This window comes from Gastrolobium bilobum, unplaced genomic scaffold, assembly GCF_033153095.1.
Source record: "Gastrolobium bilobum isolate Gb01-03AN ecotype WA unplaced genomic scaffold, APGP_CSIRO_Gbil_v1 utg3218, whole genome shotgun sequence".
Classification (NCBI taxonomy): domain Eukaryota; kingdom Viridiplantae; phylum Streptophyta; class Magnoliopsida; order Fabales; family Fabaceae; genus Gastrolobium; species Gastrolobium bilobum.
In genome coordinates this window covers 276,988-349,076 of record NW_026897874.1, presented here as the reverse complement: position 1 = coordinate 349,076, position 72,089 = coordinate 276,988, and the positions used below count along the sequence as shown (strand labels likewise).

The 72,089-nt window shown below is 34.0% G+C and overlaps 5 protein-coding genes and 1 non-coding gene across 6 annotated transcripts in view; 3 read left to right on the top strand and 3 right to left on the bottom strand.

The window, feature by feature from the left end:
• LOC133311029 (probable protein S-acyltransferase 22) overlaps positions 1–3,826 on the bottom strand; it is a 5,624-nt gene extending 1,798 nt beyond the window's left edge. Inside the window, exons 1-7 of the mRNA XM_061512039.1 lie at positions 3,388–3,826; positions 3,201–3,314; positions 1,234–1,638; positions 1,012–1,080; positions 861–932; positions 383–511; positions 98–178 (exon numbers count right to left, since the gene is read on the bottom strand). Coding sequence (XP_061368023.1) covers positions 98–178; positions 383–511; positions 861–932; positions 1,012–1,080; positions 1,234–1,638; positions 3,201–3,314; positions 3,388–3,429 — 912 coding nt within the window. The 5' untranslated portion in view covers positions 3,430–3,826. The remainder of the gene's footprint in view (positions 1–97; positions 179–382; positions 512–860; positions 933–1,011; positions 1,081–1,233; positions 1,639–3,200; positions 3,315–3,387) is intronic.
• A 25,138-nt stretch (positions 3,827–28,964) lies between these two features.
• Positions 28,965–39,380, top strand: LOC133311019 (transcriptional repressor ILP1). The gene is made up of 6 exons (XM_061512029.1): positions 28,965–30,190; positions 30,641–30,808; positions 35,841–36,508; positions 36,649–36,937; positions 37,152–37,441; positions 38,719–39,380. The coding sequence occupies exons 1-6, from the start codon at positions 29,018–29,020 to the stop codon at positions 38,900–38,902; spliced, it is 2,772 nt and encodes a 923-aa protein (XP_061368013.1). The 5' UTR covers positions 28,965–29,017; the 3' UTR covers positions 38,903–39,380.
• A 1,786-nt stretch (positions 39,381–41,166) lies between these two features.
• Positions 41,167–44,573, bottom strand: LOC133311021 (probable WRKY transcription factor 4). The gene is made up of 4 exons (XM_061512031.1): positions 44,049–44,573; positions 42,430–43,136; positions 41,988–42,146; positions 41,167–41,812 (listed from the first exon to the last, which is right to left on the bottom strand). Exons 1-4 carry the CDS (start codon positions 44,322–44,324, stop codon positions 41,533–41,535), a joined length of 1,422 nt encoding a protein of 473 aa, XP_061368015.1. The 5' UTR covers positions 44,325–44,573; the 3' UTR covers positions 41,167–41,532.
• A 5,222-nt stretch (positions 44,574–49,795) lies between these two features.
• Positions 49,796–49,867, top strand: TRNAW-CCA (transfer RNA tryptophan (anticodon CCA)). The gene has a single exon. It is a non-coding gene; the product is annotated as a tRNA-Trp (tRNA).
• A 7,861-nt stretch (positions 49,868–57,728) lies between these two features.
• Positions 57,729–59,922, top strand: LOC133311013 (uncharacterized). Its single transcript, XM_061512015.1, has 5 exons — positions 57,729–58,070; positions 58,723–58,800; positions 58,897–58,996; positions 59,097–59,233; positions 59,641–59,922. The coding sequence occupies exons 1-5, from the start codon at positions 57,729–57,731 to the stop codon at positions 59,845–59,847; spliced, it is 864 nt and encodes a 287-aa protein (XP_061367999.1). The 3' UTR covers positions 59,848–59,922.
• A 3,620-nt stretch (positions 59,923–63,542) lies between these two features.
• On the bottom strand, positions 63,543–64,364 carry LOC133311008 (B3 domain-containing protein At3g25182-like). Its single transcript, XM_061512010.1, has one exon. The coding sequence runs from the start codon at positions 64,362–64,364 to the stop codon at positions 63,543–63,545; it is 822 nt and encodes a 273-aa protein (XP_061367994.1).
• Between the last annotated feature and the right edge of the window lie 7,725 nt (positions 64,365–72,089).

The following is a 72,089-nucleotide window of genomic DNA, read 5'->3' as shown; positions in this document are numbered from 1 at the left end:
TTGAAAAGTTGCCCCGTGTTGAATAATATAATTTGCTTTAGAAATGAAATGAGATATTCACAAGATTATCAACATACCAAATAACTGCCGAGATTACCTTTTTAATGAGGAGGACATGAAAGAAGAAAAGCTGGGCGACAGGTAAGGTAGCAATCATAGCCAGAATGCTGCAGACAGACTGAAAAATAAAAATAAAAGAAAAAAGTTGATCATGCGTAAGAATAGCGGTATTGGAAATAGCCTCAACGATTTTCATCCAAACAAAAAGAGAAAAAAAAATAAATACATCAGATGGATATATAAATAACCATTATAGCAGTATGAGTAACCACATAATATACATAGGAAAAAGAAAGGGGGAAAAAAAAGGCAGAATGCTCACCACCACAATAACAAAGGGAACCAGAGAGAAACTGCTTCCCAACTTGGAGGTGATATCCACAGGAAATTGCTTCCTCTCAAGAAAACAGCGGATAAGTACAAGTATCCCAGTCGACCATTGAAGAATAAACTGCAATCTCAATCCCAAGGTCCACAAACCAAACCTGTCAATAGTTAGTCAAAATAAAGATAACTTGGAAATAAAAACTCTTACTTGTGGTGCTCTTTAGATTATGGCATGTGGCAATAATTATTGAGATAGGTTTGGGATGGTTCAAAGAGAAAAAGGAAAGAATTTGACACTTGGCTAGACTAAAGTGGCATCAGAAAGGATGAAAGAATTTTTTTGGGAATAGAGGATTTGCAAATGCTGGTGATCGGGAGCAGAATCATATTTTAATGGCAGAGCTTATATAATAATAAAAGTAGGTTTGACAATGTGAATGATAAGCAAGGCATAGGTGGAGAATCTTGCTTACCAAGAGCATAGCAGCAACCATGAGGGTGAAAAATTGTCTATAGTTCTTTTTCCCTATACAGTTGTTAAGCCACTGCAAAACCCAGGAAGCAACTGTCCTTCAGAAAATATGTTAAATGATAAGGCAAGAGATGAGAAATCAGATATCATACTCGGCAATGATGATCAAAGTGATCTACACACTTGTCACATACTCTACAGTGCTTGCTGTACTTGAAGACCTACAACAACAAAATTCTTCCATGATATATATACTTATTTTATCATCTAAGCAATGCAATGCAAGCATGAATTTGTAACAGAAGGTTAGAGTGAAGTTCTAGATCAAGTTCTCAGAGGAACAATGGGTTTCTGGTTCAAATGCTTCTACGCACCTCAACTTCACACAAACTGCAATAGAACATGCCATCTTCACTTGTTTGCTTATCACAAGATTCCTCACTCGAACTAGAGCAGCTGCAGATATAAGCACAAGGAGAACAAACAACGAGGAAACATGATGAACAAGAAGATGATGCCCTCTTGTTCTCTACTGAATTAGAAACATCTTTCAAATCTCCTTTTGTACCCAATGCTTCCTTATCCACAGAGTTTGCTCCAACTGTTGAAGCATTTGCATCATGCATTGACGAAGTTGATTCCCCACCTAATTTAGAATTCTTTAATCCAGCAAGCTTTTCACTTTCTGGGATTTTAAGATACTTTTTGGACTTAAAAACCCCTGGATCTGCTGGATCTGCTACTGCACACCAAATGTACAGTCCGAAGACACAAGTAATCTGGCAAGAGGTGAAATATCACTAAAAGATGATAATGTCCTTCATGAGGTTTTAAAAAATATGCAATTGCTAAAACAAAGTCATCCTTGTCTAATCATTATTTTACAAGCACATTTGGAACATCAAAATGATGCAGGCTAATAACAGCTCTAGTAGAGTCATATATATAGCATGGGTAACCAAAATAGCCAACAGAAGGAAGAAATATCAGAGAAAAGAAAGTGCATATCAGCATTGCCAGATATCTCACAAAATTAGTTACTCAAGAATATTGCATTCCAGAGGATTGTGGGTACATCAAAACTATTGCTACCTAAACATTTATTATTCCATTGGTTACAACATTTCCCCCGTTAAGGGTAGGTTTTGAGAGCTAGCAGACCCAAGAACTTTTCTTCTAACAGACAATATAAGTACATATCGGATTCAAAGCATCCAAAAGCCAGAAACAACCAAACAAATAAGCATATTGCTATCCCAAATATCATGGTCATCTATCATTGATTCTGTAAACAAATGGTTTCTGATTGTTCCCCTAATTCTCAACTCATAGAAACCTGAAGTTAGCTAACCAATTTGCCAAGCATTCCTACCTATTTTCTTCAACCTTATGGTTGTGGCTTTATGCAGACAAAAACCATTATACAAACCACATGTCCAAGTTACTACATTGGAAGCAAATCCCAAACTTGCAAGGTTTCACCTGAACAACAATCTACAATAATTTCCAAGCAAAACATCTATAATTGCTGGTGTTAAGTTTCAAAACCTGTAGAATGTAAAAAATTGATAATTTCGACTTCATCCAGGCTACTATGGGTGATGGAATAGGAGACACTTCTGTCATCCCAGCTTTCAGTGTCATATTCCTTAATGCAGTAATATCAACATGTTTCTGCATTGTTCTAATTCCCATTTTCTCTTAAAATTATGACACTGAATAGTTCAAGATGATTGTAATCATTTAGAGATAATTTAAAGTATTGACCAGTGTATGAAGCTTTTTCTTCTTCCACTAAGGTGTCTCACTTTGACATAAGGTTTTGTTTACTCTACATAAATCAAGATCCATCCAAAAGACAATTATCAAGCCGTAGAAAAAAATACATTATACATATATATATATATATGATAAGTATGATTTAGTGTTACCGAGGATTTCAAAAACTTAAACTAGCTTCAATTTGAGACTCCTAACATATACTTTTTTCCTGAGGTGCTAACAAACAGGAAAACCAATATAGTTCTCAGAAGAGGAAATTCAAAAGACTTAGTAATCAGAATAATTTTAAAAAATAAAATAAAATCAGTGAATTCTAGATTACATATCTTCAGATGGTTATCTGTCAAAAAAAAAAATGTGCTTGAAAATGGATGTAATGCACAGAAGGAACCCGAAATGGAGACAAAGTTCAGTCATACATAAGAAATTAAACACGTGGAGCAGAAAGAAAGAGAAAAAAACACAGATCTTATCCCTTCCACCGACCAACTTAGAAAGCAGCAAAATGAGTACTTAAAAAAAAAACACTAAATCAGAGAAAATTCGAAGATTGAGTTACCAGTGGTGTGTAAACGCCCATAACAATATATTGATACATCTTCTTTCCAACAAAAGGAGCGAAGAACACATAGAAGGCAAACCCCAGAGTCAAAAACACAGCAACAGCCACCACCTTCGCAAAGATTCTTAAAAATGAATAAACCCCACGAAACAACAAAAAGAAAAGATTCAAAATTTACACCTACCTGAAGAGGATGGTAAGGTAGCTGCCATCCATGCTTCCTCATTTGTTTATAAGGAGTAAATAAATACAAGAAAAGCACAAATGCAGAAAAGAGTGGGCACTCACTAGCCAGAACAACAACAGGGGACTGTTATTTTTGTTTATTCTCCAACATTTTCAATTTCTTTTCAAGGGAAAAAATGAATGAAAAATCACATTTTTGTAAGTGAAGGACAAAGAAAAGATGGCAGCTTGCAATGATATGTTGGTTGAAGGTGACAGAAAGAGATGTATTATGTAAGAGAGAGTATGGGATTAGGATGATGATGGTGGTGGGTGTTGAGTGTGAAGTGAGGAAAGCCTTTGTTTAGTTCTAAGATATGGCCTTCTTTTTTCTTACTGGATTATGATGTTTGTTGGTTGCTAAAAGCTTTTTACTTCGTCTGAGATCTGTGACCATGGATTTCTCTTTCCATGCCAATGGTTATCTTATCACACTTTTTTTTTTTTTTTTTAAGGTAAAGACAACACACTTTTTCACTTTTTGGGTTTTCCTCTCTCTTTGTATCTGCCGTTACCTGCTACTGCTGCTGCTAGCGGCGTTACCTTTTATAATGTGTCACAGAACACTGCAACCAATGGTTGTTCCCTTCTGCTTTTGTAATTACCAACAACCTTGTTTTCAAGCTTCTCTCTTTCTTTCTCTCTCTCTCTCAACTTTAACTGTTTTATTACCTGAAATCTGTGTTTGGAAAGAATTAAATCCAGTGGAAAATTACCAACACAATGAATCAAGCTGCTTCTTCTTCTTCTTTCTCAATATAATACGGTCAAATATTTCATTAATTGCTGACTAATATTATTGGTTGGTCGCATGGATTATACGTGCATCTGTAATTTAGAAAGTGCCACATGGATTAAAAAAATATTTTATCTCTATTTTTATTGGCTGGTCGCATGAAGTGTTGTGTATTATGGCTGTACCATAAATATTTTCGTCAGGGTTCAGGAAAATTTTATGGAATAGTAGAAAAACGAGATAGATAGAAAAAATGATTGGAAAGATAGATAAAGTGAGATAGATAGAAAAATGTAAAAAAAAGTTGTTTGGTGGGAAAAAACGGAAAATTAGGTAACTTTATGAAGTCAACGGTGCATTAAAAGTCAGATAACTGGTTTTCCGAAAAATCTCACCTTCAAATTGGGTTTATAAACAGTGCGGATATCTATCTTTCTCATAAATCCAGACAAATTGGATAGATGAGTTTTTGGTGAAAAACGTTGAAACAAACATGGTGTTTGTAAAAGCCATACTTGAGAAACATAGATATCCGCTGAAAAGCTCCAAACCAAATACCACCTTAAAGCCAAGTAGGAGAGAGAGCATAATTTGATTCAAAAATAAAAATTGAAATTTTTTTTTTTGTTTTTTTAACTATACCCACTACATAGGAAGGAGTCAACAAATAAAAATTTGAAACTTATTTTATTGCATGTTCTATTTCTCTAAAAGGATTTTGATATTCTAAATCAATTTTAAAAGAAAATAATCCTTACCAGGCATGTGGTGGTTGATGCTATGGCTAGGAAAAGAAAACTAAGTCTAGTTGTTCAGCACCATGTTCAAAGGCCTAGACCCAACCTAGTCACATTGAGTTTGAATGTACAATTGTCTTGCGCTTGTTACTTAGTGTTTAACATCTTTCAATCTATATTTCTCTCTGGTTTCCTCTCTATAATATATTTACTCATAAGACATTGATCTTCCGGTTTGTTACAGAAAAACAAGCTTTCCTTGTCTGGTTATATATATTGTGCAATGTAGAGTCAATCACAGACAAAATAATTTATTTGTGCAGATACCAAGCAACTATTCTCTTTGAAAATGCCATTAAATTCATTCAACTTGTTTATAGAATTATCGACATTTGGGGTAATATTTTGCCTAAAATTATTTTTCTATAGGATGTATTATCATTTCCGGATCATTAATTTATGCCCAAATAGATGTTGCTTCTCAACATAATCAATATATAGCTTTAATAATTTCCTATGAAGCACAGTTTTCAAAAAAAAGTGTGTACCCAAATCAAAACAAAATTATCAATCTATCCCCACTTTTTAAATTATATATCAATTTAGGATTTAGGATTCACTTTCTCATATTTTCTCGTGCTTTATGCCCTTATACTATGTAGTAAAATCCTGATTGTAAGTCCTAAATTTCACTCATTCTCCCAACCATATCATCTACACGTAAATTGCAATAATTTAAAATTATTATTTTATTATTAAATTAATAAATTTAAATAATTTACATTTATATAGTGATATTTTCAAAATCCTATAAATTTACAAAATATTAATTTTATTATCAATAATTATAATATTATTATTGATTTTTCTTTTTCTTTTTCTATTTACTAAAAAAGAATTGTGTGGATTGATAATAAATAGGGAAAATAATCAATGGTTAAGATGTCAATATTAATAATATTTTTGATATTTTTTAATTTAGGATTCTAAAAAAAAATATTTTTTACATCAGAATAATAAAAATTATTTATTTAAATTTATTTTTTAATTTCATACATTTGAATAATTTAATATTCTTTTACCAATATTAAATTGATTATGCCATGTGTAAATATTAAATTGATATATAATTTCAAGAAATAAAATATATGGATAATTATCAATCAGCCCAAACCAATACATGCAATATTTATTTGGAAAAAAGGTGTGTCATTTTAAATGACACATTTTTCATACTTTCACTCTCACAAAGAGGCGAGACTAACATTTTTAAAAAAAATTCTCTCAACTTTCTTCTATGATTTATCTTTTTCTCTCGCTAAAATGACACAACTTTGAATCATTTTAAATGATACATATTTTTTTCTATTTATCCAAGAATCTCAATTTTTAAAAATATGATAAAAACATTCAATTTACGATAATATTTAAAAATTAAAAATTTAAAAAAAATCGATTATTTATCGATAATCCTAAAAAAATACCGGTTAGCAAACGGCCATTTAAGTTGTTTGTTTGGAACTCGCTATGTTACATTTCTACAAACACTACAATTACAATGATAACTGATAAGAATGGTAACACTACAAACCAATACATACAACTACAATTTCAGCTCAACAACTCATTACAAATGGGTGCCACCATGATTACCCTGCGGCTAATTTGGTGAATCGTATTCGAAATTTGATGCAGCGAGATTGGCAGATTTATATGTCTCACATTCACCGTGAAGGAAATAGAGTAGCGGACTTTCTAGCCTCTTACTCTTATGGTTTCTCTTGGGTAATTCAGGAATTTGATTGTCCACCGTCAGGTTGTATTGATAGTCTGTATGGTGACACTATAGGTGTTCACTGGTCTAAGCTTTGTGCCTAGTTTCTTTTTGTTGTGTTTTTGTTTTAATTTCCTATTATTTCCAAAAAAACAAGCACTTGTCGTTTTGGTGTCAGAAGCTGCCCTGGACCATAACTTCGAACTCAAAACTCTCTGTGCCGCGTATATACTCTACTCTATGCATTCTGCAACGCGCGATACATTCATTTGCCCAAACCATGAAAATTGCAAAATCGTGAGGGTGGAAACCACGGGATGGTGATACACCTTTGTGTACTCGATTAACCCTGCGTACGAATTTATTGTTAATAAAAAAAGGTTGTCATTGACTCATTTATTATTTGTAGTGGATGGAGTGCATTAAATTTGTTTGGATCTGTGGTGTCGTTTATGGAAAAACTCGTTGTAGTAAATGAGCTGAAATCCGTTTTTGAGCTATCCTCCTTGGAGTTGGTCTTATTGTTAAGAACCTTGGGATATACCACTCCAAAAGCTAGCTCAAGGGGTGAGAGTGTCTAAGGCCTTATAAAGGCCATATTAGTTGCCCATCTAATCAATGTGGGACTATATATCTCAACACGCCGCCTCACGCAAGAGCCCTTTGGGCTAGAAGCGTGGAATTGCACAGGCCCAATTTTTGGTTCACCTTTTTGTGCTTTTTTTTATTTTAATTCCACTTTTTAAAGCGGGGGACGGTGAGGCTCTGATACCATGTTAAGAACCTTGGGATACACCACCCCAAAAGCTAGCTCAAGGGGTGAGAGTGCCTAAGGCCTTATAAAGGCCATATTAGTTGCCCATCTAATCAATGTGGGACTATATATCTCAACACCTATCACGAATTCCAAACAGCACTCTTAAATTACATTGACCCGTCCCATCCGTTTAACTTGCTTAATTTTAGGGCAACTTAAGTAGGATTCGAGATCAACTCCTGTTTTGTCTTGCATTTTACTTTTAAATTAATTTTATGATATGTTTACACTCGAATTCTGTTATCTCTAGATCTTTTAACGTGAAAATTCACATGACTACGTAATGTGGGGAGAAATAACCATACAAAGGTGGATCAATGGTAAAAGAAAAGAGAAAAAAAAATGATAAAATAAGTAGTTACAAAATCATAACCGTTGATTTACCTTTGTATAGTTGTGATCTTCCCACATGACCATATCATACTTTTTTTTGACACATTAGAAGATTCATTTCCAAATAAATATAAGAGTGTGAGAAATAAATTGCACTGTGCAAGTATAATATTAAGTTTAGAAGGAATATCAAACCCGTGCATTAGAGCAAGAAGATAAAACAAAAAGGTAGTTAAAAATTGAACTCGAGAATGAGGCACAATCGCAGAAGTGACAAGTTGACTGTATACATATACATTGATATTCGTTTTTATTGGCTATGATGTACGAATCTTGATAGTTGATTAACACATGTTGTCAAGATCTCAAACAATATGGATTGTCAAAACTTTAGACAAAGGGGTTTATTAATCTTATGTTACATGAGAGTACTATCTCATGTGGGTGATACAAATATGTGGGGTTCACAATTTAAAATGAAAAGAAAAAAGAAAAGAAAAAATTGGCACAAAATTCTATGAGTGTATAACATGAGATAAGTATCTGATGTTGCATGAGAGTATCATTTCCCTTAGACAAAATATAAAGAATTTAAGTAACAGATTCTATATTATTAGTTAATGATATATTAATATAATATTTAAATAAAATTTTAAAAAATTATTTTGAAATATAGTAATGAAATCAATGAAATTTTAGCAGTTTAACAATGCAGGATTAAATGATAAGTAAAAAAAATTATACTAACTATATGTTAAATTAAAATTCAAGAATGACAGTTCACCTACCCCCTCCAAATATAAAAGACAAAGAAAAGTAATTTGACCCGTGAGTACTGATTCAAATCTTTTCTGCCCGTGACCTAAATATTTCGTAGGTTGCCAACTCACTACGACCCCCCAATAGAGGTCAAGTCACCGTGTTTAGGCACTCATCGACGTGTGTCGAAGTCATTAATATGGCTTGAATTGAGTCCACGGCCTGTATAGTGGTTTGAACCCTTTACGTTATTATTATTATTATTTAATATAATGTGACATTGTGATTTCAAATATATATATATATATATATATAACATGTTATTAATCTTGGATAAGATATCTATTTTATGTGAGTGAAATAAAGTTGTGGGGCTCATAATTTAAAAAAAGAAAAAGAAAAAATGGAGACATGATTTTATGAGTGTGCAACATAAGATAGTTGTCTTATGTGACATAAGACAATTATTTTCTATATATATATATATTGAAAAAATATTTTTTTACGTTAAAAATAAAAAATTGAATCTCATAAACTTTTTATTTGCCCACAAATTTATATTTATAACACGAGATTAATTATATTATCCAAGTCTCTTACTATTGCATCAATTCTTGTGACTTTGAACACTTTATGTTCTAATCTACGGTTTACGCTCCATTCATATTTTTCAATCTTTTAAATAATTGGTATTACAAGGATACGTTGGTTATCATGGATAGAAAAAAAGAAAAATCTGGCCTAAAAAAAAAGACAAAATTTGATTAAAAGAATGGAAGAGTAATAAATTTTTTATTTGATATTATCGAATTAAAAAGAAAGTAAATTTTCATTTTTTGTATTTATTTTTACTAATACATAAATGTTAAATTATTTTCTTTTCTTTTTTCTTCTAATAAAATTTGCTTTACTGGAAAGATTTATATAATGCATGAAATAAAAAATGTGAAACACATAATAACAATTTTCTAAATGCTTTTCCTTCTAATAAAATGAATTCGTCAAGCTCACCTTTTTCTGTATACCAAAAAAGTAATGGATGCAATTTTGTTCTCCGTTTTTTTCTTCCTTTTTTCTCAAGATATCATTAAGGGTGCGTTTGGTTGGTTGGAGTATTCTTATAAGATAGATAGATATCAGTAAGTGGCATTTTGTCTTCACCATGTTTGGTTCATGGTTTTAAAATTTTTTACAAGCAAACCAATTTGTCCATCTCTCATCAATTCTGAGTAAAATTTGACGATAAACAAAGATACAAAATGACACTTACAATGTGATATTTGTAAGTTGGCTGAGAAATTGATAGAAGAAAATAAGAGATGTGACTCATATACCTTTTTTAACCTAACATTGTCACATTGAACATCTCTACCAAATTTACTTTTGTCAATTTTCAAAATTTAAAAAGGGTTACTTTTGTCATTTTATACCACTTTCTCATCAATATTTTACACTCAACCAAATATAGACTTACAAAACTTTAATCAATTTATCCGGTAATATTTCGTCTAACCAAACAACTTTTTTTATATTTTCCTATCAAACTCACTTTCTAACCATTTTTCTAGTAATTACATTTTCGTAGTATTCAAAAAATTTCTCTTTAACCAAACGTCCCCTAAAGATATATTAGGTTTGATTACTTAGGGAAAAAAAACTGAAGCTTTTTAAATAAAAATTTAATTGTAAATTATTTCAAATATAAAAAATAATCCAAATAAAATTTAATATTGCATGAACATATTTGTGTGTTGCTGAGACATAATATGAAAAGTATATTTCTCTTAAAATATACGTTGACTTCTATGTTAGGAATATCGAATATATAGTAAGATACACATAAACTTGTTTCACTGTGAAGATAGCTTATTGTAAAAGGCAATTTGACACTCAATTTAAAGGTGACACAATAACAGAGAAAGACATTAATATGATCATGCCTTAAGGCTTGGTTTGGGAGTTTGGAGGAGAGGGAAGGGGAAGGGATCCGAGAGAAGAAAGAAGGGAAGAAAATTGGAGGGTATTCTCTTCTTTTGTTTGCGAATTAAAAAAATGGTAAGGGAAAAGTTGGAGGGTCAATAAGAAATTTTTACAATTTTACCATTTTTCTAAAATTAATATAATTATTATATTTCACAAATAAAATAAAATTTAAAATTGCTAAACAAAATTATTTATGTATTTTTCAGACTACTAAAAAAGACATATTTTCAACAAAAATCCTAGGTTGAAAACGAAAAAATTTCTGTCAAAAAAATATTTTTCCGTCGGAATACTTTTCATCGAAGACGATGAAATTTTTACCGATGAAATTTTTTACATAAATAAAATTTCAGTCAAAATTTTTCACGGAATTTAGTTTTCGTCAAAAGTTTTGACGAAAATGATTTGTTAAATATTTTCGACAAAAAAATTCCATCAAAAGTTTTGATGGAAAAAAGAATTCCTTCAGAAATTTTGACGAAAAATTTTTCGTCCAAAATCTTCAATGAAAATGTGTCTCAATGAAAATTTCAACGGAAATATTTTTTCAAAAATTTTGAGCAAAATGTTTCTGTGAAACTTTAGACAGAATTTAGATTTTGTAAAGAATATTGACGAAAAATTATTTTTTTCGAAATTTTTTACAAAAAAATTTTCATAGAATTTTTTTACGAAAATAATTTTCGTTGAAATTTTTTGACAAAAATGTGTTCCATTGAAAATTTCAATAGAAATGTTTTTTATCGAAAATATTTTTTTTCATAAACTTTCGATAGAAATGTGTTCCGTCAAAAATTTTGACGATTTTTTTTTCGTCAAAAAGTATGACGAAAATATTTTCGTCGAAAACTGTTGACGGAATTTGGATTCTGTTAAGAATTTTGACGAATTTTTTTTCGTCAAAATTTTTTACAAAAATATTTTTCGTCAAAACTTTTTACGAAAAATTTTCAATGGAAATGTGTTTTGTTAAAAATTTTGACAGAATATTTTTTCTGTCAAACATTTTTGACAGAAATGTGTTCGGTTGAAAATTTTAATGGAAATATTTTTTTATCGAAAAACTGGACGAAAAAAATTTTCGCCGAAAATTTTCTACGGAAATGTGTTTCGTTAAAAATTTTGACAAGAAATTTTTTGTCAAAAAGTTTGACGAAAATATTTTCGTCAAAAACTTTCTACAGAATTTAAATTCTGTAAAGAATTTTGATTAAATTTTTTTCTGTCAAATTTTTTTGATGGAATGTGTTTCATTGAAAATTTTGATGGAAATATTTTTCGTGAAAATTTTTGATGAATATATGTTTTTGTGAAAAAATATTGAGAGAAATGTTTTGACAAAATTTAGATTCCGTAAAGAATCTGACAAAAAAAAAATTCGTCAGTATTTTTTACAGAAATGTTTTTAGTCAAAATTTTTGATGAAAATGTTTATCGTAAAATATTTTGACATAATTGTTTTACGTCGAAACTTTTCGATGGAAATGTGTTTCTTCGAAATTTTGGACGAAAATATTTTCGTGGAAAGATTTGACGAAATTTATATTCTATCTATAATTTTGGTTGAATTTTTTTTCCGTAAAATTTTAATGTCAGTAATCATGGCAAAATTTGTTCCGTCTCTAATTTCGTCTTTAGTTTTGAGGGAAGTTTTTTGACGTATATGATTTTCATCAAAAATTTCATCACTATTTTTTGACGAAATATTTTTCATCGATAAATTCTGTCAGTATTTGAGATTTTTCTAATAATGTCATATTTAAAAATGATTCTCATTATGTAATTTTTACATTTTAATGCTAAGGGTAGATAAGTAATTTTAAATATTTTTCCCCTCAAACTTCTCAAATTGGGGGAACTTAAATTTTAAGAAGAAGGAGGGTTTTAGAGGGTTTAGTAAAAAACCCTAATTCATTCTCCTCAATTTTTTTAACTCACAAACAAAAAAAGTGCTTCCTACAACCTTTTTTTCCCTCCAAAAACCATCTCCCAAGAGTCTTGCCCAACTTATTGAGCTTGAGTCATCATAATAGGTGATGAAAAGCCGTACGTAGTAGCAAGACGGAGCGAGGGGGACATGAATTAGCTATAGTTCTCCAACTTTTTCAAAAAATTTATTAATGTATTTCTTCACATATTTAATTCATGGTTCGGACCAAATAAATTAAATTTTCACATAGCATTTTATTTGGGGCAAGGAGTTGAACTGAAGTAAAAGAAAAAGAACTTGTTTGTCACCATTTTGTAATCAATACTAATCAGAAACTAAAGATTTGGGAGATTTCAATGGATTTCCCTATGAAGTTATAGAACCGAATTAGGTATGAGAGATAGGGTCCACTGGGACACAGTCACACGGTATAAGGGGCCCGTTTGAGCATTTGAGAACTGGCCAAAGTATGGGTCATACAATAATATTAATTAATGATGGGCGTGTGGTAGCAACCAACATGTGAGTTATTTTTAGTATTTTCCCTAACACGGCACTTTATATTTCAATGGATTGATATACTTTTATTAATGTAGTTTAGGATATATTTTTCTTATGTTGTTAGAAAAAAAATTATCTTATGTTATAGAAATAAAAGTATAAGTGGGACTCAAAAGTAAGAGGAGAGAGAAAAAAGAGTAGTAGAACTCAACCCCTTTTTATGTGTAGGAAAGTTATTTATCTTATGTAAAATGAGATAAACATAACCTATGTAGTTTTTGTTGGGATATATTTAACATTAGTTAGTAATAGGTCAAATGAAATTTATATAAGTTAATAGATTTATAAATTCAATGACTTAAAGTTTTGGGTTGAAATATGATACGAAACTCACTTAATATATTTAATCCACTTAATTTATTGATAATGATCTCCGTCCCGAATTTTCCCTCAACATGCCCAATAGTTTTTGGGTAGGCCTGACACTCCGACCAAGTCAAGACTACAAACACATGAATATAATAGGTAAGAGAATACTTGTTCCAGAAGATATGTGGATTTTGCCTAAAGGGATGGCCTTGTTGAGGTGGATGATATGTGTGGGTTTGAGGCTTATTATTTTGGTTTTATAAAAGTTATCTTGTAGGAAAATTAAACTTGTCATATTGTAAAGATTCATTTTCCATGTCTTAGATTTTTATTTTTATTTTTTGTTTCAAAAAGTGTGAACCCCATAAAATATTGTATGTGTAAGAAACTTTGTGATTATCATGTGACATGACAGATACAAACCGCTTATTATTTTGGTTGATATGTTTTATACTGGGTGAGATGTTTCAATCTTGTCTTGTAGTGATACCAAGATGCGTGACAATAATCTAATCTGTGTTTGTTTTAACTTGTTTCATTTTACCAAAATGTCAATAGATGTAATTTTATTTTCAAAGATAATTTTTTAATTTAAAAAAATAAAAAAAACATGTTTGATAATATTTCTTTTGTAAAAATAATTATAAAATCATATTTAGTTTTTGGTTTTTAGAATAAAATTTAGAGATTTTTTTTTAATTTTTAACTTTCAAAACAAAAAAAAAACATAGAAAATACTCATTTAATTGACTATTTTATAAAATAATTTTAAGAAAAAAAAAATACAATCGAACAGACCGTATTTTGTGTACTTATTCAAATACAAAAAATGATTTCGGTACAGATCGTCGTCGTTGTTCTTCTTCTTTTTCTTTGTGCACTATTTTTTTGTTGGGTAAGATATATTTACTACCAAAAATGTTTATTACATTTACAACTACTTAATTACTATTAAATTTTGTCAATCTAACGGTTATAATTTATTAAATTTATTGTGAATTAATAATTAATTAATAAGTGCGACCTAATAATTCTCAATAAATTATAACTGTTAGATTAACGGAAATACTCACTGATTTGCTTATAGTATTTTGAGGATTATAATAATTTAATTGTATATCATTCTCCACCTCCTCTTTTGTTAGAGCTCCTTCTTCAGGATGCTTCTGTAGATCTTTTAAGTTCTCTCGTCGTGTAATTTTTGTTTTGTTTGGGGCTTTGCCCCTCTTTATTGCAAAAAAATAAATAAAATAATTCTCCGTTGATTAAAGGTGTTGTTAAGATTATGATATTTACACACTCAAATTTATCTTAAAGTATAATTTTTTTTAAGCTATCAAAAATATTAATATGAAATTATAATACAAATTTTACTTATTAATTTAAATTATTGGGTTGAATTAGTATTTATATGATATCAAAATTTGTAATCAAGTGATTATGAATTTAAACCTCATCTCAGCAAAGAAAGTTAAAATCCGCACAAAATAACACAAGGTAATTCAAAAAAAAAAAACTTATGTTTCTTGTAACACCCGAGGCTTGAACCGTTTGCAGTGCATAATGTACATCCAAATATATGACTCTATTAACAAACGTACATTGAGGAAATAATGTTATTTGGATTCATCTTCCAACCTGTCCTCCAGATTTTCAATCTTTCAAGACTAAATGTTTTATAATTTCTTCGTCACTTCTCTTCCATTCGTTTAAAATTAAAATGAGAAATCTATCTCTGGAAACAGAGAATTTAACACATTAGCTAGTCAAGATTATTATTTTATTTTTATTTTTTTGTAGGAAGTCAAGATTATTATTAAAAAGGAGAACCGAATGCTTTTATTTCAGTGATTAAAAGGATAAAACTGTGAAATTGGTAATTTCATTTGATAGGCTCAACTATGATTAGAATAATTTATTTTGTCTTTAAGATAAATTAAATTAAATTTTAAAGAATATAAAAAAAATGAAAATTTTTAAACAGAAAAATATTTCTGCAGTTAATGCAGATAAATTATCTGCATTTACTTTCATATCGACATAATTTTGAGATTGAAAGATTAGAAGATTATAATTATAAAGACTATAATAACCCTGAAATAAATTAAAATTACAAAAATACCATGATTTTCATCCCAAAATAACGTCGTATTGAACTTACTGCAGATGACTTATCCGCATTAACTTTAGAAAAAATGAACCTTTTTTAAAACTAATTCAAACTAAACCAAACATGTAATTAATGAATGATAAGTAGGAAGGTTAGCATGATAACTAGGTAGTAACGAGATCCCTTGATCAGACCACGAGTGCATGAAAGGGTGATCATGGAAAGTATATGCTATGACAAACATGTGATAAATTTAATATATTTAAATACGGGGTGTATGTAGTATAACAATCAACGATGGCCATTTGGAGATTTTTTTTTTTCTATTTATTTATTTATTTTAGTCATGCCAAGATGTAGTTAAACTCTTAGAGGATGTTGGTAGAGCATAAATAATTTTTTATCCGAAAATAACGATTCTCAAGAATATAGTGGGAAAGTGAATTTTCTGTAAATGTTAACAAAAAGTTATTTAGTAAGCCAAAATATTACCGAGATTATTAGCTTAAGTTTCCTGAGTTTATGTTTGGTCGATAGTAAAATATTGTTGGGAATGTGATAAATTTACGAAAGTAACCCTTGTCTTTTTTATTTGTTAGAGATATAATAAACTATTCATTTGCTTTGATATTTGTAACATCCTCTACTACTCACTAGCATAGAGAATATCACATTAATTCTTAAGTGAAATTTTAACGCAGCAAATATGAAATAAGGCATGTGACAAAATACCAATAAAATCTAATTATACAAAAGTCAAGTTCACTATTACATCAGAAATACATCATAATCTAAACTAAAGAGAAACATTTTCTTGCTATTAATTTGCTCCACTAAGCTCCATATAGTCTTCAAAGTCTTTAGCCATAGTGCTTTATCCTACTCCAAAGCTACATATACTGGTCTGTTTACTCTTGAAAGGTTAGCATAAAAACAAACACATGTGAGATAAATGTCAGTAATATTTGGGTTTTCGAACTATAACCAATCCAACCACTTTAGTGGAAAATATCATTCTCACAGAATAAAATTTATAATAAGAAAATAATATCATAAACAATAAATATAAGCCCAACCTTTGTGGGTTCTTCATTCAGTCATACCCAAACTTTGTGGGTTCTAAATACATGTATAGGAACATGTAATCTTTAACTGAAATGACTAATGCTCAATTCTGGAGCGCCCAAACTCTGTGGGTTCTGTATGTGAAAGGTTTTGTATGGCGGAACTCAAGCCATGATAAGGCGTCCCTTACCCTATAACCATTCTGATCCCCTTGTAGGTCAGTCACATCAGAATCATTCAGTAAAAGATTACATATACCATTAGTATTCATTTGGTACCAAAGAAATTCTTTAATTTCTATAAACTTGATTCAAGATCATTCTCATATCTAATAAATTTATCAAAATCACAAAGCCAAATATAGAAAATAAAGTAAAAGAGTAGAAAGAATCCATAAAAATAATTTTGGCAGAGTAACGACATATTTACAACTTTTAAAGAAATAACTTTAAAATACCAACTTTCAAGATAACATAGATAAAAACATAACTAACATAGCTTTCTAAATATTAAAAATTAACTTTAAAAGTAAAGGAGAAATGAGTTTCTTACTCCTAATATTACCTTCCTTTTTATTTTTCTTCTTTCTTTCTTTTTCTCTTCCTCTTCTTCTTCTTCTTCCTCTCTTTTTTTCTTTCTCTCTCTCTCTCTCTCTTCTTCTTCTTCCTAAGTTTCTAAATTGGGGGGGGGGGGGGGTTATATAGTTTTCAAAAAAGAAATGCAATCATTACTTTTTATAAAAATCTAAGGAATCTAATCATTACTTTTATAAATATCTAAGGAATCTTAATCATTACGTTTATAAATATCTAAGATATTTTATATAAATATCTAAGATATTTTATATTTTATTTATTTATTATTATTATATATATATATTTTAAAATATCACATTTCCCTCTCTTAATTAAAAATTTTGTCTTCAAAATTTAGACATACCTCATAAGAAAAATTCCGGGAAACTCTGTCGCAATTCTTCTTCTTTTTTCCATGTAGCCTCTTGTGGTGAAAGTCCTTCCAACACACTTTAATTAACGGAATTATCCTATTTCTTAGTTGCTTTAAATTTTTATCAAGGAGTTGAGCAGGTCTGGTCTTAATAGTAAGAATCTCTTTAACTTGTACTGAGTCTATATCAAGAATGTGAGAGGTATCTGGGACATACTTTCTATGCTGAGAAACATGAAAAACATTGTGAAGATTGGAAAGATGAGGTGGAAGAGCAAGTTGGTAAGCAACTGGCCCTATTTTTCAGAGTATTTGAAATGGACCAATATACTTAGGACTCAGTTTCTTAACTTCGAGGGTTCTGCCTACACCTGTGGTAGGAGAAAGTTTAAGAAAGACATGTTCTCCTTCTTCAAAAGACAAAGCTTTTCGCCTGTTATCAGCATAATTTGTCTGTCTGCTTTGTGCCTTATCAAGATTTTCCTTTATCATCTGAATTTGTCTAGAGGTTTCTTGGATTAATTCTGGTCACAATAACTGTTTTTTCCCTTTTTCACACCAACACACTGGAGATCTACACTTACTTTCATAGAGTGCCTCATATGGAGCCATTCCAATACTAGAGTGGTAACTATTATTATAAGCAAACTCTATTAATGGCAGGTATCTACCTCAACTACCTCCTTGTTCAAGTATGCAAGCTCTCAGCATATCCTCTAAAGTTTGGATGGTTCTCCCAGTTTGACCATCAGTTTGAGGATGATATGTTGTACTGAGTCTCAACTTAGTTCCAAAGGCTTGCTGTAAACATCCCCAAAATCTAGAAGTAAATCTAGGACCTCTATCTGACACAATACTTAGAGGTACCCCATGAAGTTTGACAATTTTTTTTATATATAGTTGGGCTAATCTCTCAATAGAATATTGAGCCCTAATTGGTAGAAAATAAGCAGATTTGGTTAATCGATCAATGATTACCTAAATTGCATCGTATCCCTTTGGGTTCTTGGTAAACTCATCACAAAATCAGTGGCTACACTTTTCCATTTCCATTTTGGTATGTCTAATGATTGAAGTAATCCTGAAGGCTTTTGATGTTCAATTTTCACTTTTTGACAAACTAAACATCTTTAAACATACTCAGCAATATCTTTTTTCATTCCTGGCCACCAAAATGTCTTTTTCAAATCTTGATACATTTTGGTGGAATCAGGGTGAACTGTGAACTTACTGCTATGTGCCTCATTCAGAACTTCTTTCATCAATTCTTTCTTTTTAGGTATTATAGTTCTTCCTTAAAATTTCATCGAACCATCTTCCCCTTTGGTAAATTCTTCCTTTTTCAAAGACTTTTCTAAACCAGAATCTTCTTGCTGAGCTTTTCTAATTTTATTTATCAGCTCATTATCTATTTTTATTTCACTAATACCTAAACTTCGAGGCAATACAGTCACAGATAATTTCATATCTCTAAATTTTTCCAACAACTCCATTTCTTTGACCATTAAATGTGACATGTGAAGAGATTTTCTGCTTAAAGCATCAGCTACCACATTAGCTTTTTCTGAATGGTATTTAAGTTCAAAATCATAGTCTTTCAAAAATTCTATCCACCTCATTTGCCTCATATTCAATTCTTTTTGGTCAAATAAATATTTAAGACTCTTATGGTCACTAAAAACCTCAAACTTGACTCCATACAAATAATGTCTCCAAATCTTAAGGGCAAAAACTACTGCAACCAATTCTAAATCATGAGTTGGATAATTTTCCTCATAAGGTCTCAATTGTCTTGATGCATAAGCTACAACTTTTTCTTCTTGCATTAAGACACATCCTAATCCCTTCCTAGATGCATCACTGTAAATCTCAAATTTTCCTAATGGATCGGGGATTATTAAAATTGGTGTAGATGTCAACTTATTCTTCAAATCTTGAAAACAATCTTCACATTCTTTTGTCCAAACAAAAGGAACTCCATTTCTAGTTAACCTAGTCAAAGGTAATACTAGTTGTGAGAATTCCTTAATAAATCTTCTATAATATCCTGCCAATCCTAAGAAACTCCTGATCTCAGTGATAGTTTTAGGTCTCTCCCAGTGTATTACAACCTCAATATTACTAGGATCAACTGTCACTCCTTCTTTTGATATAACATGCCCCGAGAACTTAACTTCTTCCATCCATATTCACATTTTGAAAGTTTGGCATACAATTGTTTATCTTTCAAAATTTGTAAAACTATTCTTAAATGTTTCTTATGCTCCTCTTTATTCCTAGAATATATTAAAATATCATATATAAACACCACTACAAATTGATCTAGGTAAGGTCTAAAAGTTCTATTCATATAATCCATAAATACTGCTGGAGCATTTGTCAATCCAAAAGACATCACTAGATACTCATAATGTCCATACCTAGTCCTAAAGGCTGTCTTTGGAATATCTTCAGTCTTAATTTTGATCTGGTGATATCCTGACCTTAAATCTATTTTAGAAAATATTGTGGCTCCTCTCAACTAATCTAAAAGGTCATCTATCAGAGGCAAAGGATATTTATTTTTAATGGTGACTTTGTTTAGTTGCCTATAATCAACACACAACCTCGTACTTCCATCTTTTTTCTTGACAAAGAGCATTGGTGCTCCCCAAGGTGACACACTTGGTCTGATGAACTGCTTTGATAGAAGTTCCTCTAATTGTTTCTTTAGTTCAACAAGCTCTACAGATGACATCCTATAGGGTGCAATAGAAATTGGCCCTACTCTAGGTATTAGGTCAATGGAGAATTCAATTTCTCTGTTTGGGGGTAAACCTAGAATTTCATCCGGAAAAACCTCTGAGTATTCAGAGACAATAGAGACACTGGATGTATCAGGTTTAGCCTTTGCTTCTGAAAGATTAAAGAGAACATATCCTTGTGCTCCATCTAACAAACTCTTCATAAGTTGGGAAGTTGACAAGAATAAAGATTCACTGGAAAGTTCTGACTCTTTTGTGAAAATTATACTTTATTATGACAATCAATGACCACACAATTAGCAGACAACCAATTCATTCCAAGAATCACATCTATATCAATCATAGGCAAACAAACTAAATCTACCTCAAACAATTTCCCTTTGAGTTGAAAATGACAATTTCTACATAATTGAGATGTGATTATCTTTTCTCCAGTAGGAAGAAAGATTTCAAGATAAGAAGGTAAAATGGAAATTGGTAATTTTAACTTTTGAGCAAAAGATAAGGATATGAAAGAATGAGTAGCCCTAGAATCAAAAAGTACAATTATAAGAGAATCTTGTATTAAGCTCGTACCTTGAACCAAGTTTGAAGCTTGAGCCGCTTCCTGACCACTTAAGGTGAAAACTCTTCCTCTTGTTGTAGTTTGGTTTGATGAATTCTGACCTTAATTCTAAGGACAATTCCTCAACATATGTTCAGGCTTCCCACACTTAAAGCACACACCTCTTCCTGCCAAGCATTCTCCAGCAAGATTTTTCTTGCATTTTAGACATACCTGAATCTGGAAATTTGTCTGACCCGCATTCTTTTTCCCTCCATTGCTAGCAAAATTATTTCCCAAGTTTTGCGCCCATGGAAACCTTCCTTTGTTGTTGTCCTCATTCCTTCTCCGATTTGAGGCTCTGTCTTTCTCTCTTACATCATCAGCCTCCTTCATACTTGCTTCAATATCTCGGCACCTATTTATTAATGATGAAAAATTTCTGATTTGGTGTCTTATTATCGTGCTTTTTAGTTCAGGTTTCATTCCATATTCAAATTTAGTTGTCAACCATTCCTCATTAGGTTGATTTTGTACATAGTTAGAATATCTAGACAGTTCTTCAAATTTTGTCACATATTCTCCAACGGTCATGTTTCCTTGTTTCAGTTCAAGGAATTCTATTTCTTTTCTGTTTCTTACACTTTGAGGAAAATATTTTTCCAAAAAAGCATCTTTAAATATTGTCCAAGTAATCTCTGTTACTTGGCTTTGGAAATATCTTTTGGTATTTGTCCACCAATGCTTTGCTTCTCCAATCAATAAGTATGTGACAAAGTTTACACGATAGGTATTAGGACAGTCCATTACCAGGAATATTTTTTCAAGTTCTTTCACCCATTTCATGGCTGTCTCAGTGTTATAATCTCCACGAAAAGTGGAAGGTTTATGCTTACGGAATTCAGTGAGTCCTTTATAATCAGAATTAAGTCCTCCCTGAGTATTTCCAGTTCTAGGTCCATTTTCACTTTCAGAATTATGGGTGTGATTTCTGGTTGCACGATCCTCCCTCAGCTCCTGAATAATTTGCTGATTAGTCACAGTTTGTTCTCTAAGAGCTTCTGCCACTCGGGTAAACGCATCTGTTACTGGGTTAACTTCTGGTTCAAAATTTGAAGAAGATACTTGCCTTGTAGCTGCCATAGATCTACATATATTATTTTATGATAGTGAGTTGATCAGGCTCATTAAAATAACTCAAAATATGCATGATCTATGACAAAATACAAGCAAATATGATGGTTTAGGTCTTTTATTTACCTGAACCGCTGCTCTGATATCATAAAATGTAACATCCTCTACTACTGACTAGCATAGAGAATATCACATTAATTCTTAAGTGAAATTTTAACACATCAAATATGAAATAAGGCATATGACAAAATACCCATAAAATCTAATTATACAAAAGTCAAGTTCACTATTACATCATAAATACATCATAATCTAAACTAAAGAGAAACATTTTCTTTCTATTAATTTGCTCCACTAAGCTCCATATAGTCTTCAAAGTCTTTATCCATAGTGCTTTATCCTACTCCAAAGCTACATATATTGGTCTGTTTACTCTGGAAAGGTTAGCATAAAAACAAACACACGTGAGATAAATCTCAGTAATATTGGGATTTTCGAACTATAACCAACCCAGCCACTTTAGTGGAAAATATCATTCTCACAGAATAAAATTTATAATAAGAAAATAATATCATAAACAATAAATATAAGCTCAACCTTTGTGGGTTCTTCATTCAGTCATACACAAACCTTTATGGGTTCTACCTAAACTTTGTGGGTTCTAGATACATATATAGGAACATGTAATCTTTAACTGAAATGACTAATGCTCAATTTTGGAGCGCCCAAACTCTGTGGGTTCTGTATGTGAAAGGTTTTGTATGGCGGAGCTCAAGCCATGATAAGGCGTCCCTTACCCTATAACCATTCTGATCCCCTTGTGGGTCAGTCACATCAGGATCATTCAGTAAAAGATTACACATTCCATTAGTATTCATTTGGTACCAAAGAAATTCTTTAATTTCTATAAACTTGATTCAAGATCAGTCTCATATCTAGTAAATTCATCAAATTCACAAAGCCAAATATAGAAAATAAAGTAAAAGAGTATAAATAATTCATAAAATAATTTTGGCAGAGTAATGACATATTTACAACTTTTAAAGAAATAACTTTAAAATACCAACTTTCAAGATAACATAGATAAAAACATAACTAACATAGCTTTCTAAATATCTAAAAATTAACTTTAAAAGTAAATGAGAGAATGAGTTTCTTACTCCCAATATTACCTTCCCTTTTCTTTTTCTCTTGCTCTCTTCCTTTCTTTCTTTCTTTCTCTCTCTCTCTCTCTCTCTCTCTCTCTCTCTTTCTTTCCTTCCCTCTCTCTCTTCTTCTTTCTAAGTTTCTAAGGGGGGGGGGGGGGGTTATATAGTTTTCAAAAAAGAAATGTAATCATTAATTTTTATAAAAATCGAAGGAATCTAATCATTACCTTTATAAATATCTAAGGAATCTTAATCATTGCGTTTATAAATATCTAAGATATTTTATATAAATATCTAAGATATTACCTTTATAGAAAACTTGAATTGTGGCGAAGCACATTGGAATCCAAAGGATTCACATTAAGTCGAAGCAAGACTGAGTACCTGAAGTGTGAGTTTTCTCTGGTACGAGATGGGGACCAAGAGCCCGTGCATTTAAGTGGTCAAGAGGTACCCAACAAAGATGCTTTTAAATACTTGGGCTCCATTTTACAAAAAGGTGGAGAGATTGATGTGGATATAAATCACAGAATCAGAGCAGGGTGGATGAAATTGCGCAGTGCATCGGGTTTTTGTGTGATCGTAAAATTTCCCTTAAGTTAAAAGGAAAATTCTATAAAACGGCAGTAAGACCGGCAATGCTATATGGAGCGGAATGTTGGCCAGCACATAGGCATCATGAGCATAAGATGGGAGTAGCAGAGATGAGGATGTTAAGGTGGATGTGTGGTTACACAACGAAAGGTCGGAGTAGTATCGGTAACCGAGAAGATGAGAGAACATAAATCGAGGTGGTTTGAGCACGTGATGAGAAGGCCCCTGGATGCTCCTGTAAAAACAGAAGTTTGTTACCAAGAGCTCAACACAAAAAGAGGCAGAGGTCGGCCGAAACTTACTTGGGGGAAGGTAGTAAAACAAGATTTAATGGAGTGAGATATAGATTGGCGGATGGTATGTCTTAGAACGGAATGGAGAAAAGCTATAAGTATGGTGGAAGGTTAGACCCGTTGTTATTCCTATGTTCCACATGGTCCCTTTTTAGTCATTTTCCCCTTAATTTCCCCCACTTCTTCTTGTCCCTTTCTTTTTTACTTTTATTTATTTATATATACATATATATATATATTTTATATTTTTATTTTATTTTATTTTATTTTTATTTTATTTATTTTTATTTATTTTTATTTTTTTCAACCGTTTTGTATCTTTCGTGTGGATTCATCTACCACCGACCCCAATTAATTTGGGATAAAGGTGATGTTGATGTTGATCTAAGTATTTTATCTAAATGTCTAAGATATTTTATCTAAATCTCTAAGATATTTTATATTTTATTTATTATTAATATATATATTTTTTAAAATATTACAATATTTGTAAATGATAAGTTTTTCTGCACTTGTAGGACGATAACTATAACACCTCGTATAATTAATTAAATTGAGGGTTAGAGATTATGTTTAGTGAAAATCCTAAATTATGGGTCAAAAATACGTACGAAGGGTAAAACGGTAAATCAACAAACATGTAACCATAAATTGTAAAATGATAGGATTAGGCCTCAATTGATTAAAATAATACTGGAAATAGATTCATAATGAAAAATTGAGTGATCAGACAAGTTTCTACAAAATTGATGAATAGTATTTTTACTAGATGAAATATTGCGGTACAGTTGCACCGAAAAACGTACAAAGTGAGATTAGTGCTCTAGGATTGAATATATTTTGGAAAAGGTACTTAGAACCAAGAAATATGATTATTGGTACAATTTGATGGATTTTTGAAAAAGTGTGCCAACGGTGCACCACTAAGGGTAAAACAGTAATTTCACAAAATTACCTGGAAACTCCGGATTTATCTGTTCAAAGGTATTTAAAGGACTTTGGTGAATGTTAAATTTTTGATTTAATGGATAGTTCATGAATTAATTAAAGATTAGTGGTGAGTTTAAGTGAGGTGGCATTTGTGGGACCCACCTCCACTTAAGTGACTTATGAGTACATGTAGAATCAGAATTTTTGAGTCTTCTCCCTCCTCCAAACAGCCCCAATTTCATGGACCACCATTTTTGAAACCAAAGAAAATCTTGAGAACTTCAAACCATCATAACTTAAGTTTTAGGCCACCAAATTGAGCGATTCCAAAGCCTAAATTATGTGGAATCTTGAGAGGAACACATTCATACATTCATTTTTGTGCGGAGAGTATTGTGTGAAGAGATAACCCTCCATGACAGCCACAAAAATTTGATGGAGATCCACCATCTTGGGTTATTTCATGAGTTTGGGAGTTTGTATGTTAATGTCTTGGACCTAAGGAGTTGATTTGTTGTAAGTATTCTTAATTTCATTGAGTTTTGTTGATGATTTGAAAATGAGTATAAAACTTAAATATGTGTGAGCTGGTTGTGGTAGTTTGAGGCATATAATGGTAGTGTTCTTTGAAATTAAATGCTTACAATGATAATTGAACTCATAAAAATTATCGAGGAAAAGTTTAATAACTTAGTGAAAATTTTGAGTGGAAAGTGTATGGAAATTGAATGAACTAATGAATGTTGAAGTTGAAATTGAGTTTTGGACTAGTAATAATAGTTAATTACATGATGAATGATGCATTGTATGCTTAAAAATTAATTGAAAATCCCCTGGCCATTGGAGTGTGTAGGTTCGGCCATGTGAGGGAATTGTGAACAAAATTGTGTAATTGAGTTGTTGGTGATTTAAATCATTAATAATGAGGTTGAATGAGAGTGTAATGCATGAGAATTGGATTAAAAATCCATTGGTTCCTTGTGGATGAACCCTCGGCCTTGTGTAAGTTTTAGGAAAATTATGATTGGTTGTATTATGATATGGATGAAGGTGTGGCATTTTGTTGAACATAGTGGTTAATGTTAAATAATGACTTAGAAACATAGAAATGGGTGAAAATCTCCTTGAACCATTGGTGTGTGTGTCTTGGCCGAATTGGCAAGAATGGAGTCTAAATGTAGTTTAAACTGTTGCGAAGTGATGATGGTTGTCATGGTGTGGTTAAAGCCTAATGGAACTATAAGGTTGGTTAATTGAAATTAAATCAATGATGCTGGCCTTTGGGAGTATTAAGGCCAAGGCATATATGTGGTTGTTGGAAGTTATTTTGTGTCAATTTTTTCTTGTGTTGACAAGCTTTGTTTTGAGTATTATGTGTATGACTATGTAGGTGGAGACTTTTGAATCCTATGCCGAAGGATTGACCTCCAACATCTCATCTTGGAAACCTTGGTTCTTGGTTGCAAGGAGTGTGACATTGTGGTGGAAAAACATTGAATGTGGGCTTTCTTGTTGAGCAAGGAAGCGAGACTTGGAAGAACCTATTGAGATAATCTCTTAGGAGTTAATCCCTGTGTGTGCTCAACCATGCCCAGTAGGGTAGTGGTTGGAAGTTATGAATGCAATTGTATATGTTATAACATGATCATGCGTGTGTATGCTGATTGGTATATATGAGTTTATACTGTATCTCTGACCAGTAGATAGATTGCCGTATTTGTCGTAGGGGACTTTCACTTGAGAGGCCTTCGTAGGGAGTTCCAGTTGGCCGAGGGCCAAAGAGTTGTGATCTGTTGAGGAGCACTATAGGAATGTCTTTGGAGTTATAGTTGTGGGTGCCTTAAATTATATCCCGGGGATATAATATTGGATATGGACCCGATTGATATTCCGTATGCCGTAGGCCATTGGGCCGTGTTGTTTTGTATGTTCTATTTATAGCAATATTATTGTCATTGTACATCTGAATGAGCCATTGGACGAAGTGATCCTCCATAGCCTTTGGGTTACTGAGATATATTCGTATATCTCACCCTGTGTTATGAGGCTATGTTTCAAATTCAGGTAGCGGTGCAAGAGTGTTAGGCAAGAGGCCCACAATATGATATGGATTAGAGTCATTGGAGTATACTATGACATTTGACATATTTTGCATTTTGGGATTTTATTTGGCATGCTAGACTTAGTGCATGAACATATTGTATTGCATAAGTGATGTATACCGTACTTTGTTGTTGTTCATGTAGCATTTTAAGGCTAAGTCTAGTAATGATGTATGTAATATTATTTCGGGCATTATGATGTACAATTAGCGAAAAGATAATCGCATTTCCGGTGGAAAAATATCAACAAAATAGGAAATAAGTTCAAAAATAAATTTAATTTTTTTTGACCAAATCCTTTTCAATAAGGTATCATTATGTAGATCTCAAAAAGTTATGTGCAATAAAAAAGGAAAAAATTATTCTCATGTTACATGAGATAAGTTTTCCCTCCTACACATTCCTCGACAACTATGTCACCTTTTTCTTTTCTTTTGTTTTTATTTTTTCAGGTGGTGGAGCCCACAAGTTTGTCTTTATGACATGAGATAACTTATCTCCTTTAACATGAGATTAATAAAATCCATAAAAGAAATCACGTTACTCGAACACCTTAGTCAAAAGTTATGATTTTTCAAAGTTTTACGATCAATCTGTTGACTTTTTTTTACCACGTGTAGTCACCGGGTGAGTCGCGCTTGTGTGGGGCGCGACTTAGCACAAGTGGCGCATCTGTGAGGCGTGAGCAGTCCCACCTATATGGGGCGCGACTAGTTGTTATAGATCCATAAATTGGTTCCAAAATACTATATTTTCATATTTTTTTTGATATTCTAATTTTTTATTTAAATAATAGGAAAAAGTTTGTATTCTTTAGAAGGATGATCGTTTTAAGATATAAAGAGATAGATAATAGGGAGAGAGAAAAAAAAAATCTCGCTCTTTCTCCCCCAGGATTTATTTCTATATTTCTCTTAAAAAGGATACAACTTTATATACTTTAAAATGATACACATTTGTGTACAAAAAAAACGATACACATTTTCCCATAATAATAATAATAATAGAGAAAAATATTGATTTTTTTAAAGGGTATATAATTGTGTCATTTTAAGAAAGAAAAAGACACAACCTAATATTTCTTATTTAAAATTTAAATTAAAAAATACTCATTTCCTCTCCCATGATTTTCATTGCTTGTGTCTTTTTCTCACTTAAATGATATAACTTTATGTCCTTTTAAAAGAAAAAATCAATGTTATTAAAATCGGCCCGTTCAATGACCCGGTCGAGGTACTGGGTCACTGGTTCAATCAGTGGGTCACTGGTTGAACCGCATGACCAGGTGATTATATATAAATCTATAATTTATATTAAATAAATTATAAATATACTCAAATAGTTGAAAATAATAATATAAATTTGAAATATTTTAATATAAAAATAATAAATTATACATTATTGTCCAATAAAGGATCAAACAAACACATAATGCTTGTTGTATTGGTGTTTCAGATTCGGTAAACGACATCTCTAACTATCAAATTAAAATTCCCTGCATAATGCATAATTGAGATAATATTAAGATTGTAAGTACATAACTTATGTAAGTCAATAAGTAACAAATCACTCAGATATGTCAATTATGATTTTTTTTTATGAAAAACTTTTTTTTTTTGAATTTTTTTTTTAAAAACCCGGGCCGGGTCACCAATTTTTCACCAAAATCGAGCGAGTCACACCAAGTCTGATACTTGACCGATCCAATGTGATAATTTGAACCGGTCAGATGATCGATTCATTGGGTTCCGAGTCGATCCGCCGATTTTCACGGCAATGGAAACAACACTAAACTCATAATAATATATTAATTTTTTCACCCACACAATTCAATTAAAACCAACACAACCAACTAAATCAATTTTTTAGTTTTTACTTTTTTTAAATTAAAAACAGACCAAACCGAACCGGGATTTCTCTTCCCAATTGAACCAGGAGTGAAGCACCGAAAACACCGCACTTTCTACTTCCATTGCCCCCTCTCCTTTACGCATTCCCTATTTCCTCCGGTCACCGGAACCCTTCCTCTCCAACCCCTATGTCCTCCGCCAAATCGCGAAACTTCCGCCGCCGTGGCGGCGACGCCGAAGCCAACGACGACGACGGAGACACTTCCTCCGCAACCGCCCTCTCTTCCAAGCCTTCTTCCTCCGCCCCAACCGCCAAGCCTAAGAAGCCCCAAGCCCCCAAACTTCTCAGCTTCGCAGACGACGAAAACGAAAACGAAAACGGAAACCAAAACCCGCGGCCGCGCTCCTCCTCGAAACCCCACCGCTCCTCCGCCGCCGGCAAATCCTCATCCTCTCACAAGATAACCACTCTCAAGGACCGAATCGCACATTCCTCGTCTCCTTCGGTCCTTTCCAATGTTCAACCCCAAGCCGGAACCTATACCAAAGAAGCACTCCTCGAGCTACAGAAGAACACCCGAACCTTGGTCACTAGTAGCACCTCTCGTCCTCCTCCTCCTTCTTCTTCCGATCCCAAACCTTCCTCCGAGTCTGTCATCGTCTTGAAGGGCCTAGTCAAACCCTTAGCTTCGGAGTCCCAGGGTCGGGATTCTGATTCCGAAGGGGAACGCAGAGAAGTTGAGTCCAAATTCGCTTCTGTCGGCATTGAGAACGGGAAGGACTCGCTGTTTCCCGATGAAGATACCATCAAAGCTATCCGGGCGAAGCGGGAGCGGCTCCGGCTTTCGCGCCCCGCCGCGCCGGATTATATCTCGTTGGATGGTGGAAGCAATCACGGCGCTGCAGAGGGGCTGAGCGATGAGGAGCCGGAGTTTCGGGGCAGGATTGCCATGTTTGGGGAGAAGGTGGAAGGTGGGAAGAAGGGTGTTTTTGAGGATGTGGACGAGAGGAGAGTGGATGTGAGGTTCAAGGGTGGAGATGTTGAGAATGTGGATGATGATGATGATGAGGAGGAGAAGATGTGGGAAGAAGAGCAGTTTAGGAAAGGATTGGGGAAGAGAATGGATGAAGGGTCTGCTAGGGTTGTTGGCAATGATGTTCCTGTTGTGCAAAGTGCCCAACAGCACAAGTTTGTTGTTACCCCTGTTGCAACTGTGTATGGTGCAGTTCCAAGTGCACCATCAGTGAGTCCCAGCATTGGTGGAGCAATCGAACCGTTACCAGCTTTGGATGTCATGCCTATCTCTCAACAAGCCGAGATAGCCAGAAAAGCTTTGCAAGAGAATGTGAGGAGGCTTAAGGTATGGAACATTTTTTACATTTAGTACGTGTCTTGGTTTTTTATGTCAAAAGTCCTTACTTTGTAGTCTTGTTGCCAAATCATTACAATGTAGCCTATATTACAGTGTTGTTAATTACATCTGAAGGAAGAAAGTCGACTGATTTCCAACATGTGTTCCAGAGGATTGTAAAATATGGTAGTTGAAAGAAAAGGATGGCCACAGTTGTGGAGGGACCAATAATATAGGCTTGACATTTATTCTTCCAAACATGTTTGTGCTTCATGGGATTCGGGTGGAGTCTCTTCCAAACATGAATATGGATATATAATTACATATTTTCATATAGCTAGTCATGATAGTTGGCTTGGATATGGGACTTGCTTTGGCATGAAATTTATCAAACTTTCTCTTATATTGGATTGATACATTTTCTTAATTGCTTATTACTTTTTTTTTTTTTGGTGACAGGAATCTCATGGAAGAACAATGTCAGCATTGAATAAAACTGATGAAAATTTGTCTGCCTCCCTTTTGAACATTACTGCTCTTGAAAACTCTTTAGTAATAGCTGATGAGAAGTACAGATTTATGCAAAAGCTCCGAAGTTATGTCACAAATATATGTGACTTTCTACAGGTATTCTGATACAAACCTTCAACCGAAATATAAATCAATAACAGAGAACCAAGTGTTTTTGGCCTGAATAATCAGATTTTTCATGTATTGATGGAATTCAAATGACAATTACAGGGACTATGACAATTAACAGAGACAATTTAACAAGAAAAGGACGATTACATGCGCTAGAAAATGCTTAACAGTAAAGGAAAAGCAATAGAAGATAGTGTGAGACAATTATAGAGATCTCACTCTCTCCCAATCCCAAAAGGGCCCAATCACTACTCTGATTCCCGATCCCCTTGAGAATGCTGAACCCCTCATCTAAATAGAACCAACTCACTCAACGTGACCCCATGCCATCCAATGTGACTTACTCCTAACAACCTTTGCTGACTCAGCATTATGCAATATTCCTGTGCTTCTCTTTCTTCTATGCACACTTCTAAACCGTTTGCTGACTAGGATATGATTGTATCAATACTCCCCCCCTAACAATCACCTTGTCCTCAAGGTGATGATCATTTTCCGGGGTCCCATTGCTTGAAATGTAATGGCCAGCTAATGCATGAGGCTATGTAACCTCCACCGGGATCCCATAGTGTTACTACCCTTGAACCCTTAATTACCAATTTGTAGGTGGGTGACTCTGCCTTTGTTTTCACAGAGCAAGAAACATGAGCTCTGATTGTCAGATTGTTGTTAGAAGACACAACCGCCTCATCACGTTGATGAAAAACATTAATGATAGTGGAAAAATGCTTTGTTCCAAATATATCTTTCCATTGGTTCACATAGCAGCTAGGCAAAGGGTGTTCTTGTGTTCCATCCAGTTCCAAAAAATCAGAATCTTCAACAAATAAAATTCTCTGTTTATTTTCATGAACTACACGAAACCTCTTCACTACGTTGATTACCTCATAATTGCCTAACTGTCGCCACGCTTCATGACAACCCCAAGGTCTCCATGAACTGACTTCTGAGGTAAACTGAGGAATATTGGCGAAACTGACTTGGTTGTTGACAGACTCCTCCGGCGAACGATTTTGGTTAACGTCTGATACGCCAACGATTGGTATAGTTGCCACTGCTGCTCCGTCTTCGTTTTTCTCACCCTCTTCCTCGTCGTCGTCCACCATTTGCAGATGGAATTGTCGTACCTGACATCTGAGGTTTGGGTACCAACGCTTGTCACATTTAAAGCAAAGATCACGTTGTTGCCCGTCGTGCAGTTCTGCCTGAGATGACCGTCGCTCCTGACCCGAGTAGCTTTCCACCGCGCGACTTCCGGTAACAGACGTCGAAACCTTTGTTGTCGTTCCTTCCTTAGGTTTTTTTGTTTGCTTATTTTGCTGACTAGAATGACCCGTGTTCAAAAATTTGGAACCCATCATTAGTGACTTAACCGGGTTTGGGCTGTTTGTCTGCCCTTAGCCCACCTTTGATGCCTTCCACCCCTTAGCTTCAGATGGGTCTGAACCAATTCGCTGGCCCACAACTACACTGGTCAATCCTTGAGCCCAGTTTCTCCCAATTTGCCCCAATCCTTCCTCCTTCCACGCTGCATTCCATTTTTCGATCTTCAAGGAAAATTTCTTCATCTCTGTCAAGCTGAGCGCCGGAAACCTCAACAACTCTTCCTTGATACTGTTGCGTACGCTGTTCAGCCATGCTTCCATGGGTAAGTCTTCGTCTTCTAACAACAAGTCATCCACCTTCTCAAACTCCGCACGAAACTCCGCAATTCTCCCTCTCTGTTTGAGTGTGTACAATGTCCGGTAAGGGTTGTCCATCAGCTCCAGTTGGATTCGTCTGGTCACCCGAGCATTCAAGTTAAGCCTCCTATCCCTTCTTCGATTTCTTTCCTCGCGTGGGTCTGGTTCGTCGTCCTCGAGGTTGTTCTCCCCATCTCTGGAACGACTCTGTCTCCTCTGACCATTTCGTCCAATCGCCGGATGATTTCTGCTATTCCCCTTTCGTTAGCGTCCATCCTTAATAGAACTTCTTCGTGTCGAGCATCATTAGCGTCAAGTCTTCGAATCACCTCGTCCTGACAATCATTGTTCCTGTGCAACCTTTCTTCCACAACCTTCATTCTGGTTTCCATGCTTCTTGTCGCCACCATGCCCACAGAGCTCCTAGACTGGAGCTCTGGTACCATTTGATACAAACCTTCAACCGAAATATAAATCAATAACAGAGAACCAAGTGTTTTTGGCCTGAATAATCAGATTTTTCATGTATTGATGGAATTCAAATGACAATTACAGAGACTATGACAATTAACAGAGACAATTTAACAAGAAAAGGACGATTACATGTGCTAGAAAATGCTTAACAGTAAAGGAAAAGCAATAGAAGATAGTGTGAGACAATTATAGAGATCTCACTCTCTCCCAATCCCAAAAGGGCCCAATCACTACTCTGATTCTCGATCCCCTTGAGAATGCTGAACCCCTCATCTAAATAGAACCAACTCACTCAACGTGACCCCATGCCATCCAGTGTGACTTACTCCTAACAACCTTTGCTGACTCAGCATTATGCAATATTCCTGTGCTTCTCTTTCTTCTATGCACACTTCTAAACCGTTTGCTGACTAGGATAGGATCGTATCATATTCATATTTCTTGCACTATTCTGTCAGGCAAATTCCTTATCTTCCTTCCTAATTAAATTTGAAGTGGGATTGAGTTGCACTATATTGTATCTATTAAGTTCTTTTTCCCCCCTATATCCCAAGTTTTGCTTCCTTTTCGTCTTCACTACAGCCCCTATGTTTTACTGATGAGATAATGAGGTACCTGTGCTGCTTTACGGCGGTCGGAACTCGAAATACATTATGGACATTAACATAAACAACACTTTTAACCCAAACTAGTTGGCTTGGTGGTTGATGAACCTTAATGAAAAGCAAGAAAAGAATGAGGGAAAAGAAGGGGAAAAAATAAATAAAAATAAAATTAAAGCTGGCTAAAAATTGAAAATTACAAAAGAAAAATATAAAAAAATAAATAAAAATAAAGTGAAAATAAAGATAGATAAGAGAAAAAAATAGAAAAAATAAAAGTAGATAAATAAAAGGAAAAAAATAAAATAGAGAGGAAAATAAATAAATAAATAAATGAAGAAAAATACAGGGAAAAAGGATTAATATGCTAATGATATTGTTTTATAAACTATTTGGCTAGAGTGAAGATTTCTTCTCACAGGCCTTTGATATGTTATGTGATAGAGTTGGTTCTATGACCCCTCTTTGGTGCTTAGTTCTTGGTTGCTTTAAGGCAATCTGCCTAATATATAGGCAGAGTGATTGGAGAGCTTTATTGGGTTGTTGAGCTTTTTTTCTTTTTTGTTTTTGTTTGAGGAGGATATCTTAACATATCCTTGCATTTGTATTTATTTTTCTAGAGTGAAGATTTCTTCTCACAGGCCTTTTATATGTTATGGGGTAGAGTTGGTTCTGTGGCCCCTCTTGGTGCTCAGTTCTTGGTTGCTTTAAGGGAATCTACCTAATATATAGTCAGAGTGATTGGAGAGCTTTATTGCGATGTTGAGCTCTTTTTTTGTTTTGTTTTGTTTGAGGAGGATATCTTAACATATCCTTGCAGTGGTATTTATTTTTCTACTCTCTAATTTTCTTTGTCCGTAAGGACTGAAAACAAATATTTAAGAAGATAGTAAGGCAGACATTTGTGAAATATGTATCACTGGATGGGACATTTATATGAATCAACTGGAAAAAAATTAGCTAGTAATTTTCTGATGATAAACAATTAAAAAGGAAAATCTTCATGCTGTGCAAAATGTTTTGTTTTTAAATTTAATATTTTTTTGGTGTATATGTAGTCCAAAATGTTGATGATATGCGATAGGTCTTTTGACAAATTAACTCATGTGGTGCTTGTCATGAACCAACTATCCTAAAAGATTAAGTTGTTAGGCGAAGGACATGAATGGTTTTATATCACATCTCTAACATGCCTCGTCTTGTAATCCCTCTGGACTTGAAATGGACAGTGCACATGCCCACTTACCTTGTACTGAAATTTATTTTTTTATTAAAAAAATGGGAGGAGCAAATGATCAAAGTCTAGACCACATGGTCCTCTCATACCGTGTCACGAATCAGTATCCCAGAAGTTTTAGTTGTCAGGTGAAGACATATGAATGGTTATATTACATCTCTAATCGGGCTCAAGGCAAAAGAGGACAAGAAAGCAACACTCTTGGCTATGTGGGATGGAATGGAAGATGACTTTTCTTTGTCTTGTTATGAGATTAACACTTGGGGACCAGTTAAGCATAAAATGGTTTTTCTTAGTAGAGTACACGGTTGTCAAAATTGCAATCCTACTTGTAGAATTGGGTGCTTTTATGTGTTTGAAATGCTGGAACGATCCCAATCCCAGCAATAAACTTGTTTTGCCTGTGATTGTGGTAGGATCACGATTTAGTGCTAAAATCAGTAGGATGCTTCCTATTATAGCTAATCAACCAGATGCATGTCCCCGAACCCAGCAAAAGGAATAAGAAACACATAATGTTGTGGGGATTTTCAATATTTTACTGTCCTGAAAGTCAGTAGGTCTCTCATTGATTTGATATTTTTTGCTACCTGAATTTCGAATTCATTCACCAAATATGCTTTCTTTTTCTGTACAGAACCCATCTCCAGTTACAGATTTTCTAGTCCTCACTCCTCTTCATTTTACTGGGTATTTTATTGTGCATTTTCCTATTATTGGTTGCTGATGGAGAATGTAAAATGAGGATTTAAAGTGTTGGGTAGTTAGGATTTGATGGATTCCGTAAGCGGACCTATGGTTTGCAGAAATTTTAGAGCTGAAATGAACAAGCTGCTTAAAAACCAAACCACTTGGAAAACATGACAGTGATACTTCTAATAATGTTGAATAATTTGTATTTTCTCATAGGGAATATATAAAATTTGGAACTCAATTATCTGCTTGTCTTTTGCTAATGCCTCTATGTGGGTTATCATTTATTAAGGCTGTAACTAAGGTTATACTGTGACTTTTACTTTCAGCATAAAGCTTTCTACATTGAAGAACTTGAAGAGCAGATGAAGAAACTTCATGAAGATCGTGCATCGGCCATTTTTGAAAGAAGAGCCACTAACAATGATGATGAAATTATTGAGGTAGAAGCAGCTGTGAAAGCTGCAGTGTCAGTTTTAAGCAGGAAAGGTGACAGTATGGAAGCTGCCAAAAGTGCAGCTCAGGATGCGTTTTCTGCTGTAAGAAAACAAAGAGACCTGCCAGTAAAGTTAGATGAATTTGGTAGAGATTTAAATCTTGAGAAACGGATGAAAATGAAAGTGAGGGCTGAGGCTCTTCAACGCAAGAGGTCTCAAGCATTTGATTATAATAAACTGGCATCCATGGAGTTGGATGATCATAAAATAGAGGGTGAATCAAGCACTGATGAGAGTGATAGTGAGGGCCAAGCGTATCAGTCACAACGTGATTTGGTGTTGCAAGCTGCTGATGAGATTTTTAGTGACGCTTCTGAGGAATATGGTCAGCTATTGTTGGTCAAAAGAAGATTTGAAGAATGGAAAAGAGATTATTCATCTAGCTATAATGATGCTTATATTTCATTGAGTCTTCCACTGATCTTCTCTCCATATGTAAGATTGGAACTCCTGAGATGGGACCCACTTCGCAAGGGTTTAGATTTTCAAGAGATGAAATGGTATTGAACTATTACTTTATTTTCCTTTTTAACTACTCTTTCTTGAAACATTTAACAATTCTTGTTTCACATGCTTGTGGTTATCCTTTACCTTCCATCAGTTTTTAACATGTCGAGTTTTTCTCTCTCTTTATATTCAGGTATAAATTGTTGTTCACTTATGGTTTGCCTGAAGATGGAAAAGATCTTGTTCATGATGATGGAGATGTTGACCTTGAACTTGTCCCAAATTTGGTGGAAAAAGTTGCACTTCCTATTCTGCATCATGAGATCTCTCATTGCTGGGACTTGCTTAGTCAACAGGAAACAGTGAATGCGATTGCTGCTACAAAATTGATTGTGCAACATGTGTCTCATGAAAGTGAAGCTCTTGCAGATCTGCTAGTTTCAATTCGCACACGTCTGGCTGATGCTGTTGCCAATCTCACAGTATGCTCAGAAAACCAACATTTACAATTAATAGTTAGAAAGTACATTTTCATGCATCTTATTTTATCTAAAAAAGTTGAAGTGTGCACAAATAAGTATCTGCTTTGTTCATTTTCTTTGGTCTGCATGGTGATTCTTTTTACTCTATTGGGCTTGTAGGTACTTCAAATTATGAAGCATTTGATGATAAATTCTCATCTTGTCTACTTTGTAGGTCCCGGCGTGGAGTCCGCCAGTACTAGCTGCTGTTCCAGATGCTGCACGAATTGCAGCCTATCGATTTGGAGTGTCTGTTCGGTTATTGAGAAATATTTGCTTGTGGAAGGACATATTTGCAATGCCAGTGTTAGAGAAGCTTGCTCTAGATGAACTTTTGTGTGGAAAAGTTCTACCTCACTTTAGAAGCATATCAGAAAATGTTCATGATGCAATAACAAGAACAGAACGAATAATTGCTTCCCTATCTGGGGTCTGGGCAGGCCCAAGTGTCATTGGAGACAAAAGGTTTGTTGATAATACTTCACTACTTTGTAAAATTGTTGTGACGGTAGTGATTACATTGTTTCATTTGAGAAGGCATTTTGGCATTTTGCACATTCTTGACTCTTAAGACTCTCTTGAATCACATGATTGTTAGTTTGCATACTAGCACTAACCAGAGTGAGTAGTCAATAGTGACCAATAGTGCCACGTCGTTCTGTGGCAGAGCATTTTGGCTGCTGGCGAAATCATGGAGGATAGTGTCACTATCCTCTTCGCTTCTCAGCTCCTCTATGTTCTGGTCAAATCCTGGTAGCCCACATATATTCTGGGCAAGATCACGCTATATTTGCCCAACCCATCCCTTTTCCAGCCAAGCCCACCCATTTTCCAGCCAAGGTCACCACCCCTTTGCAGCTTCCCTCTATTTTCTATCTTCCTTTTTCTAGTGTCTTTAATATTTTCTAAACCAACCAACAATCCTTTTTTTTTTTTTTTTTTGTCTGTCTTATTTATATTGTTGGTCTGTCTTCGAATAAATTCCTCGCACAGCCAGCTTTTATTTTGTCTTTCTATCTTATTTTTTTAGCTGTTGTCTTTTTATTTTTCAATCTGAAACAATTTAACAACTTGTTACATGAAAAAACATTGCTATCCTCTCTTTGTTCTTGGGGAATTGATATTGTTGTCTCTTTACACCTCCAACCCCTGTTTTGCAGTTCAAAAAACAGAAGAGGTAACTGGGCTTTTGTTAACTCCTGCAATTTAACTATTACATATACGAGACATCTTTTATAAAAATAACTATTTATCTTTGAGATATGACTTGAGTATGAATGTTGAACATGTCTCAAGTTTTGAGTACTTTTTGACAATCTATAATGATTTAGTAGAAAATTTTGTATTGTATTAGCTATAGCAGCCACTCTGTGATCTGCTATACAGCTATAGCATTTTTGAGTTGGCTGTTCTGCGTCGCTATCCAACATTGACTACTATGGCACTAGTATGGGTAAATTGGGTATTGTAAAGGCAATTGGGATACTGATTAAGTGTGTGCCTATTGCGGAGCTAATGGCATGGGTGGGGATCTGGGAAGAGGTCAAGGTTTAATTTGAGGCAAGCTCTTCCTAATGAAGTTGCTTCTCAGGGGTTATGAAGTCATTTAACTCAAGTCTGATGTCATATATTTTATGTGATCTTATTATATGTACAATGGTAGTTTTACCTTTGTTATTTGTGTTATTATGATTTTGGTCAGCAATCTAATACTCCCCCTATCCTATCTCCTTAAATTGTAGCCGCAAATTGCAGCCCCTAGTGGCTTATGTCCTATCACTTGGAAGGATTCTAGAGAGAAGAAATGTACTGGAGAGTGACACAAGTCATCTAGCTCGTCGATTGAAGAAAATACTTGTAGACCTCAATGAATATGATCATGCTAGGAACATGGTTAGAACCTTCCATCTCAAGGAGGCGTTGTGAGCTCAGGGAGAATTCATGTTTCATTATACATGGTCTTTTGGTATGTCGGGAAATCTGGCCCTTGGAGAAGCCTTCTCAAGTGCGATTCAGATAGCTTTTTGATCATTACACAAGTCTTTATAAGGAGTCTGCTTTATGATTTCATCTTGAACTTCAAATCCTGAGCAGGCATCTGTCTCGCCCACAGTATAGGTACGGATTGCGGAACTGATTGAGGACCTCCATTGCTCCTTCTGTCACCACGATGGTGAAGTTTTACAGTGCCATCTCTTAGGGGGTGCAGAGGGAGGTTTACCTGCCACTTTTTACTTTACCATTGCTTATGCTAGGGTCCCTGGAGAACAAGTATTGTAAAAATTCTCATGCTCTCCTGTGATTATTTAGATTACATCTGATATTGAATTGAAAGTCTAAAATAACTTTATACAACGCATCTATTCTAACGTTCAATTTTCCGCAAATTTGAGAGGAGTTCGGATTTTGGCAAGGTGTTTATATCATAATTTTAAATTCTCATGAATGATGTAGAGGGTATAATTTCTTTCCCATTTTCTTTCTCTAATCACCACTTCAATGAAATTTTTTAGAGGAAGTGTATGATACAATAATTTTAAATAAAGATTTGACGAAATAATTTAACCTTGAGTCCCATAAATCATATTTAAGTCACATATAAGCATATGAAGCCTGTATTTTAGAAAAAAAGGAAATTAGCAATATATAGCCAAATCGTACAATTTAAATTGTGAATGTGCTATTCTAACGACTACGCTCAAAATACGTAGAGCTCATTACTAGGCCTTAAGCCTGGGGGCAGGGTAGGAAAGCCCTAGTTCACTCAGCAGTTTCTTATCTCTTTTTGGTAAGGATCTTGTATCTCTATTGGTGAGCATGTTCCGTTGTGTACCGAGAAGCATGTGTTTGTCCTGTAAACAGGTTGAATGTGATTGCATGATTGGTAACCGAGTTTGGTGCATACTTTTTCGTTCTTCATAGCGACGAGGATTTAAAGTTGGCTCCTCACCTTTGGTGACGTGTTAGGGGTTATATCACGTGAGTGAGGGGCATTGTCCAAGTGACCTTTGTCACCAGCAATCGCATGTGAATTTCAGATAAAAACCGAAGCAATAATTGGAATGAGGTTACCTCAATTGTTTTTGTAGAAGCATTTTTTGCTCTTTAGGACTTTATATTTTTAACTTTTTTCTGTTAAGGTTTTTCACTTCATACTTTTAACCTTTTTTTTTATTCTAGCTAACTCGTCAACCAATAATTTTTTACCCAAAAATGTGGGTTGAATTGGATGTGCCGGTTCAATCGAATTTGAAAACACTCCAATTCATAGAGTATTAAGTTAAGTAGAGTTTGGAAAGTGTTAATTCGTACAAAATTAACCCACGTATGTATGTACGTAAGTTTTTTTTTTTAATTTATAAAACCACATCTAAATGACCAAATAAAAAAAAAAATGCTCAGAGAGTAAAAATGCTACTAACAAGTTATTGGGGACGCAAGGCCTACGAATGTTTATTTACACGATTTCACCATCAAGTCCTGCTTTGATTTATGTTATATTATATTAGATAATCCTTTATATTGTTTATCCTGATTTATATTATATTAAATTGTATATTTATACAATGTAAGGTGTATTGAGTGTAATATAAATTTAATGTCTTTCTTCTATTACCTTTAGGAAATTTTTAATTCTTCTAAGTTTTTGCACAAAGTTTGAGTGCAAATATTCAAGTAGGAATAAGCTTCCCTAATTACAATAATTTTTTTTTTTAAGGAAAATTATGTTTTTGATGCGATGATTTTTTAATCATATTATGAGAGTACATTTAATTAACGGTGGGGTGTAAAACACTTACATTCCCTCCAAGAGAAATGTTGACCATCCTAGCTACAGCTTGAAGCCTTGAATAGTCCTTAAGCTTGAGAAGTTAATGTCATTTACTCTATTTTTGGTTTGGTACCAACCTTAATTACTTTATTAATATGTCCGGGAAACATAAATATTGGGTGGTGGAGAGAAACTAAAATACAATTTATTATAGGGATTAGTGTTTTTGACGTTGTAAAAGATAATTTTATTTCATATACATAATAAGGTATGTGAGACTCATGTTTTTTTTTTTCTCTCTCTTTTCTTTACATTGCCCCACATCTAATCCATATACTTTTACGTGTGTAGCAGATAAAATCATTTCCTAACATTAATCCCTTTATTATATGATGAAATATTTTCTCACATTCTTGAGCACAATATCTGAAGGCAAGGAATTACATGATGAAACAATGAAGGAGACTATATGAAACAACATACTTTGATATAGCATCATCCGTAACCACTGTTCACTCCGCAAACTTTTTTAATTTAAACTTTTCTCCTCCCTGTCTTTCATCATGATGCAGTCGGAGAGGAAGAGAAAAATGTTCAACTACTCTACTTTTTGTATATCAGGAATATTTGGACTGATAGACCGTGGTCAAAACTTTGGCCTCAGACTCAAAAGTCAAAAGAATGCATTGAACTTCAAATAAAAGATATGAATTGTGAGTTGTGACACACATGCTTCTAACTGGGGGGCATGTTCTCATATTATACTTGTTCTTCCAACCATAAACTAGGTTATCTGTTCTTCCTTCAACCTTAAATGTGCTACAGGGTGCTGCTCATTGCCCCCAACAACCCTGCTATTGAAATTATGTTTCTCGGATATGTCATTTTGTGATTTTAGCAGTGATGCACTATTGTTGGCAAGAGTGTGGCTATTAGTCTTAGCTGCTGGCACATCATGATTATGTTTTCCTTCATATGTTGTTATGACAGCCTTAGGATCCGTTGAAGCCCTCTCAACATGCTTCCGAACACTGCAATCTGGGGTTGTGCATTTGTAATAGCTCCTATACATATATGATAAAAAACATGGATCATTATCTGAGTATGATGAATAATTGATCATTTCTTTGGGACCTATTTTTTTTTTTTTTTTGAAAGTTGTTATGGATAGTCATAATGGTCATCCATAGTTCAATAGATGCAATCAAATAAAGTGTTGGGGAAAAAAAACAATATCACCTTGGATAAGGGTTGCCTTTGACAACTTTCTGTCCATATTTGCGCCATCTATATCCATCATCTAAGAGATCAACTTCACTTGTTGTTTGCACAATGATTCTAGGCTCTGTGACAGTCCTATGTGAAGAGGCTGGATCTTGGAGCCTGACTTTTGTGTTTCTGCAGAATCATAAACCTTCATTAAAGCCAAATGATTATCTGTAAGAGAAATCTAACGTAAAGCCATTAAATTGGCATTCGCTTAACAACTTAAGTTTTTAGGTGAGATGATTGTTTAATATGATATCAGAGCCATTCGATCCTCACCGTCTCCCGTTCTTCTAATAAATAATTAACCATGGTATTTAAATTGACTTTCACTTAACAACTTGAGCTTTTAGATGAGATGGTTGTTTAATGTTTATCCCAGCATGAACAGGATTGTATGAACTAAAACCCTTACCTCCTCTTGGGGTCAGGTTCATCATTTTTCTCATCAACTTCAGTTTCATAATCACCTACTTCCTCACTGTCACTTGTTCCCGACACTCGTTCAGCTGTTATATGGCTAGATTCAATGTCCACCATCTTAGACATTGAATGAGAACTCATCCCTTCTTTCAATCTATTTAAACCTCTACCCTGAAATTGATAAGTTGAATGAAGATTCCCTTGCATATTAGAATTTTCATTTGAAGATAGGATCTCATTTGTGAGCTTGCTGGGATGAGGTTGCTGATGATTGTGCTCTCCTTTATAAATAATTGCAGTTACATGACCATCAAGAGAGCGCTCAACCTTTTTCTTGACAGAACAACTTGGATGTGTGCACTTATAATAACTCCGAGGGAACTCACTACCTTTCACCTGTTTCTGCCCATACTTCCTCCAATTGTAGCCATCGTCATTAGGCTTGTCAACATTCACAGAAGAAGATTGCAGTCCATGTTCAGAGTGAGAATAATCAAGAGATTTTTTCATTGCTGCCCCAGAATCTGGCATTGAGGGTGGTATCAATGAAGTAGCTTCAGTAAACTGTGTCAATGAGGTAGAAGGCACTACTGATACTGAAAATGGATGTTCAGCTTGGATTTGCACATTCGAGGGGGCTTGCACAGCCTGAGCTGTGACCTGTGCTAGTGCCTGTTGGTGTGTCATTCCAAAGTGCCCCTACATTACAAAAATACTTTTAGTGCTCCCATAGTACTAAAGACTCTGCATTCTAAAAACAGTTTTTTGATTTTCGAAAAAAAAAAAAAAAATCTTGTTTGATAAGATTTGTTTTATAATTTTTTTTTAAATTGTAACTGTTTTTATATTTTTAGAATTAAATTTAGAGAACATATTTGAGTTATTTTTATTTTGTGTTTTGACTTTTATCTTTTAAAACAAAAAAAACATTGGAAATATATGTTTCTATAACTATTTTACAAAAAACAGTTTTAAGAACAAAAAAATCATAACACAATTAGACCCTAATAAATTCTACTTAATAATGTTATCCTGGAAAAAAAAATTATGGCTGTCTGGCATCACTTAATAGTTAATACCATTGGATAACCGATATAATCCAACTGGTACCCTTTCAGATTGTGTAATTCACACATCCTTAACTTCATTAGAACAAGTGTATCACATCTATACTTATAAAGCATTATCTTATATAAAGAAAGTTATTTTTTGTGGTTGAGAGTTGCAATAAAAGTATATTTTGGATGAGGTACAAGAGAAAGTTGAGTAACCATTATTAATTGTTAGCATTAACCCTTATAAATATCTTGTATCTATGATATGATTGTTATTATCCTTTTTTGGTTGTTTCAACAGCTTCATTAGATATCAACATAATTAGAGTAATGCAATCTTATGAAAGAAGTAAGAGATAGAATCAAATGGTGGTAGCTCAGTTGACGCATAAGAGTTAGAACACGTGGGGTGAAAGCATGTTTGATCCTCTTCAATATCAATTTTGAAAAGAATTTAAAGCATTAATACTGGACCCGCTCCGAATCGGACTAATCACCGAGCCATGAACAATAATAATATTTCAAAAGGAAAAAGAGAGAGAGAGAGATTTGTTACCTGAGCAGGTGAATGGTGGAAACCACCCGGGCTAAAACCGGTGAACATGGGCATGAAGGAAGAACCTTCACCGTGCTCCGCCATGGCGCCGCCGAGGAGCTCAGAGAAAGACTTGCACTCATCGTTGTCGCCAAAGAAGCTCGAAAGCAGAGTCATGGGACCAGGACTCAACCCACCGTTGAAATAACTCTCCATCGAACTGCGTGGCGGTGGTGGTCCCCCCACCGCCGCCGACGGCGGTGGTTGCTCTCTCTCGCCATTTCCACCGCCAACCATTCAGTTTGATCGAAAAACAAAGCAAAGCAAAAATGAAAAAAAGAAAAAAGAAACAAAGAAAGAAAGACTCAAAACACTTTCTTTCTCTCTCTTATGAAAACTCAACTCAAAAGTCTGCAACCTTTTTTTCTTTTTCTGTGTCTGTAGTACGATGATTCCGGTTTGTACGTTGGTTTTGGTTGTTGGGTTTCGTGGATCTTAGTTCTCAATTTCAGCAAAAAGTCTTCCTCTGCTTCCTGCCATTTTCTCTTCTTTGTCACGTATGAACAAAATTATAATACTATGTATAGATATATATATGACATAATGATATCGGTTTTATTACTTAGTACGAAAAGTATTTATTTATTTTATTCATTTTAAATATTGTAAATGATGGCTATTTCTATTTGTGAGAAAAAATGAGAATAAAATGGAGAATGGGTTTTGTTTGTGTGTGTGGTGGGGTCATGCGAATGGTCGATATTGTCCCCGAAGACTTTTGAAATCAATGGATTTGGTGGAGGTGCACCAATCTTGTGTGGTGTCGTGAGACAGAGTTGGAAGAATGGGATAGTGCAGTTTCGGTAATGAGGATTAACTCTGGTCAATGAAGTTACAAACTGACAAAACACCTTTTTCCTTCATGAAACTCGGACAAGCTTTGCCACAAGATTATGTCTCCAGAATCAATGAAACTAGTCTCAATCTAATATTGAGAAAAAAGAAAAAGAAAAAAAAAGAGAGACTTCGTATTAATTAATGTAAAAGATAATCTTTAAAAAATAATAGATGCCGTGAAAAAGTTTTTCAACAAAAGTCTCACATAATATTATAGTTTTTGAAATATTTTAGGCTGTGTGTATAGTAATTGATGAAAAAACCTCACCCACTGTTTAAATATTATGTGAGGCTAGAATCTCGGCTTTGCATAGTTTTTCAACTCACAAAAGTGTAAAATAATATTAAGAAATAAGAAAAATGGTGTTATATGGAATGTTCTAAAAGTTGAATTAAATTAATTATTTGACTTAATTAGATAAAAATTAGATGACTTCGGGGCGGTGGCTTTGGATCGGTGGGAAAACCCGCCATTAAGTTTAATAGTGCTGCCAAGTCATAATCAGAACAAGTTCATCAATGTTGCATGCAATGGCATCTTTTATCATTTATCATCAAGCAAAATCATACCTATGATTTAATCTTGATGGTATAACCAGTGAAGATGAAATTTGTAAAATCTTCATATTATCATGCAGTTCTAAGAGATAGAACAAATTTAATGAAGTAACAAAAGTCACGGGCACCATGATTTAGAATAGCAAATTTTAAACAGGAGCTAGTTATAGTCAACTGTTGAAACTTTGTCCCCCACATGTTAAGTCGTGCTATATCATACACCCTTAAACGAAGTCTAGAATCAATTAAAAATGGGAAAAATATGTGTGATTTAAAGGATGTAAAGTTGTGTCATTTTAAGTAAAAGAAAGAGATAAATTATGAGAGAAAAAGAGTTGAAAAATAAAAATAAAAGTGTGAGTCCCATCTTTTTGTGAAAGTAAAATGACACAAATTGCATCATTTAAAAGGACAAATACTTTTTCATTAAAAATTTGGCTTTCGTACTTAAAAGATGAAAGTTGAATTGAGTATTATAATTTTTTTGCGAAAGTCCAATTCTTTATTCTCAATTATTATTACAAGAAAACTTTGATATACAGAATGATCATCAAAATATTCAAATAACCTACAATATATATTGTATCACAATTATAAAATTTATATTTTTAAATTCAAGATATCAGGAAAGCAATTAAAGTGTTATAAACAAAAAGTATTAGCTAGCTTTTGGAGTGATGTATCCCAAGATTCTTTACACGCGACCCCGAAGAATTCAAGTCCATGAATCCAACAATTCACGTAGAGCCAAATAGAAACAAAGGAAATGGAACCATCTCCATGCTTTCAAGTTACAATCAAAATGATTTGAAAATAAGGAATAGATATCTTAAATTTTAGTTATTCATCTACGGAAATAGATATATGCATTAATTTATATTTTATAACCAGCCGCACTATTATATATCCATCTTTGACCCAATCTTATGAGGATTTATAACTTTTTAATTGAGACCCTCACAAGTTCTCACATAAAATGCCTCTCAACTCATTTTCACAGTAAATAAATTAATATCCCAAATCACTGGTTTGGCAAGAAAGAAAAGAATGGTGTTTGCTGACATGCAGCTGTTTCGTTGGGCCTTTTTTTCCCACTCAGGGTATTCTCGTTCACATACTGAAACTTCAAACTTCTAAGAACAGAAAAAGGAACAAAAGAACCACAATGAATAGAGCAGATAAAATAAAATCAACATCAGTCTTAACAAATTTAGAAGCAATTCAAATTTTGAAGTTACATACCTTATATGGTATCTTTTGACTGGAGGACAACTTCAACAGAAGAAGCAACTCTCTCAAAATTTTCTATGCCAATTTTACTGATATTACAATGATGATAACTTGGATAAGTGATAGTAAACTTTTCTAAGTCTTTCCCATATCTCATCACTGTCATCAGTCCATGGATAACAAGAAAAAGTTCTCTTCCTGAAGGTCTGCCATAACTTTTCATCCTCCTCTGTCAAATGTGGATCAACTGATTTCAATAAGTACTTGTTGTCCTGAGATGAAAAGAGGATCAAGAATCATTTATCTGGAGTCCAAGGTTCAGTATTAGAACAAGCTCCTCAATGTTGCATGCTATGTGTAAAGAACCATCTTAACCCAAAATCTTAAGGTGTTAGGTGAGAGTCTTTTTAATGATTTATATTATCCTCTAATACACCCCTCACATAAGAGCCATTTGAGCTTGAAATGTGGATATTGCACAGGCCCGGTTTCTTTTTGGGTTTACCTTGTACTTATTTTAATTCCACTCGAAAGTAGGGACGGTGAGAATCGAACTCATGATCTTGTGGTCACTGAAGCTTTTTTTTTTTTGCAAACAAAAGGAATTACATTAAAAGATTACAGAACGTTACAAAATCTTGGGCTATGGATGCCCATCAAGTCTCTATTAAGAAATTCTCTGCACTCAGCTGGAGGTTCTTGTTGGATGTGGCAGTCCCAATCTGTCCACTTGCTCCCATGATGAGCGAGGGTATCTGCGACCATGTTCCATTCTCTATAGATGTGAGAAATTTTTGTCATCCATTGTCTTCCAAGCATGGCTTGCACTTGGTAGACCATGCGAGCAACCGGGTGATTTTTATCGCAACCATTGATAATTAAATTAACAGCAACTTGAGAGTCCCCTTCTATCAAAACCTTCCTGTAGCCTAAGTCCCAAGCTACTTGAATGCCATTTAGGAGGCCCCAAATCTCAGCTCTTAAGGAGGATCCTCTGCCCAAGTTCCTACTAAAGCCTATGACCCATCTACTTGAATAATCTCTGATGACTCCCCCACAACTAGAGTAGATTCCTCTATCACTACTAGAGCCGTCAACATTGAGTTTCATCCATTATTGTGGTGGAAATTCTCAACAGATAAGTTATAATTTTTCGTCGAAAAATTCAGAGTTATAATTTTTTTTGATTTATGTTTTTTAAAGTTTTCGATGAATTTTTTTTCGTCAAAAATTCACAAATATATTTTCTTTTTTATTTATTTTTTATAAGATTTTCGAAGAATTCATTTTTCGTCAACAAAATTCGACGGAATCGATTTTCTGTCGAAAATTAAGACTTTTCTAGTAGTGGCAGCTGTTCTCCGTCATTCTCTTCGTCGAAGCCATCTCCAAGCATTTCACTCATTTTTCCTTTCGATTTCTGCCATCTCCGAGCATTTCACCTTTCTCTCTTGTCTCCCTTTGTCTCTCGGTGGTATCTCTTATGCTATTATTGATATATTTTTGCGTAATGTTAACTATGATTTGTTTGCAGAGGCTATTTAGTGTTTTTTCGATTCCTGTTCACGCTGTTCATTTTTCATATGTAATAGTTGAAAAACGGGTGTCTTATTATTATTATTATTATTATTATTATTATTATAGGGTAGGTTATAGTTACTATCTCTAACTACAAAATCTTAACCGTTGATTTCTGTCAATCTAACGATTGTAATTTATTAGATCATACTTATTAATTAATTATTAATTTTCAATAATTATAACGGTTAGATTGACGAAAACCAACGGTTAAGATTTGGTAGTAAGAGATAGTAAGTAGGGGTGTTAACGGGCCGAGCCGAGCCGAGCTTTGGTCTTAAAAGGCTAAGCCTGTGTTTAAATGTGTCAGCCTGACCAAGCCTGTTACATGTTATAAATATAATGTTTGGCCTGTGGCCTGACTTATTTACAAAAAATAAAAGCCTGGTTTAACCTGTTAGCATGTTTAAAAAAAATAAGACAACAAAAATTTATCCAAACAGAATATACAATCAACAACACTGGTAATTTCATAAATATTCATAAATTTAATATATATTCAAACAACATAATATATAACAAAATCATTTAAAAACTCTGTTTAACCAATAAAATGGGGTGAAACGAATTGAGGAGAAAGAGAGAGCTATTATAAGTAATAAAAAAAATGAAAAATAAAAAAAATAATATACTAGGCCAGCCTGAGAGGCTCTAAGGCCGAGCTTTTGAATTGAAGCCTGAGGCTTTTTTATTAAATGAGCTTTTATACAAGTTCAAGCCTAATGCCAATAACCAATTTTAGACATGTAAGTTCGGGTCTTCACGAGCCAAGCCAAAGGCTCTTGACTCGTTTAGCACCCCTAGTAGTAAGTATAACCTCTACCTATTATTATTATTTTTGCTAAATTTTTTAGATTCTATGATTTTATCATTTTCACGCTCTTCAATCAATATTTATTTATCTCACTTAGAGCTTTTTTAGAATGTGTAATAATCCCCTTCGGTAAGTTGGCTTAGGTTACTATGTATAGTTCCATCTTTATGTTTTTTGAAGTGCCATGAATTAAATGATTTATGTAATATTCCCTGAGTTTTTGTTTTCTTTGTCATATGCTTGGTATCAATATTTGTATTTTTAGTATATTTTGTATAATTTATTATTGCCTATTTCGTATTTGATAAAATGTTTGAAGTCCCTAGAACTTAGATTTCTTATTCAAGTTATAATACTCTTTATTTTTTTTGGTGTGGAGTTATAATACTCTCTATTAATGTTACATTTTTATTTTTTGTAAGTAAGTCATGTTAGATACCGATAATTATATTCGTGACAGATTACAGGCTAGACCAATCTGATATATTTAAACACAGACTCAACCTTTCAATACCAAAGCCCGCCCTGTTTAGGCCCATATTCCTAACAAATTTTCTTTGTTATGTTCTGAGTTTATAAAATCTTGAAACTTTGTTTTTTTATAAAGCCTGTCCGTAACTTTTCCGACAAAATTAACCAAAGAAAAATATAAACTATAAAGTATATAGACTGCTCTTAGATTTCAACAAGTGGATCCGTGGCGCAATGGTAGCGCGTCTGACTCCAGATCAGAAGGTTGCGTGTTCGATTCACGTCGGGTTCAATTCCCTGAGTGTCCACTTCATATTTTTGTTTCATGGGTCATGTCTTGTCTTGTATGTCTTCCCTGCCTAGCTTTATGCTTTGTTCTGTGTTTTTGGTTATCGAAAAGAATGCTTGTGAATGTTCTTTATGTGCTACATCCTTTCATACACTCAAAGTGAATATTCAACTTGTTTCTTGCTGGGATGCAATTTTTGGAGTATACTTATTTTTTATCATATCTTTTTGTGTTTTGTGTGTTTTTTTATTTGTTTTTGTTTCGAGTTTTAGTAAAGTTTTCTAAACAAAATTGATTTTGATCATAGTTGGCCCTGCCTTATGTGCTATATCAAAAGCATTTCATGATTTCTGTGTCCAATATAATATCTTAAATGCCATCACTGACTGCACATCTCTGGTTTGTGCTTTTGTCTAATGTTTTCTCATCACGGAACAATTTTTTTATCACTCATTAATTATATATGTGGTAACAAGAAATCAACTGGGTATTATAACATGTGTGCACATTCATACATATTAATTATTTTCAATTTTTTAGATCATTCTGATGACAATAATAAATATATAATATTTCTGTTTTAAATTACAAAGTGGCTTCTTCTTTTTTTTTCTTTAGTTAATGGATAACAAGATTGGAAACTAAAAGATTTCAAAGTGGTAAGTGGTTGCTCTTACCGAAATCCTTTTTATGTTCTTCTATACCTTGAGCATTTGTTTTAGCTGTTAATTTTTTTTTTCATGGTTGTATAGCGTGATGGAGACGTTGTTCTTGTCTTCTCTAGCATCACAATCCACACAATTAAGCTTGGAGGTGATCTAGACCAATTAGGTTTATAGCTTTTCCAAAACTAAGACAATTATTACTATGCTAAGCTCAGTGCTATCAGTTTTCCTTTTAGAGCATTCACTTTCTACAAATTTAAAATTTTGACATAACTTTCTACAAATTTGGCACTAATTGTTCTATTGATGTCATAAATGCTTGTCTCTACTCCATTTCTTTACTATGGCATTTTTGAACTCAATGATACTTTCAGTATCCACGTGTGGGTCGTGCATATATCCGATTTTTGAACTCTATGGCATTTTAATAAGAGGTTAATATATCTGCCTTTAAATAAATTATGGGTCGTGCATCCCTCTCCAAGTGTGGCGGTCGTAACGGCGATATCCGGTGATGATGGGTGTAATGTAAGAGTGGAAAATTTTGAGGGAAAAGTTAATCTGGAATCAAAGAGTGAAAAAAATAAAAAGGAAAGAAACGAGATCATGTATACTTGCTGCATAATTTGTTTTCTGCCTTAACGGCAGATATATTAACCCTATATAATAATTATATTAATTTTTTAAAAAAAGGTAAAATTGTAAAAATATCTCATTAATTCTTCATTTTTTTTTCCCTTACCTTATTGTAGAAAATAAAGAGGGAATAGAATATCTTTTTTTTCCCTTCACTTCCTTCCCCTCCCTTCCCTTATATCTCCTTCGTTTCCTTCCCCTCCAAACTCCCAAACAAAGAGTATTTTGAGCCCAAAGAAAACATATAAAAGTTTAATTTTGACTTATATAACAAACCGAACTAAAATTTTCAAATCGATCTCAATTAATTAATTCGTGAACTTAACTTATTCACTTGCTAATACATTAAGGACATCGACTATATTGTCCTCTTTTTTAATATAATATATCTGAATGTCACCGGGTCGATTTTTTTTTTCCAAACTGCCACGGCACCATAGTCGCTGAGGACTGAGGTAGTCAGCTACTATGAATGGAACACGTGTCACTTCCCAAGCGGCTGGACACATAATCCAAAGTCGCTGAGGTAGTCAGCTGCTTTGGTTTCCAGCCGCTGGGGAAGTGACATGTGTCATGTCTATAGTAGCTGACTACCTCAGCGACTATAGGGCCGTGGCAGTTTGAATTTTTTTTTTTGACTCTGTGACATTCAGATATATTTTATTAAAAAAGGGCACAATACGGTGAATGTCCCAATACATTGAGTTTGTTAATTGTCTCGTACTTTATGAGTCATCTATTGTCTGCGGAAAAGTAAAAATGTAGATGTACAATGCTTTACGATGGACATGTGATGGCAAAAAAGGACTTGAATATGATAACCATAGAGGCCCAACGCAGTTCAGGCCCAAATCATTTCTGTTAAGCACTGACTTGTTATTCTGTTAGAACTGAATATAGTTATAACCGTACAACTCTCAATGTATATATACTAGACAATAGGTTACTGAAAGTAATAAGATTTGATCAATATTCAATAGCTTCTTTCTGAATCTCTTTCGTTCCTTTCTTTCTTCAACTATAGTTGTGATACCTCACATGGTATCAGAGCTTCACAAGATCCATGGAGACCAACACCAACCCTGGGCCTATCTCTGTCCACACCTTTTCTAACCCCGTCTCCTTCAAGCTGAATGAAGAAAACTTCCTGCCATGGAAGCAACAAGCATCAGCTACAATCAAATGTTACAACTTGACAAGATTCATCACTAAAGAAATACAAGAATCAACAAATACTGCACATGAAGCTACAGGCACTGCTACTGCTACTGCAACAGTTCAAAATTCCCAAAGATTGAGTTCGAAGGATCTTGATATTCAACAAGATCAACTCCTTCTGTCATGGCTTCTATCTACCATGTCACAAAGTCTATACACTCGAATGGTAGGATGCACTACCTCATTCCAAGTTTGGCAAAAACTTGAAGAAATTTTTGCTTCACAGACAAGAGCAAAGATTAAGCAACTGAAGATTCAGTTAAAGAACACAAAGAAAGAAGGAGATGTTTCCAAGTACTTACTTCAAATCAAGAAGATAATAGACTCACTTACTGCTACTGGTTCGAAGGTTGATACAGAAGACCATATTGATGCTATTCTTGATGGTCTAAATGAAGACTATGACTCATTTGTTACTTCAGTAATTTCTAGGTCTGATCCCTACACTACAGGAGAAATTGAGGCATTACTCATGGCTCAGGAGCAAAGGCTTAATAAACACAGAAGGAATCTTGCAACACCTATGCAAGCCAATATGACACAGCTGCAAAACAGAAGACAGAATAATTTTCCAGGAAATTTTAGAGGAGGATTCAATCAGAATAGAGGAAGGTTCTCTGCAAACAGAGGAGGAAACATATTTCAAAGAGGAGGACGACGATTTTTTGGAAACAACAGGCCACAATGCCAAGTGTGTGGAAGGTTTGGACACCTTGGCTGGGAATGTCATCATAGGTATAATCAGAATTTCCAAAGCCCTTTTTCTCATAACAGTAGCAGTTCTTTTCCTCAAAACAGTAGCAGCACCAACTCTGGAAATGGAAACTTTCAAGCAAATATGGCAGTGACAAACTCTGTCAATTCGAGTCAGCAAGAAGATACAGCCTCATATGCTGACTCAGGTCAATTTAGTGCATCATCTGATTAATTCTCAGCAACAGATCCCAGCTGGTATCCTGACTCATGAGCTACCAATCATTTCACACCTGATGCAAATAATCTGGTAAACAAAACACAGTACAATGGTCAGGAAACAGTTCAAGTAGGTAATGGCTCTAACTTAAAAATCAAAAGTATTGGACACTCAATCTTGCATTCTACTGTCAATCCTATTTCATTTCAATTGTCAAATTTATTACATGTTCCTAGCTTATCAAAGAACTTGCTAAGTGTCTCTCAATTTGCTCAAGAGCATAATGTTTATTTTGAATTCCATGCTGATGTGTGTTATGTTAAATCTCAGGCTACCAAGGAGATCCTTCTCCAAGGCAAGCTTAAGAATGGACTCTATGCCTTTGATGGTGGTTTCCAAAATCTCCAAAGAAACATTGCTGAAGCTGTTTCAAGACCTGTCTCTACTACTTGTTCAAATATTTCCTGTAATAATACATCTAGAAGTTCTAATCTAGATCTATGGCATTCGAGATTAGCTCATGCATCTCTTCAAACTGTAAAGTTGGTTCTTAGGCACTGTAATATACCATTTGCAAATAAAACTGATACAAAACTGTGTTGTGCTTGTTGCATGGCCAAAATGCATCAACTACATTTACCAAATACAACTACTGTATACAAACATCCACTAGAGCTTGTTGTATCTGACATTTGGGGCCCTGCACCAGTAGCAAGTACCTCTGGCTCCAAATACTACATCATATTTGTTGATGCCTATTCAAACTATACCTGGATTTATCCTATGCAAAACAGGTCACAAACATATGAAATTTTCTCTCAATTCAAAGCTATGTCAGAATTACAACTCAACACAAAATTAAAAACACTCCAAACTGACAATGGAAAAGAATACCTAAAACTATCATCACTGTTAAGACAACAAGGAATTCTTCATAGACTAACATGTCCATATACTCATCAACAAAATGGGAAACCCGAAAGAAAGCACAGACATATAGTTGAAACAAGCTTGGCTCTACTGGCAGCCTCAAATTTACCTACCAAGTTTTGGGAAGATGCATTTCTCTCAGCTACCTTTGTCATAAACCAATTACCTACACCCATTCTCAACCAAAAGTCCCCTTTTGAAGTCTTATTTCACAAAACTCTTGACTACACCTATCTAAAAACCTTTGGTTGTGCTTGTTACCCATACTTAAGACCCTACAACAGACATAAAATTGACTTTAAGTCAGCAAAATGTACCTTTATAGGATACAGTCCTAAACATAAAGGATACAAGTGCCTAAGTCCAACTGGACAACTCACAATAGCTAGACATGTCCTATTTGATGAGTCAATCTTTCCTTACAAAGAATCACATAATCGAATAAACTCAACATCAGCTTCTGCATCCTTACCACCTCCTTCTATCCCCACTATCACTGTCTCTTCTCATCAGTCCTTTTTACTTCCTAATTCTCCTATATTGAGTGTTCCTACTGCTGATTTTTCTGCTAGTGCTACTAATTCTACTTGTAGTTCCTCTATTCCTGTGACTCTTGCATGCAGCTCTTTACCTCATGCACCAGATAGTTGTCCTGATCAAATGGTTGAAGCTCCACTGACCAATACTCATAGCATGACTACAAGAGCTAAAGCTGGTGTGTTTAAACCCAAAGTTCTTACAGTATCCTTGGAACCCAGTACTGCTGCTCAAGCTTTATCACAGCCACATTGGGCTCAAGCTATGAAAGAAGAGCATAAAGCTCTTCTCAGAAATCACACCTGGCAACTTGTGCCACTGCCTCCTAACAGATTACCTATTGGTTGTAAATGGGTATTTCGAACCAAGTTCAAGCCTGATGGTACTGTTCTCAAGTACAAGGCTAGACTAGTAGCTAAGGGTTTTCATCAACAAGAAGGGTTTGATTACCAGGAGACCTTCAGTCCAGTTGTTAAACCCACGACAATTAGGATTGTCCTCACTATTGCTTTATCTAAAGGATGGCCAGTTCACCAACTTGATGTGAACAATGCATTCCTGAATGAGGATCTTCAGGAAGAGGTATTCATGCAGCAGCCACCTGGCTTCATACATCAGGACAAGACTCTAGTGTGTAAACTCACCAAGGCTCTCTATGGCCTTAAACAGGTCCCACGTGCCTGGTTTGAGAAACTCAGTACTACTCTTCATCATCTTGGATTCACTACAGCTAAATGTGACTCCTCTTTATTCATTTCCATAAATCAGAACACTACCTTATTTGTTCTGGTTTATGTAGATGATATCCTTATAACTGGATCCTCCTCATCAGCCATCAAGTCTCTTATTCACTCTCTAAACAGTGCCTTTGATCTTAAGGACCTTGGCCATCTACACTATTTCTTAGGCATCGAAGCTCACAAAACTAAATCTGGTGGATTTCTCCTAAACCAGTCTAAGTACATCTCTGATCTTCTGAAAAAGGCCAACATGGTTGACTGCAAACCTATGCCTTCCCCTATGACATCAAGTCCTAAACTTTCAGCTCACGATGGATCTCCCCACCCTGATCCTGCCCAATATCGCTCCATTGTTGGAGTTCTTCAATATGCTACCATCACACGACCGGACATAGCCTACAGTGTCAACAAAGTCTGTCAGTTCATGCACAACCCATTAGATACACACTGGAAAGCAGTAAAACGCATATTACGTTACCTTGGTGGTACGATGACTCATGGCTTAACAGTTGAACCTTCAGCAAACTTTCAGCTTACTGCATATTGTGACTCCGACTGGGGCTCCGACCCAGATGACCGTCGATCTACAAGTGGCTTGTGCATCTTCTTTGGCTCCAACCTCGTCACATGGTCCTCCAAGAAGCAGCATGTAGTTGGCCGCTCCAGTACAGAGGCTGAATACAGGAGTCTTGCAGCCACAGTTGCTGAAGTAGCTTGGATCCAGTCTCTCCTCTTGGAACTTCACATCAAGGTCCCATCCTCACCTACCATCTACTGTGATAATCTCTCAGCTGTCCTACTCACTGCAAATCCCCTTTTCCCCTCACGTACTAAACACTTTGAGATGGACCTCCATTTCGTAAGAGAAAATGTTGTTTCAAAACGTGTCTCTGTTCATCATGTGCCAGCGTTGGAACAGATAGCTGATGGACTCACCAAGGCCATCGCAACTGACCTATTTATCCTTTTTAGATCCAAGCTTCGTGTCTTGCCGTTCAAGCCCACTCCGCTTGTGGGGGGATGATAACCATAGAGGCCCAACGCAGTTCAGGCCCAAATCATTTCTGTTAAGCACTGACTTGTTATTCTGTTAGAACTGAATATAGTTATAACCGTACAACTCTCAATGTATATATACTAGACAATAGGTTACTGAAAGTAATAAGATTTGATCAATATTCAATAGCTTCTTTCTGAATCTCTTTTGTTCCTTTCTTTCTTCAACCATAGCTGTGATACCTCACAGAATAGAAGCAAAATGTATCATTTGCCTCGTGTATTATTCAAGGAAATATATTCTAACAGGAAAAGATGATATTCGTACATGTGCTTGAAGTTGGAGATTTTTTTTTTTTTTTTTTTTATATTATTCAACATGTGTTACTTCGATTATGTTATTAAAAATACAATTAAAATATGAAATAATAATGATTTACAAATTAATGTTACACACATTTAATATTGTTGTTTTTAATATTATATAGAAGTTAAAATTTTCTCCTACGTATACATAAAAGTATGTGGAAATCATATGAGAAAAATGAAGAGAAAAAAAAAATATGAATTTTACAGTGTACTACTATATTAGAAAAAAAATATAAAAGATAATTTTATGTACTACTATATTAGAAATATTAAATAAAAAAAATATATAAATTTGTTTTTGGACGGTAAACATAAACTGTTGGACTGCGTTGCTAAGTAAACCAATCGCGTAGGTGGACCATGCTTGATGCGTGCATCAACAGTGTCGGTCTTCTTGAAGCGTATGCGCAGAAATGTAACGAAAAACTCCAAAAACGATTCCAATCTTTTCATTGCCTTTGGAAACCCGTAAATCAGTGACGAAAAGTCTCAGGTACAGATTGGCGGCTGCTATGCCACCACGAAGGAACATAATAACAATATCTCAATAAGAATCAAAACAGTGTAAAAATTGAAGTTCTCCAAAGATACTAATTGGACACGTGTTCGTTGCAAAATACGGCAGGGCCCACACGTTCTGGAACGTGTAAACCCGATATTTGCATGTGACAGTTTGCACAAGTTTCAGTCGTTCAAAAGTTCAGCATGCATCCAAATTCACCTAAATATACCTCGAATCTTCGGTCTCCTTTATTTGCATGATACATGCATATATGTGTGGTATATATAAAGGCACACCACACACTTCCTATACCATAATTGAAATATTGGACCAATTAACTTAATTTAATTCATTGTGAATGGCAACCACTAGATTGTTGCGCTCCTCTAGGCCAATTCAACTTCCTTCTTCTTCTACTACTACTTCTTCTTCGATTATGAAATGTATAAGGTACCAAAGTAGGGCTAGTTTCAATGAAGATCATAACATAGCTTCTAAAGGAGAAAGAAAACCGGTGGTGGCCGTGAAGGCATCGTTGGCTGCCACCGACCACATATCTACATCAAAACCAGTGGTTCGTCAAGGATTGTTAGATATAGCTGTGTTTATAGCAAGTATTCGCAATGCTATGCTGGTTCTTTTGCGGGTCGCGGTCAAAAGGAAGCGTTGGAATTTACATCCCCAGATGCTCATTGAAAGGGTACTTCTATAATTTTATCCATTTATTTTTTCCTTCACATATTTCTACTTGTACTTCTCCTCAGTCTCACCATTAACAAATTTAGTGATTAAGATGTTTAGGAAGAATTTGCCATACGTATAATTCTTACATTTATCTCATTAATCAATTCTTTCAAAAATTTAAATTTTCAACGACATAAATGATTTTATTATAATATAAAAAAAATCACTTCCTATTAAACCTTCGATTGAGTGAGGATAAAAGTAAGAGTAATCTTTATATGCAACTTTATCCTTTTATTTTTGTAAAGCTGCTATTTCCTCTATTTAAACACATGATCTTTCAATTACACTCTCTCACGTAAGAGTCATTTGAATTTGAAACATATATACAATCCATAAATTAATTCCGTTGTGAGAAATAAATTATGTATACACGTTATATGCAGGAGAAATTTTATTGTGCACTTAGTGCCTTTCATTATCGTAGTCCACAACCATGGCTAATTATAATCCATGGTCATGGTGTATTCACATGCGGATCAAATTAGAATTAATTTCTCTTAGTAAACATAACAATAGGTAAATGCGTGTTCCTATGGTAAGGTCCAGTAACCATACAAAACATATATTATATATATGGTTATCAATGTATGGCTTCACTTGTGCAGGCAATAATCGATTGCAGGTTTTTTACATTGTTCGCCGTAGCAGGATCTTTACTTGGCTCGGTATTGTGTTTTGTTGAGGTAAATGAAGCCTTGTCGATCCACTATTTCCTTTTATTTTTTGTTTTAGTTATTTTAAAGAACTCACTTAAAAAACATGTGGCTTCGTAAATGCAGGGTTGCCTTCTTGTTATCGAGTCATACGCGCATTATTTCCATACGTTGTCTCAAAGGTTGGATCAAGGACACGTGGTGCATCTACTTATCGAAGCCATAGGTTTGTTATATATAACTAGTTTGTTGTACATTCTGATTGCTCTACTCTAATAAAATCAATTAATAGATTAATGCGTGTGTTCGATAATCTTTTCTTGCAGACATGTTCATGGTAGGAACTGCCTTGCTCATTTTTGGGGTGGGTTTGTACGTCATGTTTGTGGCATCAATGACTGCTAGGAAAGAAAAAGAACCATGGCTTTGTGGATCAAACTTGCTGGGTCTCTTCTACATGAAGGTAGCATCATGCGTGCATTTTTGGAACTTAAATTGTCTCAATCATGACTATAATTAAATGAGTCATAAAACAAGATATATGATAAATTAGAGCCCGTAAACAAAATTGAGAGTGTAACTTAGCATGATGTAAAATAATTTAACTATATATATACTTGGGAAATCATTATCTCATTTTACATGATAACCGTTGTTCTCACATTAAAAATTATGCCACCATTTTTTTTTTCTTTTATTTAATAAGTGGTGGGCCCCACCACATCATGAGTCTATAGTAGGAGATAACTATCTCCAACCGCATGAGAAAATAGAATCCCTATATATATATATGTTATGATTTTATTAGAAAATAACTTTATCAAAATTTTATACATAAATGATTTTTTGTATGATGTAATCAATTTTCAGTCACCTCCTCGGTGGGTAGGGATGCAATCAATTGAACAGGCGAAGTCGAAGATTGGGCATGCGGTGATGATGATTCTTCAAGTGGGACTATTAGAGAAGTTCAAGGATATTCCCTTAGTCACAGGCCTTGATCTTGCTTGTTTCGCTGCAGCTGTACTCACATCCTCAGCTTCAATTTTTGTCCTCTCTAGGCTTCATAGATATTGACGTAAAGTTAGCTTGGAATTAATATTCCAACTTCATATTTTTGCCATAAATTTATAGAACACGCTATTTCTTTCGTAAGCCAAAAGAAAAGAATTTTGATTGTACCCTTTATGACGGGAGCTCAATTCATTGATTATACATGTAAAAAAAATAATCAATTTTAATTATTTTCCTCGAGAAATTAATGAAATAATTCAAATTTTTGGATTTAATATATCAGTTCCTTTTTCCTTTATTTTTATTTTTTTTGTAATCACTAATCAAAATGATTATATAAATGTAGGGAAAATTTTTGTTATACAACTTTGTGTCATTTTAAGTGAAATTATTGTGTTTTAGTGGGTTTTTTTTTTCTTTCTCTCACTTCTATAATACTCTCATTTTCTCCATTCTTTTGATTTTGCGGAGCAGAAAAAGGTAAAAAAATATCAAAATACAGTGCTTTCACTTAAAATAACATAAAATTATGTACTTTAAATTAAAAAAAATGCTTTTCTCATAAATATATACAAGCTTTGAGGTTTATATTTACAACTCAGGGTACGTAGTGAATGTGTCAAATAATTAAAAGTAGATATACCATTGCACAGGCAGAAAAATAAATTACAACTTGCGTTTCAGCTTTTATATACTATAAATTAATAGATAAATTACAAAAAAAGACTCATTAATAAGTTGTTATTTTTTACTTCAAAAGATAAAAAATGCTAGAATTTTTATTTAAAATTCATCTGGACCTATCTCATACCAGATATGAGGCCCAATCCATAAAGGGCCAAAATGACCGAATAACTAAAGACTTCAAAGCTATCATCCTGCATATATTGTCAATCTTGCAGGAATATTGACGCACAACATTAGCAGCTTAGAAGTCTATAACTATCCTAATAGCCAATAGTTAAGGGATAGACTCCTGGTTCCAGCAACATCTACAAGATATAGTCCACAAATAAATATTGCGCACACGAAATAGCCTCCAAGAGCCACCTCTACGCACTGTTTCTATATTAAGACGACATAATCAGGATGCTAAACTGCTATATAAATAAAAGATTTATTATTTGTCCTTTTAAATGATATAAGTTATATCCTTTTAATTTTTAACACTATATACTACGATATAAAATGAAAAGTTACTTCTTCTTTTTTCACTTTTCACATCAGCTGATGTGACGGAGAAGCGAGAAAAAAAGTAACTTTTTATATTATAACTATGTGCTACCCGTAATATAGTGTTAAAAATTAAAAGGATGTACCTTACGTACATCCTTTAAAAAAACAAATACTTTTCCCACAAATAAAAGCTTGAAATCGATATATAATCATTTTTCGCATCTTAACTGAAATTTATCATTCACATACTGAGTTAAGCATTGAAATCCCCAATCGCCCTAAACAATTAAGAGATCCAGCTTCAAGACATCCGTTATTGCATAGCATCTCGGGAAAACTCCATCTCATATATAGCACCAAATACCTAAACAACCAATAGATCAGGCTTAATATTGAATGGTCCAAATGTTGCGAACACGACAAGTATACCTGTCGTACAAGTAATAAAGTGATTAAGTAAAAATACACGAGGACTAAATTCAAGCAATAGTTTCGCCGTTTTTATTTAAGTTAGACAATTCAAAAGTAATTTCGCAGGTAACTAATATTTAATTAAAAATTGGTTAAATTGAAATTATGAATAAAAATGCAGTTAGGTTTACTTCACCTCCGATCCCCATTAATTGGTTTAACTATAATTCAATAATATTCTATCTCAATTATTTCAAACAATTCATCATCTAAAAATTAATTGGTTAAACCCTAATGTCTTAGTTCTTTATCCCTTTAACCCAATCGGAATCCTAATGTCTTAGAAATCCCTTTTAGATTAAGCCTTAAGTGCCATGAATTATAAAAGTTTGCAATTCCTACAAACCTATGTCTAGATCATGCAAGAATCGGTGTTCTACCCTTGTCTAGATCAAGATCCCAATATGTCTATTTGTGAACCTTAACCCTCTTTATCCCTATATAATTGGCCAGATCATACAAGAACTTAAGCATGCAAATCAAGGTAAACACAAAAAATTTGAGACAATTTATTAATGAAAAGAATTAAACCAAAACAAGGATTCACGTCGGATCCATATTCCTAACTACAAAGAAAACTAGCCAGACATAGCTGGCTTAAACAAAATAAAGAAAGAAAAAGAAATCATAAAGAAGAAGAAGAAGAATCAATATTGCTCAGTCTACTTCAAGCTCCTCTCTTTTTGATATCTCCAACTCTGGACTCCGGTGTTCTCCTCCTTCCTCTGAATATTCTTGCCTCTGTCAAATTCTGCCTCTGTGTTTCCAAGAGATGCATTTTTATAGGGTTGAAATCATATTTTTTAATTTTCCATAATATCTTCAATGAAATCTTCACTAGAATCTCCTATCATATCTTTGATTCAATCCTTCAAATCTTCCCTTTTTTTATTTAATGGAAAATTTTCCTTAAAAATATTCAAACAAAGATTTGATAAGATCTTGAATGATTCAGAAATCCAAAGCAACTTTACTTGATCTCTCCAATTTATCTCTTTATTCAGCTGAAATTTACTACAAAATATAAGAAATCTTATGAGAATATTATTGAAAATAAAATAATAATTTAATTATAATTCTCATAACATTTAATTAATTTCAAATCAATTTCATGCTTATATTAACCTTTAATACATAGTAAATTGGAGACTCATCACCAAACCCAATTGTTATCGAACTGATAAAAAACAAATATATATTTTAATCAAGGGTTAGTTTTTTGTCATGTCACATTACAAGAGTTTTTTATCTACACACAAATCAAGCGTGAGTCTCACATTAAAAAAAAAAGAGAGTCAGGATCTAGGACCTGTTAAAAAGTCAGAATACGAAACCGGATTCTATAGCAGGACAAAACAGTGTCATTTCTACAATATGATAAAATAATTTCCCTTTAATCAATTAAAGAAAACTAAATAAATAAATAAGAACGAAGTGACGTTCTAGTTACATAAAATTAGAAGGTCATAGTAAAAATAAATAATAAAGCTTAATAACTAATTAGAAAAAAAAGGACAATATATTATGGATATAACGAGGGTAAGAAAATGAAAAAAAATTCTCTTAATTTTAAATAATAAAAATATACAGATTGATCAATAAAAAATCTTGTTAGAAAAACTATATTTTAATATCACGATATTGATAGAGTATATTTGAACAAAAGTTATCAAGAAATATGATTATTGTATTAAAAAATAAATTAATAGAATGAAAGCAGGCATTCTTTGAAGGAAAACTTGAAGATAAGAGGTCTATCAAAAAAAAAAAAAAAAAAACTTGAAGAGAAGAGAAAAAGGCAAACAGATTCTTTACAACAAGAAGTAAGAGTTTTTACCAAATGATGATCGTTCAGTTGGTGTTGGAGAATTGAGCAGAAGTAGGTGGATGTGAAAGCATATGTGAAATATTCCTTAGTACCATAATTGAAAGAGAGGTTTAAAGCCTTGATCCCGAAACCTGTTCCGAATCAGACTAATCACAAAGCCATGAACTATGTTTTTTTTGATTTGTTAGCGCTTGTAAACCTACTAACTAATCGCCATGAACTGTTTTTTTTTCCGCCTATAAACCTACTAACTTGTCCTGTGTCTCTATGCGACATCTAGCTTTCAAACTTTGTTTAAAGCAAAATATAATTTGGCATCAACTCTAAAAGACCATATGTGGAGTTGATGGCCTTTTTCTAAATTATTTTCAGGAACAATGATATTCCAGTTTTTGATGAGAGTGTAGATGCTGGAACTCGTCATTTTCCACTTCTTCAATATCAAAGGATATTCTCTGAGACATGGATCCAACACCGTCACTTCAACACCAACAAGTCCTCCGTTAGCGCCTTCTCTTTCCTCTAACATTCCATTCTCAGCCTCCGTGAGGAAATCACACCTAATTTCGTTAATAGGCATTGACAGACGATTGTGACTAGGGCTGACATCTGTGTGGAAAAGCGTCTTGGTCATCAGAAATTTAATGTTAGTGCCGTTCAATTCTCTGATACGATTCATGAATTCAATCGGCAGACCCCGTGGTGGTGGTGGTGGTGGTGGTATTGGTGGAGCCTGTAACAGTAGCGGTAACGGTAACAGTAACGATGGTGGTGAAGATGATGATGGTGTTGCATTCTTTGGCATACGCATCTTCCTTGGTTTTTTATTATTCACGGAGGTGGCGTTTTCGTCCTCATGCATTTGATTTGGGGTCACCTTTTCTTTCTCTGTCTTTGTGGTTCTAACAGGTGGCAAATCAAGTTGTTCATGGAGACTCTTTATCTGAGCCAATTCTTCTTCATTGTAAAACTGTGGTGCAAGGCTTGATAGTGTTAGGTCCAAAGAGTGAGGCCTAAAGGGTTTGCAAGACATCTTCTGACGTGTCTCGCTATCTGAAATATTTGCCATCAAATCCCAAAGTGTTTTCTTGTCCCTCTGGCTCATGATGGTTAAAGGAAACAGAGCAGCAAAAAGGTAAAAAGTTTTTATCTATGAATTCTTATGGTTAATTAAGGTCAGGGGTTTCTGATGAATCTCGTTCAATCAATGTGCATTTTCTGAAACACTTTTTGAGTTTCAATTTTGAATTTGGAGATAAGCCATTATCAAAATAGAACTTCTCGAATTTGTAGATAAGCTATGATCAGGAGTAAAATCTTTGAATATAAGCTTTTAATGTGTAAGTGTAACTAACTAACTAACACGGTTCGTTGGGGATAAGCTTTTAATTATATCTGTTATTAGTCTGATTATTAAAGATGTTATCATTTATCATTTTATGGCTTCGGTTAAGGAAATCCTGATGCAATCTCTGAAGCTCTTGAGTTTCAATTTTGATTTTGGAGAGATAAGCCGTTATCAAAAGTAGAACTTCTGGAGAGATAAGCTGTGATCAGAAGATAAGCTATGATCGGAAGTAAAACCTTTGAAGATAAGCTTTTAATGTGTTTAACACTGTAACTAACTAACACGGTTGGAGATAAGCTTTTAATTGTACCTGTTAACACACGGTAATTTCTGGTTTAATATTAGTCTGATCATTCAAAATGTTAATCATTTATCATTTTATGACTTCGGTTAAGGAATTGTTATTAGTAAAAATAATTCCCACGAATAACTTTCAAATAAGATATCCAAGGGCTTTGTCATTGTTATGTTATACTTTCACATATACAGTTGGAAAGGAGGGGGTGATGCAAAGTGCCAAATCAAAATATATTTTTACGTCAAAGTCATATCATTAATACCTAATTAAGAAAAAAGTTTTAATATCTTTATGGTCTTTTAAACATAACAATTTTAGGTTTTCATTTTTAAAAATTTACAAATGAACTATTTAATTTTTTTAATATAAAAAGAAAGAGTAAAGTACCTTTGGGGTCATCAACAAAAATTATGGGGCCCATTTACGTTAGTCCGTCAAAATGACTAACATGTATTTTTAATTTCAAAAGGACCACGAGTCGATTTTTTTCATAAGGGATTAAATTGAATCCCGTGATATTTGTTGAAGATCCAAAAGGTACTTTACTTTAAAAAAATCACTCCCCAATTAAACTCGACTAACGAGTGTGAGGTGAGAGAAATTTTTGTACGCAACCTTACCCTTGCAAATAATTACAAAGAGGCTGTTTCTCGAATTTGAACCCATGACCTTTTAATATAATCCTTCTAATTAATATTTGTTAGCGTATGTGATAATTGTGAAAGTTAACATGTGGTAATTAAGCATCAACAGATGTTTATTTCCAGCCATATGTAATCTCCGAGTTATTCTTTTTCTTTTTGTAAAGTGGTGGCCTCACCACTTGTTCTATCTATTGATGTCATCTCATATGATATGAGAAAAGAGAAACCCTTTGAAGGAAATCAAGATAGTGATAAGTCAAAAATAACATAAAATGGATCAATAAATATTTTTTTCAATAATGCAACACACGAATTGTAGAATGGGTTGACCAGAACACAATTTTTTTCATGTTCTGTCTCTGGATCGTGTTGAAAATTTTTATACCTAATCATGGGTATATTTTTGAGTTAATTTTTTTAATAGCTAAAAATTTTATACTCTTAATAAGTGATAAACCTTTAGTTTATCTTGTTTTATAGATTAAAATAACCTGAATTATCAAGTTAAATATATGAAATGCTAAGGTTTAATGATAAAATACATGAAGTTTATGATTTTGAATTAAATAATATATATTTGCTATTTTGAAGGAATTTGATGATAAATGGAATCAAATATGAAGATTGGATAGATGGAGATCAAAACTAGAAGATAGGATCTTATCTGAAGAAAATCAAGAAAATCAAGTAGTTGAAGAGGAAGCTTAAGCCTTCATTTCGAAACTTAAGCCCCCAATTATTCCAAAATAAGCAAATAGCCACTGCCTGAGGAAGCTTAAGCCCCCAACTCACGGCTTAAGCGCGACCAAGAAGAAAAATTCTTATTCGAAGAGCGCGCTTAAGTGCGCCACGTTAATTCTGCATGCAAATCTTAGGAGGCTTAAGCCTCCAAACGCCCCAGAAACTAGGGTTGGCAAAAACGAGCCAACCCGTCTGGTTGGCTCGCAACCCGTCCTAAATGAGTCGGGTTGGGTTGGCCTAAATGAGCTGCCAACCTGATACAACCCAGACCCAAACGAGCCAGCCCTCGGGTTAAATGGACCAGCTCGCGGGTTGGGTATTTTTTTTTTAAATTAAAAAAAAAAATACGAAAACTCCATACGCTCATAGCTCACTGCTCATATTGTACTTTCCTAATTTCCTTCGTTCTTCTGTGTCTAACCCTAAGATTCATCTCTCTCAGTCGCTCATTTCATCTCAGCCCAACCGAACCATCTCAGTCGCGGGTTGGGTATTACAGTCGCTCATTCCACACGTCCATACTCCATACCATAGCAGCTGCGACCAGCCGACCATCACCATTTCCTCGGACTGCGTTGTTTATTTTCTCACACTTTACAATCGAAGAACCCTTGTTCACAGTAAGGTCTTCTCACACTTCACTTTTTATTTAGTTTACTGTTTTGTTTTCTAAATTATTTTCTCAAACAGATTTGCTGATTTCCCCTATTTCATCTTCGCTCTCCCTAACGAGCGTCCCCACCTCGAACACCAGCACCAACACGCTGCAGGACATCACTGATTCTCATCTCCTCAGGTCATTCATTCACCTTCGATCTGGATTTTTATTCTCTGATTCGATGCTGCTGATTTTCAATTTCGTCATTATATACATCTATTGAGAGAGCATTTTTGGTTTTGTAGAAGCTGTTTCGTGTGTTTGTTGACATTATATACTTGTTTATATTTCTAAAATAGTTGTTGTTTATGTTTCTAAAATGTTGTTTGTTTATGCATAGTTGTTGTTTACCTGCTGATCAAAGGGTCATGCATGGGTATACCAAAGACAAGGCTTTTCTGGTGTAGTATGTTTTCATGGATCTTTTGGTATCTTTTAATAGTATCCAAATATTATACTTTTGAATGGACAATGGTATACTTTTCAATGGGCTTATTAAATTTCATGCAGACTGCATAGATAATTATTTTGTTCTTTTGGTTAAAAAGAAGAATTTGTTGAGAGAAAGAAGAGGAATGCATCAAAGGATAGAGATTAGTTGATTTTATAGCTTAATCTTAAACCTTTGGGGTGAGTATTCAGTTTCAGAAAATCAACCTCACCTTTTTGGGTCTACTAGTTGTTTTTTCCTTTTATCTTTTCTAAGATTTTGGTTGGCTAATTTCTTTCGGACATGTATGAAATGCTTTATATATGAAATGCTTTTGACTTGTAGTTACTAAACTTGAAAGCTGAATAGATACTATGATAATAGCTTCTTAAGGTCCATTATTCATTCTATTTTTTTTACCTTACCTATGTTGATCTGTCCTAATTTTTTACATGCAGGCATCAAATTTGTAACGTGCAGACTTCAAATCTCTCTGAAATGGCTGATTCGAATAGGTAAATATTTTCCTATTTTTAAAAAGCTGTTTTGTTTCACTAATTTTTATTTTAAATTATCTTTTCCATTTTCGCTATAGTAATTTTATATTAAACTTTGATATAGGGAAAGCTTGGCAATGATTGAAGAGGGCAATGATGCTGATGCATAAAGCGATGAATTGGAAGTAGAAGAAATACCTGCTTTTAAAAGGTCTAGGAAAAGGGAAGCGCGTTGCTGGAAACTTTTCACAATAATAGGAGTAAAAGAGCATGAAAAGGAAAGATGCAATGGTTGCAAGATAGAGTACAAGATGGACAGTAAGACTTGCGGTACGTCTACTTTAAACCGTCACATTGACAAATGCACACAAATCAAACATGAAGAAATTGGCCAAGTCATTTTAGACATGCAAGGTAAAATGAAGGCTATAAAAATAGTTATCAAGGTAGCACGTGAGATGTATGCTGAAGCTGTTATTGAACATGACCAGCCCTTTAACTTTGCTGAGTATAGGAAGTTTAGGCGTTTTCATAATTACTTGAATCTAGATTGGACTGGCATTTCTAGAAATACTCTTAAACAAGATGTTTTAAATGTGCACATGAGAGACAAGATGAAGCTGAAAAAGATGTTTGGTAGCATTGAAAGTAGGATATGCTTAACTTCAGATTTGTGGACATCTTGTAATACTGAGGGTTATGTTTGCTTAACTGCCCATTTCATTGATGTAAATTTGAAGCTGAATAGTAAAATTATTTCCTTCTGTCATATGCCTCCTCCTCATACTGGATTTGAATTTACTCATAAAATACTTGGTTTGTTAAAGGAATGGGGCATAGAGAAGAAGATTTTTACCATTACTTTGGATAATGCATCTGCAAATGACTCTATGGTTGGTGGTTTGAGGAGCAAATTGAATATGCAAAAATTATTGTTATGTGATGGAAAAATTTTTCACGTGCGTTGTTCTGCACATATATTGAATTTGATTGTTCAAGATGGAGTACAAGTTGCAAATGATGCCTAGTCTCGGATTAGAGAGAGTGTTAAATATATAAAAGGCTCAGAATCAAGAATGATCAAATTTAAGGAGTGCATTGAACAAGTTGGTGGTGAGAAAATTGTAACTGCATTGATAGCAGATGTACCCACTAGATGGAATTTCACTTATGAAATGCTTAATCGTGCTCTCAAATTCAGGCGTGAGTTAGCAATTCTCCAATTGAGTGATAGAAATTACAAGTATTATCCTTCAGAAGAATAGTGGAATAGGTTGGAAATTCTTTGTCGGTTCTTGCAACCATTTTGTGATATCACTAATTTGATGTCTGGCACTTCTTATCCTACTTCTAACTTGTATTTTCTACAAGTTTGGAAAATTCAGCGTGTTCTCATTCGTATGAGTAATGATGAAGATGTGGTTGTAAGTAGCATGGCTAATAAGACGATGGATAAGTTTCAAAAATATTGGGAAGAGTATAGTGATGTGCTTTCACTAGGAGCTGTTTTTGATCCTCGCATTAAGTTTACTACATTATCTTTTTGTCATAAAAAGATTGATGCTTACACACATGATGACAAGATGGAAAATATAAGGGCAAACGTGTATAAGCTCTTTGAGAATTATGTAAACATTAATTCATCAACTACCATTGATCAAAGTCAAGATAACACTCACTCTTCAAGTCGAGGGTCAATGGAAACGAGAGGATGGAATGATGAGATCTTTGATGTACGTTAATGTTTAGCAAAAAGCTTTAATTATGTTATATCATATTCATTTTCACGCCTTTATTTATGCATGTACTTACTTACTTCAATTATTATGTTTTTGCACTTCTCAAATATGACAGGAATTGTTCTTGCACAATCAACACCTTGCAATAAATGCTGGAAAATCTGAACTTGATGTTTATTTAGAGGAGCCTATATTTGTTATTGACAACTGGAATAATTTTGATGCATTGCAATGGTGGAAGGATAATAGTTGTCGTTTTCAGAATCTATCATTAATGGCTCGTGACTTGTTAAGCATTCCTATTACCACTGTGGCATCTGAATCTTCTTTTAGCATTGGATCACGTGTGCTTAACAAATATAGAAATAAGTTGTTGTTAAAGAATGTTTAAGCTTTGGTATGTACCCGCAATTGGTTGGCTGATTTTGATGCCAATGGTAATTTATTTATTTTCAATGCAATTAAAATTTCATTTTCATTTGTCATTGTAACCTTAATTGATTATTTACATTTTATGGTTTGTGTTTTGTAGATGATGATGATGATGAAGATGGTATTTCCCATATATTAGCTTCTTCACAGGGATCTAATGGTCATGAAACTTTGTAGATGATCCAATGATGATGGTGTACTTTTGGATGTTTAGATTTTGATATTGTACTGTATTATTGGCCGTGGGAACTCATAGGACAATTTTTATTTTGTAATGTGTTTGTCTACTGCTATGTTGGGATTTCTTAATTTATTGGTTATGTATTATTAGTTACTGTCTTTACACCATTATCCATTAGACAATCAATAGTTTTGGCAGTGTTGATAATTTTATGCAGTGTTGGAGAACAAATAAGACTAGTTCCACAAAAATCAATTTTTTTTAGCCAACCCACTGGCATCATTTCGAGCCAACCCGCGAGCTTGTTTTCGAGCCAACCCGCGAGCTTTTTTCTGTACCAACCCGCGAGCTGATTATCGAGCCCACCCGCGAGCCAACCCTAACCCGGCTCGGGTTGGGTTTTCTAGCTCGTTTATTTTTTCGAGCCAACCCTAACCCGACCCGATTTTTACGAGTTGAATGCGGGTTGGGCCGGGTCGAGCCGGGTTGGCCAGTTTTGCCAACCCTACCAGAAACCCAACTTAGGCCCACTTGAAATATCCACCTAGGGCACGGATTTCTGGCCAATAAAAACATAATTTGGGGCAGGATCAATCACTTTTTCACATTCTAAAAGAGTTCTTGGCACTCGGAGACAGAGGGAAACAGATAAATCCACAGTTCATGTTCGTGAGCAGCGGAGACAGATCAAAATCAAGCTTGCACTGGAGATATTGAAGATTCACCAATCAACCATGGAGTTTGGGGAAGCTTTTATATTTTCTTTCATTCTTGATCTTGCTATGTCCTGCTAAATCTTTAAGTAGTTAGGGTTAGATGAAATTTAATTAATCTTTTATGTCTTAAACAATTCTTTACGTTAACTTTTCTTTTTATCATGAATGAAATTATCTTTGCTTAATGCTTTATATGAGCTTGAATCTTATATATTGATCTTAGGTAAATGCATGACAATAGGAATGTTGGTGCATGATCTGTATCTGATAATTTCATCATAATCCTTGTGATGCTAGGGATAGACATAGGGTTTGCGTAATCTTTAGATTCTTGAATTTAATGCTTATTTTATTGGGGAGTAATCGAGGAACTAGGGTTCTTGCAAGATTATAAAGATTTAGGGTAACAAGGGATTGAGCCCTAATTACATTAGAAAGAATCGATTAGATTGATATTAAGGACGATTAATTTAAAGAAGAAATTCAGACGTCATAGAGAGATTGAAGGAAATCAAAACCCTAGCTACGTTCTTTCCTATTAGTTAATCCAAATCTTTAAATTCTTGTTTTTAATTCTTGCGATTAATTAGTTTTAATATTTTAAATTTCCATTCAAATTCTGTTACAAATACAATTTCGATTTTAAAAAAAAAAAAAAACCACTTCTTTCGGCTTGCTCACAGGTCACAGCCATTTCATTTTTGTGCAAGGTGTGTAAAATTTGATTTTAAAATACAAAGTTCTTCAGTTTGCTTTGAGATATATAACTATCAAGAATTCTAGTTGACGACAAAAATCAGGCTTACTTAACCAAATATAGAAACTATACCATCCCCGTTCTTGAAATTATGCACAAGTTGTATATCAATGTCAAACAAAATCACAGAGTTACATTTTCTATTTTTTTTTAGTTAGAAAGAACGTGGCTCCTTTTCCAAATCTGTATGATTTGGTTGGGGCAACTATTAGCCATAACTTGAGAACTTGAAAAAATAAAAATAAAAATTAGGCCTCTTTCTAGTCATTTTTGGCAGCAACTAAATTAAAAAACTCCATTTCTAAATTATAATAAAAATAACATGTACATGTCTAATAAATTATGAAGTTCTTAAAATTTAGTTTCTTAATTTTTTTTTTGAAATCATT

Coding starts and splice junctions, on each gene's coding strand:
- LOC133311019 (XM_061512029.1), top strand. CDS start 29,018: ATGTCCTCCGCCAAATCGCGAAACTTCCGCCGCCGTGGCGGCGACGCC. Junction 30,191..30,640: donor AGAATGTGAGGAGGCTTAAG/GTATGGAACATT, acceptor TTTTGGTGACAG/GAATCTCATGGAAGAACAAT. Junction 30,809..35,840: donor ATATATGTGACTTTCTACAG/GTATTCTGATAC, acceptor TTTTACTTTCAG/CATAAAGCTTTCTACATTGA.
- LOC133311021 (XM_061512031.1), bottom strand. CDS start 44,324: ATGGTTGGCGGTGGAAATGGCGAGAGAGAGCAACCACCGCCGTCGGCG. Junction 43,137..44,048: donor TCCACCATTCACCTGCTCAG/GTAACAAATCTC, acceptor TTTGTAATGTAG/GGGCACTTTGGAATGACACA. Junction 42,147..42,429: donor GAACCTGACCCCAAGAGGAG/GTAAGGGTTTTA, acceptor ATGATTCTGCAG/AAACACAAAAGTCAGGCTCC.
- LOC133311013 (XM_061512015.1), top strand. CDS start 57,729: ATGGCAACCACTAGATTGTTGCGCTCCTCTAGGCCAATTCAACTTCCT. Junction 58,801..58,896: donor CGGTATTGTGTTTTGTTGAG/GTAAATGAAGCC, acceptor TCGTAAATGCAG/GGTTGCCTTCTTGTTATCGA. Junction 59,234..59,640: donor TGGGTCTCTTCTACATGAAG/GTAGCATCATGC, acceptor ATCAATTTTCAG/TCACCTCCTCGGTGGGTAGG.
- LOC133311008 (XM_061512010.1), bottom strand. CDS start 64,364: ATGAGCCAGAGGGACAAGAAAACACTTTGGGATTTGATGGCAAATATT.